The sequence below is a fragment of the Zea mays genome, chromosome 3 (assembly GCF_902167145.1).
Source record: "Zea mays cultivar B73 chromosome 3, Zm-B73-REFERENCE-NAM-5.0, whole genome shotgun sequence".
NCBI lineage: Eukaryota > Viridiplantae > Streptophyta > Magnoliopsida > Poales > Poaceae > Zea > Zea mays.
Window position 1 is genome coordinate 29150118 of NC_050098.1, and position 72089 is coordinate 29222206.

The window sequence follows — 72089 nt, forward strand, 5'->3', positions numbered from 1 at the left end:
CACTGGCATGGTGATCTTGCCCAGTGCTACAATCTGTCTTCCTCCGAAGCCACAGAGAGGGTGTGTAGCATCATGAATCTTGTCTTCTGGCTCTTGCATTTGTCTGAAGGCCTTAGCAAATATAATATCAGCTGCACTGCCTGTATCAACCAAAACATTGTGGACCAGAAATCCTTTGATAACGCAAGAAATAACCATAGCATCGTTATGAGGAAAATCCTTGAGCTGAAGATCCTCTTGGGAGAAGGTGATTGGAATGTGTGACCATCTTGACTTGATGAAGGGTCCCTGCACCCCAACATGTTGTACCCTTCTCTGCGCCTCTTTCTTCTGCTTTTTGTTGGCTGGTTCTGAGCACGAACCACCTGTTATCGGGAACACCAGCTTCGGGGCCGAAGCAGCTCCAGCTTGATCGTTAATCGAAGCCATCAGCTCAAAAAGTGGAAGTGAGTTGACCGGAGGTGGGCGCCAATGTTGGGGACTTGTTCTCAAATGCTATGAATTAAGAACAAGGCAACATAAAATGTTAAATGTTAATGTCCTTCGTCCAACGAAGCATTATTCCCTTGGGGATTAATGGACCTTGGACGAAGGTTGATGACAATACGATTACGAAGGTTAAATCTTCGTAATTGAATTTTAATAGATTGTATAAGATAACATAAAATATAGAGTATCAAAGGTAAATGAATCATAAACGAACCATATTATATTTACTCAGTATATTTAATCATTGAATACAGTTATACCTCTGCCTTGGCAAAGATTGGTTCCCGAATGATGCGATTGCAAATACCGGAATCCGTGAACAGTAAAGGAATACTGTTCACTATTTATAGGCACAGGACACAGCCTGTGGGGAATTACAATTATGCCCCTTATAAGGGATTACAACAGCGACCCAAACATTTATGGACTAAAAGGTCATTCTACTTTTAAGTCGGTTTGTAATTCCGAAGCTTCATGAAGAGGATCCTTCGGTCATCTCATGCGGACAGCTTCAGCCGAAGCTGCTTCTTCCTACAAGACCTTCGGTGACGAAGCATAGTCCCAACAGTAGCCCCTTTCGTGGCGCTAGATCGTTTTTCGTAACGAGCTTGATCCGTGAAAAAAGTCTCTTAAGCTTCGGGAAGCCGAAGGTCCAAAAAACACCTTCCCTGAGCTCGTTGTCGAGAAACGATTCAGTTTCCGAGCGCGTAGCGGTCCCACCTTGCAGAGCTACTGTTTGGTCTCTGCGGTCCACCGCGCAGCGAGTGCAAGCGGTTGTCCGCCTGGTGTAAAAATCCTGGTGATTCACCTTCTTACCTGCATCACTATATAAACAGACGAGTAGGTGTGAAGTTACCACAGCATTCATTGTTATTTGCACTGTTTTGCTGCCAAAATTTTTAACCATAGCCGAAGCTTGACTCTCAGAATCAGACGAAGCTCTAGTTTGAAGCCTACTTCGTCAGAAGAAAAAGCTTCGGAAGAAAAAGCATTTAGTTCCCAAAAAATTCAGAGTTAAATGGCCAGAGTGCGTTCTACCGCTAGGGTTGAGCGTGAGGGAGGCGAAGCTGAAGGATCGGAGACTGTTCCCATCTCCGAAGCGATGCAACGATCCGGACTGGTAACCCCGGAAGAAATCCCCACTGCTGAGACAGAACAGGCGACTGCCGAAGCGGAAGAAGGAAACATTGAGGAAACTGATTCCGAAGATGATTATCGTATTGCCATGCCAAGTAAGCCCAGCCACTTGGACTTCGGAAAGTCGACTGTTTCGAAGGCTGATCTCTCCAAGATGGTGAAGTCGGGTTATTTCAGTGAAAGTCAGAAGAAGCTACTACGCTTCGGGGGGGAAGAAACTACCCCGAAGCCAGAGAAGGATGAAATAGTCATTTTCAAGAGCTTTCTAAAGGCTGGGTTGAGATTCCCCCTGCATGGGATTATTGCAGATGTATTGAAGAGGTTTGGGATCTACTTTCATCAGCTGACTCCTAACGCTATCGTTAGGCTTAGCGTTTATATCTGGGCCCTCCGAAGTCAGGCGGTGGAGCCGTTTGCCGACAGCTTTTGTCGAGTTCATGAGCTGCATTATCAGACGAAGGCTAGAAAAGATGGATTGCATGATAACTTTGGTTGCTATAATTTTGCCTATCGGAAAACCACAAAGTTTCCTGTCATCAGCTATCGAAGCAAGTGGCCGGCAGGCTGGAAATCGGAATGGTTCTACGTCAAGGTTGATGACGACAAGGAGAAGCTTGTGCAGAGTCCGCTTGAACTAATCTTCGGAGAAACCCGACCTCATTGCAACATGACACCAGAAGGTCCAACCCAAAAAGCGTTGGCTGAGTTTAAAATTATTTCAGAGCATATCAGCACAAGAGACCTGGTTCAAGAGTTTTTGGCTTTCAGGGTTTTTCCTACCTTAAAAGAATGGGAAATGCCGAAGCTAGAGGGGGAGAAGAAAGAAGGGGAACTTGTGCGGTTACCTTACTATTACAAGTTTAAGAAATATTTTAAAACACCTTGCCAAGAGTGGCTGGACACAATTGAAATAATGCGTAATGAAATACTCGGTAATTACTCCAAAAAAGAGGATCAGTTGATGACTGCGGCCTTCGGTACCCGTCCGAAGCGAAGACTGAATCGAGTGCTGGACGCCCTGGGTTTTGAATACCCTGACTACGAAAATCTGAATAAAGGTGTCGAAGGCCGAAAAAGGAAAAGGGTAGCCGAAGCTTTAAATGAAGATGAGAAAGAACCACCAAAAAAGAAGAATATTCCGAAGAAGAGGAAAGTATCATCTCCGAAGCAAAAAGTATCCGACGAAGAGGAGACTCCCGCATCACGCTCTGCCACTGACGTGGAAGAGATTTTGAAGGTAATGACTGAATCCCTGTCTGCGAAGCTAAGTCCATTGGGGCCTCAACTGACAAAGTTTTTTCAGAAGGAAAAGGAGCCCGAAAAAACGAAGAAAACAACTAAAACAAAGAGACAAAGAATCATCGCAGTGACAGAAGTCATTGACAAAACACCACCGAGAGCTTCAGCTCAGAAGATACCAGCGGCTGAGGAAATAACAAATATTGAAGTCACACCTTCGGAGGTCGCGGCTACCGAAGCTACCTCAACTGAAGATTTGAATTTGGCAAGCACAATCGAACACATTGACAAAATGCTGCTAAACATGGCCACAGAAGAAGCCACTACTGCCGCCGAAGAGGCCATGGCCGCAGTGTCTGAGAAAGAAAAGGAAATTGCTGACGAAGCTTCAGAGGACGAAGCCTTCATGTTTCAAAATTTAGTTGGACAAGAATTGTCAAAAACCGAAATAGAAGAGCTTAAAGAATATGCCAAATCTTGCGGATATAAACCAGGAGCACTCCTCTTCGGGGGTATTGACGATGAAAAATTAGACTGTATCCGGGATCAAACTGGAGCTAAGGTTATCGGTACTCTATCAAAGAGTATCGGTTTTCCGAAGCTGGAAACGGACATTAGCCGCTACCGACGACAACATATCGTTGGTAGTTTATTTTATTCCAATTTCAAGGTGAACTACTTTTCCCTTGACTTTTATTGTTTTTAATAATGAAGACATGTCTAACGAAGGTTGTTTACGTGCAGAGTATGCTGTTGAGCAAGGCTTTGAAAATGCAGCAAGATCTAGAAGACAAAAAACACGAGGTTATAATTGAAAATTTAGAGAGCAAAATAAAAGAGCAATAAGCTACTATTGAAAAGAAAAACTTCGAGCTTCAGACAACTGAAAGCTTATTGGCAGAAGCCGAAGCTAAAGTAGCAGAATTGAATACGAAGCTTCTCTGCCAATCTGAACAGTTTGAAAAAGAAAAGCAAGAACTTAATACGAAACTTGAAGCCGAAGTCCAACAAAATTCAGATTTGAAAAAATTATTGGCAAGCCTTCAAGACAAATGTTTGGAGTTTAGCAATAAATGTATTCAACGACTGAGAAAAATCTTCCACTCAGTCGGGGCCAGCAGTGGGAAGTTCACCCCGTCAACTGAAGATTTACCAAAGACCTTCGAACATATTGAGGGTGAAATTGATGAGCTTGACGAAGTTATAGCCGGGCACGGTGACTTCTGTGCCTGGGTAGCTTCTCGGGGCACTGCTGCAGCTTTTCTGAAAGCTGGCTGCGACCATGGAAAAATTGTTAATAGGCCCAATTTCACTCTATCACCATCAATTTTAGATGATATTCCTGACCTTGCCCGAAGCATTTCTAATAGATTTGTAAAGATGATATGGACAAAAGGCAGGCGAGAAAAGGCTGGAGACGAAGCTCGGAGTCATCTTGAACCAGTAAGAAATCATACCTTGTGCTTACCTTTTCCTTCAAGCTTGGTTTTGACCCACAACAACTTAATTCATGTAGGATGACGAAGCCGAGACCGATGCTTAAAGAGTATGACGCTGAAGCTGAGGCCTCATGAAGATCAGTAGGAGTAGACTGTAGACAAACTCAAGAAACTTTTGAAATAACTTTTGTAAATATGACTAAACTGTTCTTAATGAATTCTGTTCATACCTTGTAATATGCTCTTACCCTTCCATTAATGTATGAGAGACGCTTTGATGTGGACGAAATTATCTTTTTTAGCCGAAGGCGAAAAAACACCTTCCCTTCTTTTCGTACACAGCGAAGCATAAAAAACAACTTTTCCTTTTTCCGAAGCTCTTCTTTTCGTACACGACGAAGTACAAAAGACAGTTTTTTCCTTTTTGCCGAAGCAACCACTTATGCTATGATGATGGTTATCCTACATATGCCTGGATGAATGTTTATGAATGCAAATGTTATGATGTAATGTGATGTGCAAATGAATGTCCAAACACATATCCGAAGTCATAATCACAACCGTTATTTCCTTAGAAACAATCACATATCAGCGCTGACTTTTCGCTGTAAGCCTCCCTTAGGAGCTTCTTCGCCTTTTACTTCAGCGGAATCAGCGTTGACTTTTCGCTGTAAGCTCTGCATTCCCTTAGGAACGTCTTTGGAGCTTCTTCGCCTTTTACTTTCGGCGGAATCAGCGTTTATTTTTTGCTGTAAGCTCTGCATTCCCTTAGGAACAACTTTGGAGCTTCTTCCCTGTTTCTTTCCGGCACTCGATGGTGCGTTCTCAGCTTTTACATTTACATCTTTGGGGGATTTTGCTCTTATAAAGCTAAAAAAGGAAATTACATGTGATGGCCCCATTAAAAACCTTTCTCCCCCTTCAGAAAGGAAAAGGGTGCCATGAAAGAAAAAATATAAAATATAAAAAATTACATCAAGTTATACATAATATCGCCGAAGCTCATCCGCATTCCAAGATCTAGGAATGTCGTTGCCGTCCATATCCTTCAATCTGTATGAACCGGGTCTTGACGAAGATACTACCAAAAAAGGTCCCTCCCATTTCAACTGCAACTTGCCCACTGTATCTGGGTTAGCCACTCTCCGAAGCACCAAATGTCCTGGCTCAATATTCTTTAGCCGAACCTTTCTATCACGTCATTTGATTGTTTCGGCTTGATATTTATTGATGTTCTCCACAGCTTGAAGCCTGATCCCTTCTATAGCATCTTTTTCCACAGAATGATCAGCTTCAGGATCTGATTCTGCCGAAGCTACTACTCTTATGATCCAGTTTTAGCTTCTTCCGGGGTTATTGCTTCGTCACCAAACAATAATTTGAATGGAGTAAAGCCTGTTGACCTTGATGTTGTTGTGTTGTGGCTCCATACCACTTTGATTAATTGATCTGGCCACTTTCCCTTGGGTTGATTGAAGATTAACTTCATTATTCCTGTCATTATGATGCCATTGGCTCTTTCAACGAGTCCATTTGACTCCGGATGCCTGACTGATGCAAAATGGATCTTCGTGCCAATTTGATCACAGAATTCTCTGAAAGCTTCAGAGTCGAACTGTGTTCCATTATCTACAGTGATGGCCTTTGGTACTCCGAAATGACAAACAATATTCTGCCAGAAAAACTTTTGAATGGTGGCCGAAGTTATTGTGGCTAAAGGCTTTGCCTCAATCCATTTAGAAAAATATTCCACAGCCACTACAACATATCTTAAGTTTCCTTGGGCCGGTGGTAACAGACCTAACAAGTCAAGGCCCCACCTTTGCAATGGCCAGATGGGTTGTATCAGCTGAGTTAGGGACGAAGGTTGTTTTTGATTTCTTGCACATTTCTGACAACCTTCGCACTTTTGAACTAATTCCGCTGCATCCGAAGCTGCCTTCGGCCAATAAAACCCTTGACAGAAAACTTTTCCAAGTAACGACCTAGATCCAATGTGAGATCCACACAGGCCTGCATGTATTTCTTTCATCAATTCTATGCCTTCGGCTCTAGATAAACACTTGAGTAATGGAGCACAAACTCCATGCTTGTACAACTCCCCTTCTATCATGACATATGGACGAGCTCTTGCCTCTATCCTCCTGTTGTAAATTTCGTCATCTGAAAGGAAATTACCCTGAAGGTAAGAGATAATCTCAGTTCTCCAGTCTTCACTATAAACAGGAGATATATTGAGGACTGCTCTTTCAAGAAGTTCCACTGAAGGTGCTTTTATTGTTTCGAAGAACACATCCGAAGGTAAGGACAGCCCCTGTGCTGCTGACTTAGCTAGCAAATCAGCATGCTCATTTTGTCCTCGAGGGATATTTTTGACAGAAAATCCTTCGAAGGAAGCTTCAATCCTTCGGACCGTGTCTAGATATTTTTCAAGCTTCGGATCTTTAGCCTTACAACTCTTGTCGATATGACCCGAAACAACCTGGGAATCAGTTTTAAGAATGGCCCTTCTGATTCCCATTGCTTTTAACTTCCGAAGGCCCAAAAGCAGGGCTTCGTACTCAGTAATATTGTTAGTACAACTAAAATCGAGTCTTGCTGCATAACAAGTTTTAACTTTGGATGGTGAGACCAACACAGCGGCTGCTCCTGCTCCGAAGGTTCCCCAAGACCCATCGCAAAACACTGTCCATACTTCGGCATCTTTATTTGTTTCTTCATCCTGAGCCCCTGGCGTCCAGTCAGCAATGAAATCTGCCAACGCTTGAGACTGGATTGAAGATCTATGCACATAATCAATGCAAAATTCATTGAGCCTTGCAGCCCATTTTCCAATCCGTCCAGTAGCTTCTCTATTTCTCATAATATCCTTCAACGGTTGTGAAGAAGGAACAACAATATTGTATGCTTGAAAGTAATGCCGAAGCTTCCTGGATGCCATCAAAACAGCATATAACACCTTCTCCAATTTTGTATAGTTTTTCTTTGATATACTAAGAACTTCAGATACAAAATACACTGGGACCTGCTTCTTGACTTGGCCATCAAGCTTCTCCTGGACAAGTGCTGCACTTACCGCTGAATGCGAAGCTGCCACATATAATAACAAAGGAGCCCCTGGCGTTGGTGGAGTTAATGTTATTAAATCTATCAAATATTGCTTCAGTTCCTCGAAGGCTTTTTGTTGGCTTGGTCCCCATTGAAAGACTTCGGCTGATTTCAGCACTTCGAAGAATGGTAAATTTCTCTCTGCTGATCTGGATATGAATCTATTGAGAGATGCCAGCCTCCCTGTCAATCTTTGGGCCCCCTTTTTTGTAGTTGGTGGCTCCATTCAAAGTATAGCTTCAATTTTACTTGGATTAGCTTCGATTCCCTTTGTTGAAACCAAGCATCCAAGAAATTTCCCCTTCTTTACTCTGAAGACACATTTTTCTGGATTCAACTTTAGACCAGCTTGTCTAAAACTGGCGAAGGTCTCCTGCAAATCAGCAATGTGATTTTCCTGTTTCGTGCTTTTTACAATGATATCATCAACATAAGTTAGCACATTTCTGCCTATCTGAGACTGGAGAACCTTCACAGTCATTCTGCTGAAACTTCCTCCAGCGTTCTTGAGCCCCTCAGGCATCCGAAGGTAACAATATGTTCCACTAGGGGTTATGAAACTGGTCTTCGGCTCATTCTCCTTCTTCATCCAAATTTGATGATAACCTGAATAACAATCGAGAAGACTCATAAGCTCTGACGAAGCTGCTGCATCAACTAAGGAGTCTATCCTTGGCAATGGGAATTCGTCCTTCGGACAGGCCTTGTTGAGATCCGTAAAATCGATACACATTCGCCATTCGCCATTGGCCTTTTTTACCATAACAGTGTTAGCTAGCCATTCTGGGTACTTTACTTCTCTGATAACTCCTGCACTGAGGAGTCTTTTGACTTCATTGCGAGCGCCTTCGGCCTTGTCATCAGACATTTTCCGAAGCCTCTGCTTTCTGGGTCTGAAAGATGGGTCAACATTGAGCGAGTGTTCAATAACATCCCTGTTAACTCCGCAAAGATCATTGGCTGACCATGCAAAAACATCTTTGTTGTTGAACAAAAACCTTATCAAGGTTTTCTCCTGTTCTTCGGATAATTGAGAGCCCAACAGCACCTTCTGCTCTGCTATGTCCTCACATAAGAGCATGGGCTTCGGCTGATCTGGTGAAGCTGCTTTCTCCCTTCTGAATTTGTACTGTTCACAAGCTTCAGCTCCATCTATGTTATGGATTGCTTTTGAGTCAGTCCAGTTTCCTTCGGCCCTTCTGGCAGCTTCCTGACTTCCATGAATAGCAATGGGTCCTTGATCCGAAGGTATCTTCATGCAAAGGTAAGCAGGATGAAGAATTGCTTCGAAAGCATTGAGGGTGCCACGACCAATAATTGCATTGTAAGGGTATTCCATGTCAACAATGTCAAACACAACTTGCTCGGTTCTGGTGTTGTTGATGAAGCCGAAGGTCACTGGCATGGTGATCTTGCCCAGTGCTACAATCTGTCTTCCTCCGAAGCCACAGAGAGGGTGTGTAGCATCATGAATCTTGTCTTCTGGCTCTTGCATTTGTCTGAAGGCCTTAGCAAATATAATATCAGCTGCACTGCCTGTATCAACCAAAACATTGTGGACCAGAAATCCTTTGATAACGCAAGAAATAACCATAGCATCGTTATGAGGAAAATCCTTGAGCTGAAGATCCTCTTGGGAGAAGGTGATTGGAATGTGTGACCATCTTGACTTGATGAAGGGTCCCTGCACTCCAACATGTTGTACCCTTCTCTGCGCCTCTTTCTTCTGCTTTTTGTTGGCTGGTTCTGAGCACGAACCACCTGTTATCGGGAACACCAGCTTCGGGGCCGAAGCAGCTCCAGCTTGATCGTTAATCGAAGCCATCAGCTCAAAAAGTGGAAGTGAGTTGACCGGAGGTGGGCGCCAATGTTGGGGACTTGTTCTCAAATGCTATGAATTAAGAACAAGGCAACATAAAATGTTAAATGTTAATGTCCTTCGTCCAACGAAGCATTATTCCCTTGGGGATTAATGGACCTTGGACGAAGGTTGATGACAATACGATTACGAAGGTTAAATCTTCGTAATTGAATTTTAATAGATTGTATAAGATAACATAAAATATAGAGTATCAAAGGTAAATGAATCATAAACGAACCATATTATATTTACTCAGTATATTTAATCATTGAATACAGTTATACCTCTGCCTTGGCAAAGATTGGTTCCCGAATGATGCGATTGCAAATACCGGAATCCGTGAACAGTAAAGGAATACTGTTCACTATTTATAGGCACAGGACACAGCCTGTGGGGAATTACAATTATGCCCCTTATAAGGGATTACAACAGCGACCCAAACATTTATGGACTAAAAGGTCATTCTACTTTTAAGTCGGTTTGTAATTCCGAAGCTTCATGAAGAGGATCCTTCGGTCATCTCATGCGGACAGCTTCAGCCGAAGCTGCTTCTTCCTACAAGACCTTCGGCGATGAAGCATAGTCCCAACAAAGATATCACTTGAAAATTTTCATCATTTGAACATATTTTTGAAATCGGTGGTGGTGCGGTCCTTTTGCTTTGGGCTAATACTTTCTCCCCCTTTGGCATGAATCGCCAAAACGGATACTTGAGTGAAATATAAGCCCTCTAAACTACTTTCTCCCCCTTTGGTAAATAACATATGAGTGAAGATTATACCAAAGACGAAGAGTTGCTCGGAGCGACGGCGAAGGATGAGTTGATGGAGTGGAGTGGAAGCCTTTGTCTTCGCCGAAGACTCCAATTCCCTTTCAATACACCTATGACTTGGTTTGAAATATACTTGAAAACACATTAGTCATAGCATATAAAAGAGACATGATCAAAGGTATATTAATGAGCTATGTGTGCAAGACATCAAAAGAAATTCCTAGAATCAAGAATATTTAGCTCATGCCTAAGTTTGTTAAAAGTTTGTTCATCTAGTGGCTTGGTAAAGATATCGGCCAATTGTTCTTTAGTGTTAATGTAAGCAATCTCGATATCCCCCTTTTGTTGGTGATCCCTTTAAAAATGATACCGAATGGCTATGTGTTTAGTGCGGCTATGCTCAACGGGATTATCCGCCATGCGGATTGCACTCTCATTATCACATAGAAGAAGAACTTTGGTTAATTTGTAACCATAGTCCCTAAGGGTTTGCCTCATCCAAAGTAATTGTGCGCAATAATGGCCTGCGGCAATATACTCGGCTTCGGCGGTAGAAAGAGCTACGGAATTTTGCTTCTTTGAAGCCCAAGACACCAAGGATCTTCCCAAGAACTGGCAAGTCCCCGATGTGCTCTTTCTATTAAATTTACACCCCGCCCAATCGGCATCCGAATAACCAATCAAATCAAATGTGGATCCCCTAGGATACCAAAGCCCAAACTTAGGAGTATGAACTAAATATCTCAAGATTTGTTTTACGGCCATAAGGTGAGCTTCCTTAGGGTCGGCTTGGAATCTTGCACACATGCATACGGAAAGCATTATATCCGGTCGAGATGCACATAAGTATAGTAAAGAACCTATCATCGACCGGTATACCTTTTGATCGACGGACTTACCTCCCGTGTCGAGGTCGAGATGCCCATTGGTTCCCATGGGTGTCTTGATGGGCTTGGCATCCTTCATTCCAAACTTGTTGAGAATGTCTTGAATATACTTTGTTTGGCTAATGAAGGTGCCCTCTTGGAGTTGCTTCACTTGAAATCCCAAGAAGTACTTCAACTCCCCCATCATTGACATCTCGAATTTCTGTGTTATGATCCTACTAAATTCCTCACATGTAGATTCGTTAGTAGACCCAAATATAATATCATCAACATAAATTTGGCATACAAACAAATCATTGTCAAGAGTTTTAGTGAATAGAGTAGGATCGGCCTTTCCGACTTTGAAGCCATTATCAATAAGAAAATCTCTTAGGCATTCATACCATGCTCTTGGGGCTTGCTTGAGCCCATAAAGCGCCTTAGAGAGTTTATATACATAGTTAGGGTACTCACTATCTTCAAAGCCAGGAGGTTGCTCAACATAGACCTCTTCCTTGATTGGTCCGTTGAGGAAGGCACTTTTCACGTCCATTTGATAAAGCTTAAAGCCATGGTAAGTAGCATAGGCAAGTAATATGCGAATTGACTCAAGCCTAGCTACGGGTGCATAGGTTTCACCGAAATCCAAACCTTCGACTTGTGAATACCCCTTGGCTACAAGTCGGGCTTTGTTCCTAGTCACCACACCATGCTCATCTTGCTTGTTGCGGAAGACTCACTTGGTTCCTACAACATTTTGATTAGGACGTGGAACTAAATGCCATACCTCATTTCTAGTGAAATTGTTGAGCTCCTCTTGCATCGCCACCACCCAATCTGAATCTTGTAGTGCTTCCTCTACCCTGTGTGGCTCAATAGAGGAAACAAAAGAGTAATGCTCACAAAAATGTGCAACACGAGATCTAGTGGTTACCCCCTTATGAATGTCGCCGTGGATGGTGTCGATGGGGTGATCTCGTTGGATTGCTTGGTGGACTCTTGGGTGTGGCGGTCTTGGTTCTTCATCCTCCTTGTCTTGATCATTTGCATCTCCCCCTTGATCATTGCCGTCATCTTGAGGTGGCTCATCTTTTTTATCTTCTCCTTCATCAACTTGAGCCTCATCCTCATTTTGAGTTGGTGGAGATGCTTGCGTGGAGGAGGATGGTTGATCTTGTGCATTTGGAGGCTCTTCGGATTCCTTAGGACACACATCCCCAATGGACATGTTCCTTAGCGCTATGCACGGAGCCTCTTCATCACCTATCTCATCAGGATCAACTTGCTCTACTTGAGAGCCATTAGTCTCATCAAACACAACGTCACAAGAAACTTCAACTAGTCCTGAGGACTTGTTAAAGACTCTATATGCCCTTGTGTTTGAATCATATCCTAGTAAAAAGCCTTCTACTGTCTTAGGAGCAAATTTATATTTTCTACCTCTTTTAACAAGAATAAAGCATTTGCTACCAAAGACTCTAAGATATGAAATATTGGGCTTTTTACCAGTTAGGAGTTCGTATGATGTCTTCTTGAGGATTCGGTGTAGATACAACCGGTTGATGGCGTAGCAGGCAGTGTTGACCGCCTCGGCCCAAAACCGATCTGAAGTTTTGTACTCATCAAGCATGGTCCTTGCCATGTCCAGTAGAGTTCTATTCTTCCTCTCCACTACACCATTTTGTTGTGGGGTGTAGGGAGAAGAGAACTCATGCTTGATGCCCTCCTCCTCAAGGAATCCTTCAATTTGAGAGTTCTTGAACTCCGTCCCGTTGTCGCTTCTAATTTTCTTGATCCTTAAGCTAAACTCATTTTGAGCCCGTCTCAAGAATCCCTTTAAGGTCTCTTGGGTATGAGATTTTTCCTGCAAAAAGAACACCCAAGTGAAGCGAGAATAATCATCCACAATAACTAGACAGTACTTACTCCCGCCGATGCTTATGTAAGCAATCGGGCCGAATAGATCCATGTGCAGGAGCTCGAGCGGCCTGTCAGTCGTCATGATGTTCTTGTGTGGATGATAAACTCCAACTTGCTTCTCTGCCTGACATGCGCTACAAATCCTGTCTTTCTCAAAATGAACATTTGTTAGTCCCAAAATGTGTTCTCCCTTTAGAAGTTTGTGAAGATTCTTCATTCCAACATGTGCTAGTCGACGATGCCAGAGCCAGCCCATGTTAGTCTTAGCAATTAAGCAAGTGTCGAGTTCAGCTCTATCAAAATCTACTAAGTATAGCTGACCCTCTAATACTCCCTTGAATGCTAATGAATCATCACTTCTTCTAAAGACAGTAACACCTACATCTGTGAAAAGACAGTTGTAGCCCATTTTGCATAATTGAGATACGGAAAGCAAATTGTAATCTAAAGAGTCTACAAGAAAAACATTGGAAATGGAATGGTCAGGTGATATAGCAATTTTACCCAATCCTTTAACCAAACCTTGATTTCCATCCCCGAATGTGATAACTCGTTGGGGATCTTGGTTTTTCTCGTAGGAGGAGAACATCTTCTTCTCCCCTGTCATATGGTTTGTGCACCTGCTATCGATGATCCAACTTGAGCCCCCGGATGCATAAACCTACAAAACAAGTTTAGTTCTTGATTTTAGGTACCCAAATGGTTTTGGGTCCTTTGACATTAGATACAAGAACTTTAGGTACCCAAACACAAGTCTTTGACCCCTTGTGCTTGCCCCCAACATATTTGGCAACTACCTTGCCGGATTTGTTAGTTAAAACATAAGATGCATCAAAAGTTTTAAATGAAATGTTATGATCATTTGATGCACTAGAAGTTTTCTTTTAGGCAATTTTGCATGGGTTGATTGCCTAGAACTAGATGTCTCACCCTTATACATAAAAGCATGATTAGGGCCAGAGTGAGACTTCCTAGAATGAATTCTCCTAATTTTGCTCTCGGGATAACCGGCAGGGTATAAAATGTAACCCTCGTTATCCTGAGGCATGGTAGCCTTGCCCTTAACAAAATTGGACAACCTTTTAGGAGGGGCATTAAGTTTGACATTGTCTCCCTTTTGGAAGCCAATGTCATCCTTGATGCCAGGGCATCTCCCACTATAGAGCATGCTTCTAGCAAATTTAAAATTTTCATTTTCTAAGTCATGCTCGGCAATTTTAGCATCTAATTTAGCTATATGATCATTTTGTTGTTTAATTAAAGCCATATGATCATGAATAGCATCAATGTTAATGTCTCTACATCTAGTACAAATGGAAGTATGCTCAACGGTAGATGTAGAGGGTTTGCAAGATTTTAATTCTACAACCTTAGCATGTAATATATCATTTTCACTTCTAAGGTTAGAAATAGTAACATTGCAAACATCAAAATCTTTAGCCTTAGCAATCAATTTTTCATTTTCATTTCTAAGGCTAGTAAGAGATATATTTAATTCTTCAATCTTAGCAAGCAAATCAACATTATCATTTCTAAGATTGGGAATTGAAACATCACAAACATTTGAATCAACCTTAGCAATTAAATTAGCATTCTCATTTCTAAGGTTGGTAATAGTATCATGGCAAGTGCTTAGCTCACTAGATAGTTTTTCACATTTTTCTACTTCTAGAGCATAAGCATTTTTCACCTTAACATGCTTCTTATTTTCCTTAATTAGGAAGTCCTCTTGAGAGTCCAAGAGATCATCCTTCTCATGAATAGCACCAATTAATTCATTCAACTTTTCTTTTTGTTCCATGTTAAGGTTGGCAAAAAGGGTACGCAGATTATCTTCCTCATCACTACAATTGTCCTCATCACTAGAGGTTGCATATTTAGTGGAAGACTTTGATTTTACCTTCTTCCTTTTGCCATCCTTTGCCATGAGGCACTTGTGGCCGACGTTGGGGAAGAGGAGACCCTTGGAGATGGCGATGTTGGCGGCGTCCTCGTCGGAGGAAGAGTCGGAGGAGCTCTCATCGGAGTCCCACTCGCGACATACATGGGCATCTCCGCCTCTTTTCTTGTAGTATCTTTTCTTTTCTTTCCTCTTTCCCTTCTTGTCGTCGCCCCTGTCACTGTCACTAGATAATGGACATTTTGCAATAAAATGACCGGGCTTACCACACTTGTAGCAAACTTTCTTGGAGCGGGATTTGTAGTCCTCCCCCCTCCTTTGCTTGAGGATTTGGCGGAAACTCTTGATGATGAGCGCCATTTCCTCGTTGTCGAGCTTAGAGGCATCGATGGGTTGTCTACTTGATGTAGACTCCTCTTTCTTCTCCTCTGTCGCCTTGAATGCAACCAGTTGTGCTTCGGGCGTGGAGGGGCCATCTAGCTCGATGATCTTCTTTGAGCCTTTGATCATCAACTCAAAGCTCACAAAATTACCTATTACTTCCTCGGGATACATTTGTGTATATCTAGGATTACCACGAATTAATTGAACTTGTGTAGGGTTAAGGAAAACAAGTGATCTAAGAATAACCTTAACCATCTCATGGTCATCCCATTTCTTACTCCCGAGGTTGCGCACTTGGTTTACCAAGGTCTTGAGCCGGTTGTACATTTCTTGTGGCTCTTCACCTTGACGAAGCCGGAAGCGACCGAGCTCCCCCTCGATCGTCTCCCGCTTGGTGATTTTGGTCACCTCGTCTCCTTCGTGTGCGGTCTTGAGCACATCCCAAATCTCCTTGGCGCTCTTCAATCCTTGCACCTTGTTATACTCCTCTCGACTTAGAGAGGTGAGGAGTATAGTGGTGGCTTGGGAGTTGAAGTGCACGATTTGGGCCACTTCGTCCTCATCATAATCTTCATCCCCTACGGATGGTACCTGTACACCAAACTCAACAACATCCCATATACTTTTGTGGAGAGAGGTTAGGTGATATCGCATCATATCACTCCACCTAGCATAATCTTCACTATCAAATGTTGGTGGTTTGCCCAATGGGACAGAAAGTAATGGCGTATGTTTAGAAATGCGAGGATAGCATAGGGGGATCTTACTAAACTTCTTGCGCTCATGGCGCTTAGAAGTGACGGACGGCGTGTCGGAGCCGGAGGTGGATGGCGACGAGGAGTCGGTCTCGTAGTAGACCACTTTCCTCATCTTCTTCTTCTTGTCACCGCTCCGACGCAACTTGTGTGAAGGGGATTCCTTTTCCTTCCCCTTCCCTTTGTTGTAGGTGAAAGGGAATTAGGCTTACACCTATTTCCTAAATGATTTTGGTGGTTGAATTGCCCAACACAAATAATTGGACTAACTAGTTTGCTCTAGTGTACAAGTTATACAGGTGCCAAAGGTTCACACTTAGCCAATAAAAAAACCAAGAATTGGGTTCAACAAAGAGAGCAAGGGATAACCGAAGGCACCTCTGGTCTGGCGCACCGGACTGTCCGGTGTGCCACCGGACAGTGTCCGATGCACCACCGGACAGTGTCCGGTGCACCAGGGGACTCCAAGTCAAACTCGTCACCTTTGGGAAAATCTAGAGGCGCTCCGCTATAATTCACCGGACTGTCCGGTGTACACCGGACAGTGTCCGGTGCCCTAGGGAAGAGCGGCTCTGGAACTCGCCAGCTTCGGGAATTTGCTCCGCTATAATTCACCGGACATGTCAGGTGTACACCGGACTGTCCGGTGAGCCAGTGGAGCAACGGCTACTTCGCGCCAACGGTCACCTGCACCGGCATTAAATGCGCGCCAGAGCGCGCAGAAGTCAGGCACGCGCGATGTGGCGCACCGGACACTCTACAGTACATGTCCGGTGCGCCACCGGACATCCAGGCGGGCCCAGAAGTCAGAAGCTCCAACGGTCGAATCCCAGCGGCCTGGTGACGTGGCTGGCGCACCGGACATGTCCGGTGTGCACCGGACTGTCCGGTGCACCATACGACAGTCAGCCACCACCAAACGACTAGTTTGGTGGTTGGGGCTATAAATACCCCCAACCACCCCACATTCAAGACATCCAAGTTTTCCCATTTCAACTACTTACAAGAGCTCTAGCATTCAATTCTAGACACACCAAAGTGATCAAATCCTCTCCAAACTCCACACAACGCCCTAGTGATTAGTGAGAGAGATTTGCTTGTGTTCTTTCGAGCTCTTGCGCTTGGATTGCTTTCTTCTTTCTTTGATTCTTCATTGCAATCAAACTCACTTGTAATTGAGGCAAGAGACACCAATCTTGTGGTGGTCCTTGTGGGAACTTTGTGTTCCAAGTGATTGAGAAGAGAAAGCTCACTCGGTCCGAGGGACCATTTGAGAGAGGGAAAGGGTTGAAAGAGACCCGGTCTTTGTGACCACCTCAACGGGGAGTAGGTTTGCGAGAACCGAACCTCGGTAAAACAAATTCGCGTGTCACACTCTTTATTTGCTTGCGATTTGTTTTGCACCCTCTCTCGCGGACTCGATTATATTTCTAACGCTAACCCGGCTTGTAGTTGTGATTATTTTTGAGAATTTCAGTTTCGCCCTATTCACCCCCCCTCTAGGCGACTTTCAGTAGGACTCTCCCGATGTGGCCTTCCCGTGGCTTGTAATGGACTTCTCGCCGGTCCCCATCTCTTTCTTGGCGTGATCTCCCGACATTACTTTGAGCGGTTAGGCTCTAATGAAGCACCAGACTCCGATACCAATTGAAAGTCGCCTAGAGGGGGGTGAATAGGGCGAATCTGAAATTTACAAACTTAAGCACAACTTCAAGCCATGTTAGCGTTAGAAATAGAAACGAGTCCGAGAGAGAGGGCGCAAAACAAATCGTGAGAGAATAAAGAGCGAGACACGATGATTTGTTTTACCGAGGTTCGGTTCTTGCAAACCTACTCCCCGTTGAGGTGGTCACGAAGACCGGGTCTCTTTCAACCCTTTCCCTCTCTCAAACGGTCACTTAGACCGAGTGAGCTTCTCTTCTCAATCAATCGGAACACAAAGTTCCCGCAAGGACCACCACACAATTGGTGTCTCTTGCCTCGATTACAAATGAGTTTGATCACAAGAAGAATGAGAAAGAAAGAAGCAATCCAAGCACAAGAGCTCAAATGAACACAACAAATCGCTCTCTCTAATCACTAAAGCTTTGTGTGGAGTTGGGAGAGGATTTGATCTCTTTGGTGTGTCTTGTATTGAATGCTATAGCTCTTGTAAGGTGTAGAAGTGTAGAAACTTGGATGCCATTGAATGTGGGGTGGTTGGGGTATTTATAGCCCCAACCACCAAAAATGGCCATTGGAAGTGTGCTGTCGCATGGTGCACCGGACAGTCCGGTGCGCCAGCCACGTCAGCAGACCGTTGGGGTTCGACCGTTGGAGCTCTGACTTGTGGGGCCTCTGGGCTGTCCGGTGGTGCACCGGACAGGTCCTGTAGACTGTCCGGTGCGCCAACTGCGCGTGCTCTGACCCTGGCGCGCACTGTAGCGCATTGAATGCGGTTGCAGTCGACCGTTGCGCGCGAAGTAGCCGTTGCTCCGATGGCACACCAGACAGTCCGGTGTACACCGGACACTGTCCGGTGACTCACCGGACAGTCCGGTGAATTATAGCGGAGCACCCTCTAAAATTCCCGAAGGTAGCGAGTTCAGCGTCGAGTGCCCTGGTGCACCGGACACTGTCCGGTGGCACACCGGACAGTCCGGTGCGCCAGACCAGGGTGCCTTTGGGTTGTCTTTTGCTCTCTTTGTTTGAACCCTTTCTTGGTCCTTTTATTGGCTTATTGTGAACCTTTGGCACCTGTAGAACTTATAGACTAGAGCAAACTAGTTAGTCCAATTATTTGTGTTGGGCAATTCAACCACCAAAATCAATTAGGAAAAAAGGTGTAAGCCTAATTCCCTTTCACATAGCGCGGAACTGTACATGTCACAGTCGCTACAGTACTAGGGTTCAGGGCAGCGCTGCGCACAGTCTAAAAGGAAGTGGATACATTAAATCACCTGATATTTTGGAGACTTGTTACATTGATTAAGCATGTGTCTCAGTGGTTTGAGAATACAGGAAACAGTGCGGTTGTTTTCATCCTTTTGTTTTATTGTTTGTGTTTGTGGGAGTATCAGAGATGCGACTATGAGGTATCACCATTTTTTGAAGCTAAGGCTGCCTCCAACGGAGCAGCCAAAAGGGTATGCAAAGCTATTATGGCTACTCATATTCACTGTAGCACTATGCATCTTTCATCCAACAGAGTAGCCAAACAGAGCAGCCAAATTCCATGGCAGGTGAGAGAAAAGCTATTATGGCTGGGCAGGAACTGAGCAGGCATCTCTGATGCAAATTGGTGGGCCATTCTTGTCAGTGAGCATGAGGCAAACTATTTTTGCTATACCATTGGAAAGTGTTATATTATAGATGGACAGCTAAAACATCTACGCCAGCCAACATGCTGAATGCCTGCTTCTTTTAGCCGCCGCCTGTTGGAGGCAGCCTAACGCGTTTAGGGCTAGAAATGAGTCGAACGCCTCGCGAGCCACACCCTGCTCGTGCGTTGCGACGGCTTACAACAATACCCACATAAACTATCCACCAATAAAATTTCAAGATTTTTTTTATTGATTGTCTCCGCTCTCCGTATAATATTTTTTGATTTGGCTAACTGATGTTATTGTTAACTCCATGCAATATGTCTTGGTACAACACAGTCAAGGAAGTGAGCGATTAGAAGAGAGTTCACAACGACTGACTGAACGAACAGAGATTATAAAATGACATAATTCCACCATATAGAGACCAAATAAGAGAAAGTTTGTGAGCTAAAGTTTCTAAAATAAGTCACATGAACTCAAACTTAAAAAAAGATAGATCAAAATATGGAGTGATTGCTAAAGTCAGGCATCAATAAAAACTTGATGCGCTCCATATAAATTATGCTACTTCGTAGCAATTACTAACGTTTAAAACCAACAAATAATCTTTCATTTTACTGTTAGTGTGACAAATCATTGTTGCCCCATCCAATTCAGCAACCTCAAACACCATGGAGTCTATTGCGCTAATGTAGTCTCAGAAACGACCTAATGCTTGCAAGAGCCAAGAACGTCGTGCCGTGTTTAGGCTGTAGCCTCGGCTCGTAGTGCTAACCCGACACGATACGATTATATTTTAATTTTACAAAATACACGTATATACATATATACAATTTATATTCAATATTAACAACATTTGAGCATGATGTTCTATTGGTTAGATAGCTTCATGTCTTTTACCTTTTTCTAATCAGGGCATGGGTTCAGATCCCACCTTTTGAACTATTTTTTTAACATTTTACGCTGATTTAATCAAATGAGTTGATGGGCCACAACTCTGGCCCGGCACAGACAACACCCTTTTCCCATCAGAGCATAGGTTCGAACCCCATCTTCTGCACTATTTTTAACATTTTACGCTGATTTAATCAAATGAGCTGATGGGCTAACGGGATGGCTCGACACAGTCAGCAGGCCGGTATGACGTGCCTGAGCCAGAGTTGTGGCCTGTGTCGGGCGCCGTTTGGTCATCTATAAGCGTGCAGCGGATTAATTTGAAATAGTTGTGAGAGGTTATTTTAAAAAGATGACGCGGGACGACCGTTGAAACTGATGCTTTAAGTATAATATAGATATAGATTATTACATTATAAAATAATAAAAAATATATAAAATGTGGAATATAAAAATCATCATTCAATATTATGAGTAATCTAAATTATGAAATGTTATAAATTTATTATCAAAAGCTAAGAAACGATCATATTATCCATAAAATTATTCAATATCCATTGTTATTTTATAGATTAATTAATTTGACACATTTTGCGAGCCAAGCCTGAACGGCTTGACTCAACTCGCTCGAGGCTCGCGAGCCGCTCGAAGCGCTACGAGCTCGAGCTGGCTCTGAGCCTCAAGTTTTTTTTTTTTTGGCCCTAAACGCGTCTTTGGCCCATCCATCGCTGGCTCCTCGTTGGTGCATACTAGTAGTGCCACGAAAAACAAAATTATGTGTGTAATAAACATAAACAAAGTAGGTGTTGCCGTGTTGGAAGCTCGAGACGACCCTGGCAAAAATAAGTATACGTAATACTGCTACAAGTAAACAAATTAGCAACGTAAGCGTAGCGTAGCCAAGGGCAAACTGTATATAATAGGATAGGTCGATAGGAGTAAGTACAGTCAGTCCACCGTGGCCATGGCCCATGGTTGCGGATTGCTATCCGTTGCGCCGCGATGGGACGAGGCGCACGCAGCCGCGTGCACCGAGCCACCGACGGACGAGACGACTGCTGGGGCAGCTGGTCGGTGGGTCTCGTCTCCTTGCTCCCTGGAATCAAGGGCTCACGTAAACGTAACCGCGTCGCCGTCTGCACCGGTGGTGGCCCACGGGATTTCTCGCGCACACAGGCTCCAGCAACGGCCGTGTCGCCGTGTCGGCGCGCATCAATCAACTCCACGCTCCACCCTTGCCGCGCGCATGAAACAGTTGACCGCAACAGACGCGCAAAAATATTTCCACGAACAAGACTTAAAATTATTTAGACGCAGACGATCGAGCAGCAAAAAAAATGCGACTCTGGTCTCTGGGTGGGGCCGTTCACGAAAGAAAAGAAAAACCAAAGCTGTCAGTTGAGCTCACGACGAAGTCCAAAATGGCGGCTTCTCGGTTGATCAAACAACGAGCCAACGAGGCAGGAAGCCGCGGTCACCAGCACTCAGCTGTCAGCCGGTGTTGCGCATGCCGGCGGCGATGCCGTTGATGGTGATGAGCAGCGCGTCGCGGAGCCTGCGGTTGTCGTCGTCGCGGCGGAGCCTGCGGAGCACCTCCACCTGAAGCATGTTGATGGGGTTGAGGTACGCGAGCCGGCTCTCGATCAGCCGCCGCAGGCTCCGGTTGTGCGCCGTCAGCTTGCTGTGGCCGCTCACCGCCAGCACGCACCGCTCCGTGCGCGCAAGCTCACGCCGCAGCCCGGCGCCCACGCCGCGCCGCTCCCGCGCCACGAGCATCTCCTCGTAGTGCGCCGCCATGGGCGCGTCCGCCTTCGCCGTCACCATCTCGATCAGGTCCAACGTGCTCTGGAAGAAGGGCCACTCCGCGTACATGGCGCGGAGCTCCTCGCCGTGGCCCCGGTCCAGCGCGTCCTGCAGCCCTGTGCCGACGCCCAGCCACGCGGGGAGCACCAGCCGCGTCTGCGTCCAGGCGAACACCCAGGGGATGGCGCGCAGGCTCGAGATGCCGCCCGCGGGCTTCCGCTTCGCGGGCCGGCTCCCGATGTTCAGGTGCCCCAGCTCCGCCTGGGGCGTCGCCTCATGGAAGTAGGTGATGAACTCCGGGTCCTCGTACACCGTGGAACGGTAGTGCGCGCAGCTCACGCGGGAGATCTCCTCCATCACGTTCCGCCAGTTGGCGTCGCGCGGCGGATGCGGCGGGCGCAGCGTCGCTAGCAGCACCGCCGTCGTGTAGATCTCCAGCTGACGCACGGCCGTCTGCGGAAGGCCGAACTTGGCCTGCACCATCTCGCCTTGCTCCGTCGAACGGAGAGTGCCCTGTGCATGCCATGCCACCATTTCTTTTTTTGTCAAGAAGACACGTAGAAAATTTTCGAGTCCTTGGACTTGGGTAACTAAAAACGCAGCAACAGTCATCCCACTCACCATCACTGAGCCGGGAGGCTGTGACTGGATGGCCAGGTACGTCGGCCCGCCGCCTCGGCCGATGCTGCCGCCACGGCCATGGAACAGCGTCACCTTGATCCCGAACTCGTTGCACGCGGCAACGACGTCTTCCTGAGCCTTGTACAGCTCCCATGCCGCCGTGAAGCGGCCGGCGTCCTTGCCGGAGTCCGAGTAGCCCACCATTACCTGCAACAGTTACGGCAAACACACACACACACACACACGAGTTTCAGGAAGAAAAAAAAGCGAGTGACAACTCAAGGTCCTAGTAGCACTAGGCGGCAGGCAAGTGCCAACATTCCATCTCCCGCGTACCTCCTGGTGTCCGTTGTGGTTCTTGATGATATGCTCCCTGTACCAGTCGATGGACAGTAGCTTCCTGATTGCTGACCCGGCTGCCTGCAAATCTTTCACGGTCTCGAACAAGGGAACAACTCTTAACCTGTCACACAGAATGAATTGAGAGAGTAATCACAAGCAGCATATTGTAAGAAACAAGATGATGTATCATCATAGTAGGAAAAAGCATACAGAACCAGTTTTATTTTGTTACTGAAGTTCTGCGAAGTTTAGTTACTTCTCAAAAGGCATAACTTTAGCTCTCCCGCCGGTTCCGTTTCAAAAAAACAAGGCATAACTTTAGTTCATACGAATATATACAGACTGTTATTGATGGTTCTGTTCATGGATTGGATTCAGTCCAGTTTACTAAATACAGTTTTTTCCCTACAAATTGCCTCGCAATCTACCCAAATTAACAGGAAGTTGATCTCAACTTTGAAGTTCAATGATTTCGTTTATCATTAGCAAGTCAATATTTAATCACTACGCTGTGCAAATTCAGAGAAATCAACCAACAAAATCAGCTTACGTGCCACCAGGGCATGGCCTTCCTAGGTCCCCGCTAACTGCAAGTCTTGCATCCTTCTGCAACAGCTCCACGGCAAGGACATCACTTGCCTGCAGGAACAAGAGTAACCGAATGCTGAGCCAAAGAACATGATTGGACACGTATCATTCTAACATAAGGCAGCTGTGCAAACTATTAACCACGTATGGTTTGCCCTGGTCTAAGACATAAAGGTGTTAATAAGCATGACATAGAAGACATGTTTTGCAATTTTAAAGCACTGCTATAAGTCGGTGCTGGAGATTATCAGTCAGAACTCAGAACTCTAAAATATTGGCCGCATATTTTCACTTCTTTATCATTTACTGCATTTCAGATGGTGCCTTTTCATACATTTGAGGCCATTGAAATGACATATGCTCCAAGTGAGTCACTCCCTAGTTCTGCAGCAACTTTGAAGGTGTCCAGAACTTCTTTCACATCAGCAGCAACCTATACAAAACAAATAAATGCAAATGTAAACGAATTAGTGTAGAATTTCCCCTTATTTCTTATTCTTAAAGGGTTATGCAGTTAGACGTGATAACAAAATTTGAAACAATAGATATATAAACCCATCATTGGCAGATCCAGGGATGTTAGCAATGGCGTTGGCATCTCATCAGCAGCAGTAACTTCACTATGGGCCTACACCATATAAAGTACTACCTTATTTCTAACAAGACATGATAACTTTGATCCGTTTTATAATCTCTCGTCTTCAGAATGACATTCTAACATGATGTTGCAACATAAGAATAAGAAACTCACTAGAGTGACTGAACGATTTGTAGGAAAATACCTAGCAGGGAATACCCTGAACAAAAGTACTCACTTCTTACTCTGAATAATGTGCTTAGGTGTCATTGAATAATACTAAACAACATTTAGAAAAGTAGAAATTGAGATTGGAAAAGGCTGTTTCAATTTACATATGCAAGGCCACACCTCTATGTTTTGGGGCACTAGAGGGCGCTTCCCTTTCAGCTCTCTAGTCAAGAAATCCAGCTTCTTTTCTTCATCCCACTCACTATAAACACCAAGATCCAAGTAGGATGTGACGGAATCAAGTGCTTCTGTGTGACGACCAGATTCCTAAAGCAAGCAATAAACGACTTTACCTAAGCTTTCCTGAGGTTATATCAATAGGAAAAGTAGAATTTGAACAGGCGAAAGCAGATGCAGTTTTCATTAGTATATATACCTGCCGTACATCGAGCTTCATAAGAACCATACCAAAGGTTGCAACCCTTCGTATCAAATCTGCTAACCGGCCATCAGCTAGCACGCTAGATCCACATGATTGCTTCATAGAGTAATGACAAGTTTGAGCGGTACTCAATAATAGAGGAATTCAGAGAATAAGAGTTAAGGATATATTGTTTACCTACCTTAACTGTTTCTCTCAACTCTAATGTCCTATTTTACTAATTTAAATTGCATATAATTTTTTTCTATTCTTCTGAAGTAAAAAGTTGCCTTTCTTATTTGCATCCTCTGTCACTGTATATTTAACAAGATATGCCACGTGTAAAGTTATTTGTAGAATTGGATTGCATTTCGTATTTGTCATCATGCCCATGACCACTTATGGTTTATGCAGCAAAATATTATCATTGACAAAATCAACTTTGTATAGCATTAACCAATATTCCATCATGGATACTTGTGATTGCATTTTTAAAGTATTACTCAAGCATCAAAGGCCTAACTCCGCATTCTGCAAGCATGGTTATAGAAGAGGACTAACCAGAGATTGATGGCACAAGAGCAACGGTTCCAGAAGTTGATCTGATGTTTCACAGTATTCTTCAGTGTCATAGTCACATGGTAGATCCTCAAGCAGAAGCTCAAGCCTTCTGCGTGTCTTCACCAGCTGACCACAGAAATTACAATAAACATAATAAACAAAAACTCCACTAATTTGAGTATAGAGCACTCTATTTTCCAAATAAATGGATATCTAGTTCTTGTTGTATAGCAAATTTTGCAAGATAAATATAGGATCTATATGATAATCATTTCTTTTATTGACAATATCTTTCTAATAAATGGAAAATTACGATTCTGACCTTTTCTTTCAAATTACCAAGGACAACCCTGTAAGGAGTAATTCCCGGTCTGTCAGATAGGCTTGGCTCAAGTAGCTTCTGGAAGCTACTTGATCGACCTATATTAGATTCTTTGAACAATTTCCTTGGTTGACGGCCACTTGGAGTTCTAGCTATGTGTGATTGACGACCAGTAGGAGATGATAATGGACTGTCTTCAAACTTTTCTGTTAAATTAAGAGCCCCCTGAAAAACATGAACCATGAAGTAACATTTACTGCAAGAAAACAAATTTATAGTAAGTCTATCTGGCCAGCAAGTGCTTACTGCCTTGCTAGATAAAAATATAAATTAATGAACTGTGCCAGAGGCACATTTTTTTTTTGCTATTTTGTGTACGTTAGTTGTAAATATTTAAACTAGGTGAGACCAGGTTATATCCAGCAAACCTGTGTTGATGTGTATCCCTATCTGACCAGATGTATAAGCATAAATTTCATGGATTGCTAACAGTTGCTCAGAGAGCTTCACATATAAATAAAAGAACATGTTCAGACTTCACAAATTTTTATTGTTCTTACCGGACGATTTGAGTTCCTTGGAAGATTTATCATCCTAAATTGAGATTCTCCATCACTGCATTCTGTGTCAAGTGCAATTACTTTAAGTTACAAAATCATGGGGAGATTATATACCACTGAAAAATCCATTTAGAAGCTAATGGAAGAAAACCAGGTGGTATAAGAGAAAGAGATCATTGTTAAACAGGAGGCACGTTAATTAAAGATCTGATTGAGCTGATCCATATGGATAGAGCAGACCTAGTGCCGGAGGCTCCCACATGTGGGGGACCAGGAAGGGGATAAACCGAGGCAAGTCTTTCCCACGCAAATATGGAGAGGTTGTTTAGAATCCGTGACCTCGTGACTCAGTGATCCATACGACAAATAGAAATTTAAAGGAATGCTCTAAAAAAATTTCAAATACTACAATACACCGATTTGATCCAATTCAGGCTGAGGCATAGTGATTAAGACAGTCAGGCAGTATATGATTCATCAAATTTCATTGAGGTACTTCTATAATAAGGAATACTTGTGCACGTAAAGTTGTACAGAGAAATCTACCTGTACATGAAGGAAGATCAGCACCCGAAGGAAGTTGTGCAGGCAGAGCCAAGTTATGAAGCTTTGCATTGTTCTGCGGTACTGTTTTGTTCCAGGTATTGGCCTTTAGGTCCTCGGCTGCTGCAGAGTCCCCACGAAAACATCAATACAAAATAATACAATGTGCTACAATAAGGAATATTTGTACACGTCACATAAGGAAAGTGCTAAAATAAAAAGGTCTAGATCGTTTCTAGACTACAGATATGTGTTCCCATCTCAAACTATAACAAACTTACAATATAGCAGTTGCCATAGGTGACAGTAACTAAGCAGCTTCTGGTGAAACTGGAAATAATCAAGATTTGATAATCGGGTAGATATACTGTGAAACTGACCTTTGAGCAAAATGTCATTAGCCAAGCTTGCAACCTTATCACTGCATCCATTGACAGACAACTCAAAGCTGAGATTGTCTAATTCCTGGATGTATAAGTCGATTGCCATCCACCGTGACAACAACGAAACATCCCTAGTCACCTGCATAGTAGAAATGACAAATTGTTTCAGCATTCCTGGTTGCATCGAACTCATAGAAAAGGTGACTTCATCACATCATTACCGTAGTATAAGATTAGTGAAAATGCACAAAGACATTGACATCTTGTTACATAGATCTTACTTTTGCTGTAACGTTAGGATTCCCATCTCGGTCACCACCCATCCAAGAACCAAACTTGATTGGTGTGCAGGTTAGCGGTAGTGGGCTTCCGGTGTGCTATATGTGAAGCATGAAGGGGAAAGGTTTATATTTTCTTGTGAATCAAACAGATGTTAAATTAAAAAAATGGCAATCACTGTATGTTACCTTCTTTAGAGCACTGCTAACACGGCGAAGATAGTGCGGTACCGCTTTCCAAAGGGATTGCTCCACAATATGAAGACCTACAAGGTCAATGGAAATAATTAAATTGTAAATAAATGGCCTAAGTGACAAATCATGGCCCATAATGCTTAAATTTTCTACCAGCCCTAGCTTCGTCAACTGGTGTAGGTTTATGGCGCCTCAATTCATCCGTCTGCCATATTGCTGTGATTTCCCTTACCTACATAATCAAAGTTGTGGGGTCTGGAAACGATAAAGAAAAGAGGAGAGAAAAGAATTACTATGCAAATCCTCTTAATTCTGATGTTACCAGATCTTCAATTAGCATTTCTTTATCCTCGTGGCTTAGATCAGGGCGACCGTTGAACTCCAAGAGATGCTACAACGCAGTTCCATCAGTCATTGAAACAATCAATGCAGTATTCTTTTAGAAAGAAATGTGTAAGAGTATAATTAGTGTTTGATATCCTACGAAATAAAGCTCTGCATCTAACCAATGAAAGGAAATCGAGGAAAAGTACTTTTTATAAACTACAGATGTTAAACTCACTGCTACTCTTAGGTGCTTGTATTGCAGAGTTCGCCGATTTATTTGGGTGGGATGAGCTGTCAGAACAATTTCGACCTCCTGCGGCATAAGGAAATTAAATGACACATCAGTTAAAAGCTTGATAGTGCATTGCAATCTTAAGCGACTAAGAGAATTACTTGCTTGCAGACAGTGTCATATAGTTGTTCTGAAGGGACACCACTTTGAATCAGCTTGTTGAATATATCATCACATGATTTTGAGAGCTGTTCCATGTTGCGTGCTTTACGAACCCTGCAAAGAGGATAACAATATGAGTTACCAATGCAAAAAAAAAGAGGTCATCATAGATTGCAACACTTAGCTAATTTGTCAAATTAGTACAGATTTTAATTGGCCATAAAATAATATTAGTACAAATTTATTGATATCTACTTAGGCCTGTTTGTTTCTCTCCTATATCTCCTATATTATATAAGTTGGATTAGGTTGAAAGGGTACGAGAGTAAAATATCATTTTAGTATCATAAATAAGCTACAATAAACTACCAAATACTAGCTTATTTCTAACTTTCTATCATAATCTAACTAATATAATCTAATAGTGAAACAAACACACCCTTAATCTGTAGCATGCATGATAAATGTGAATTCCATCCACAGAACATAGTACTGATATCAGTTTTTGCACAGAGAGACTATTGCTTAATCAGTAGTAGCACGTAGAATTTGTGTCACTAGATTGCAAAAAAAAAAACACGATCGCTTTGAAATATAAAATAAGATTCTCAATGATGATCACAATCGATGTAGCATGTGCAAGCCTAGAACTCCTACAGTTAAATGTGTCTGAGTAGGGGGTCACATGGAAATCCTTAACCATGGCCCGGCGTTACAAGTTACAACGTCGTACCCATCATATATACGGAGGGAGATTCTTGGATTCCGAGGTGCAAATAGAACAGGCACTTGTGACGACCTCAGAGGTTGCTACAGTGCAATGTGCCATTATTCCTACTATACAATACACATATAGTATGAACAATATAGTCTATGGAGAGAACATTAAATCGCACACACTTGTTTGTATCAATTTCCTAGTTAATAAACTATCCATGTTTACAAAACGCACTGTGAGTATAGAAAAGCATCGAAATGAAAATGTGGTACGTGAGTCTGCGTGGACGATACCTGTGGTGGGTCTCCGCGATGCCCATGAGGTTGAGGTAGTGGGAGAAGGCCCGGGCCAGGCAGAGCGCGTCCTCCAGGGGCATTGCGGCCAGGTCGGTCTCCAGCTGCCGCTCTACGACGGCCGCCGTGTCCTCCATCCCCGCCGCGCGCATGGAGACGGCGCTCTGAGTCATCGACGGCGCCGTTAGAAGATCGATCATGGAACGACCCAATGATGAGATCGATCGATGCGATGGCAAAAGGCAAATGATGACCTACCTGCGCGAGGATGCGGTTGCGCTCGAGGATTTTGATGAAGCGGGGGCCGAGCTCGCGGAGAAGGACGTCGTGGAGGAGGCTGGCAAGGAGGCGGCAGTCGTCCTCGAACGCCTGGAATGATATCCCCTCCGCGATGTCGTCCGTCGTGTCCAACATCCTGATCGATCCCCTAGTACTCCTATTTTCCTTGTTCCTCTTGCTCGAGATCGATCGATGGGCAATGAATTGATCGACAGAGAGATAGAGAGGAAGCGAGATGAAACTGTGTGTTCGTTGTGTGTGTGTGTGTTACGCGACGAGAGGGGATCTCATTCTCATCTCATGAGGGGGGCCAATGCAATGGTAGGGGAGTGAAAACCGGAAGGCGAGGAAAACGTAAAAGGAAGGTATGTAGTAATGTGGAACCCTGAATTGTCAATTCCTCAACTCTTTAAAAACATTTTTACAAAAAAAAAACGACTACTCTCCTTGTCCCAATTTATAATTTATTTGATTTTTTTGATAAATTTAATCGATTTGTCTTATTCATTTTTAAGAATGTAAACTCAAATTCATACTAAACAATATCATAGTAAAAGTTAATAATAATTATAATTTTTAAAATAAGACGAGTCAGTCAAACTTGAGATAAAAAAAGTCAAATGAATTATAAATTAAAACGGAGGGAGTATTAAAATTAGACAAGTAATCACGGTAGTAGCTCACTTGCTCGCTCAAAGGTGGGATGTCCTTGCAACATATCAGTATATCACTCGCTAGCGTAGTGTGGCAAAGTCGTGTCAGCATTAGAAGTTAGCCCTCCAATATCCTCCCAAAGAAGCCCAAATAGAGATGCACTCAGGATTTTCCTTTCTCTGCTGCCAATCTCTTTTTTACTCCTATAAACCATCAATTTCCATCGCCATGTGTTACACTCGAAGCGCGTAGGTTTGTTCGTCTCCATGCTTCTCAAGTAACAAATAGAGAGCGGCAATGATGCTGGAACCTAGATAAGCCTTATCTTTCTACACACAAACACATGCAACGGGTGATGACACAAACACTCGTCTCTTCCACGCGATCCCACTGAAAGCATCTAGGCCCCTGGTTGGTTTTAGTGATTAATGACAACGTAATATTATATGTGACTAACATGTGTTTTGCAGAGACAAATGTGATAGTCGCCTAGAGGGGGGGGTGAATAGGGCGAAACTGAAATTTACAAATATAAACACAACTACAAGCCGGGGTTAGCGTTAGTAATAATAAATGAGTCCGCAAGAGAGGGCGCAAAACAAATCGCAAGCAAATAAGGAGAGTGACACGTGGATTTGTTTTACCGAGGTTCGGTTCTTGCAAACCTACTCCCCGTTGAGGAGGCCACAAAGGCCGGGTCTCTTTCAACCCTTCCCTCTCTCAAACGGTCCCTCGGACCGAGTGAGCTTTCCTTCTTCTCAATCAACCGGGAACAAAACTTCCCCGCAAGGGCCACCACACAATCGGTGCCTCTTGCCTCGGTTACAATTGAGTGTTGATCACAAGAGCAAAAGAGAAAGAAAGAATGCGATCCAAGCGCAAGAGCTCAAAAGAACACGGCAAATCTCTCTCGCTAGTCACTAAAGGCTTGAGTAGAATTGGAGAGGATTTGATCTCTTTGTAAGTGTCTAGAATTGAATGCCTAGCTCTTGTAAGTGGTTAGAAGTTGGAAAACTTGGATGCAATGAATGGTGGGGTGGTTGGGGTATTTATAGCCCCAACCACCAAAAGTGACCGTTGCTGGCAGCCTCTGTTCGATGGCGCACCGGACAGTCCGGTGCACACCGGACAGTCCGGTGCCTCTGCCACGTCACCATTGCCGTTGGATTCCGACCGTTGGAGCTTCTGACTTGTGGGCCCGCCTGGGTGTCCGGTGCACACCGGACATGTACTGTTTGATGTCCGGTGCACCGGTATGGGCGATTCTGACTTCTGCGCGCGCTGCGCGCGCATTTAATGCACCGCAGGGAGCCGTTGGCGCCGCAGGGAGCCGTTGCTCCGCTGGCACACCGGACAGTCCGGTGCACACCGGACAGTCCGGTGAATTATAGCGGAGCGGCTGCCGCGCGAACCCGAGGCTGGCGAGTTCAGGAGGCCGAGCTTCCTTGGAGCACCGGACATGTCCGGTGCACACCGGACAGTCCGGTGAATTATAGCGCGCCGGCTTCCGAGAATTCCCGAGAGTGAAGAGTTGGAGTCTGAGTCCCCTGGTGCACCGGACAGGTACTGTTCACTGTCCGGTGGCACACCGGACAGTCCGGTGCGCCAGACCAGGGGTGCCCTCGGTTGCCCCTTTGCTCCTTTATTGAATCCAAAACTTGGTCTTTTTATTGGCTGAGTGTGAGCCTTTTACACCTGTATAATCTATACACTTGGGTAAACTAGTTAGTCCAAAGATTTGTGTTGGGCAATTCAACCACCAAAATTATATAGGAACTAGGTGTAAGCCTAATTCCCTTTCAATCTCCCCCTTTTTGGTGATTGATGCCAACACAAACCAAAGCAAATATCGAAGTGCATAATTGAACTAGTTTGCATAATGTAAGTGTAAAGGTTGCTTGGAATTGAGCCAATAAAACTACTTACAAGATATGCATGGAATGTTTCTTTCTTATTTAACATTTTGGACCACGTTTGCACCACATGTTTTGTTTTTGCAAATTCTTTTTGTAAATCCATTTCATAGATCTTTTGCAAATAGTCAAAGGTAAATAAATAAGAGTTTGCAAAAGCATTTTCAAGATTTGAAATTTCCTCCCCCTGTTTCAAATGCTTTTCCTTTGACTAAACAAAACTCCCCCTAAAAGAGATCCACCTCTTAGTGTTCAAGAGGGTTTTGATATACCATTTTTGAAATACTACTTTCTCCCCCTTTTGAACACAATAGGATACCAAATGATAAAGACTTTTGGAAAGCACTAAGTTTTTGAATTTGGTGGTGGTGGTGCGGTCCTTTTGCTTTGGGCTCATTTCTCCCCCTTTTTGGCATGAATCGCCAAAAACGGAATCATTAGAGCCCTTGAAGTAAGTTCCACCCCTTTGGTCATAAGTAAATGAGTTAAGATTATACCAAAGACGAGGTCCGGTCCTTTTGCTTTTGAGCTTTTACTCTCTCCCCCAAGAATAGAGTCCGTTTTTTTTGATGCTCATTTCTCCCAAGGAATAGAGAGTTGCTCGGAGTGATGGCGAAGCATGAGTTACGGAGTGGAAGCCTTTGTCTTCGCCGAAGATTCTAATTCCCTTTCAATATACCTATGACTTGGTTTGAAATGGACTTGAAAACACATTAGTCATAGCATATAGAAGAGATATGATCAAAGGTATTCAAAAGAGCTATGTGTGCAAGCTTAGCAAAAGAAATTTCTAGAATCAAGAATATTGAGCTCATGCCTAAGTCTGGTAAAAGATTGTTCATCAAGTGGCTTGGTAAAGATATCGGCTAATTGATCTTTAGTATTAATGTAAGAAATCTCGATATCCCCCTTTTGTTGGTGATCCCTAAGAAAATGATACCGAATGGCTATGTGCTTAGTGCGGCTATGCTCGACGGGATTGTCGGCCATTTTAATTGCACTCTCATTATCACATAGCAAAGGGACTTTGGTTAATTTGTAACCGTAGTCCCGCAGGGTTTGCCTCATCCAAAGCAATTGCGCGCAACAATGTCCTGCGGCAATGTACTCGGCTTCGGCGGTGGAAAGAGCGACCGAATTTTGCTTCTTTGAAGCCCAAGACACCAAGGATCTTCCCAAGAACTGGCAAGTCCCTGATGTGCTCTTCCTATTAATTTTGCACCCCGCCCAATCGGCATCCGAATAACCAAGTAAATCAAATGTGGATCCCCGAGGGTACCAAAGCCCAAACTTAGGGGTATAAGCCAAATATCTCAAGATTCGTTTTACGGCCGTAAGGTGGGATTCCTTAGGGTCGGATTGGAATCTTGCACACATGCAAACGGAAAGCATAATGTCCGGTCGAGATGCACATAAATAAAGCAATGAACCAATCATCGACCGGTATACCTTTTGATCCACGGACTTACCTCCCGTGTCGAGGTCGAGATGCCCATTAGTTCCCATGGGTGTCTTGATGGGTTTGGCATCCTTCATCCCAAACTTAGCAAGAATGTCTTGAGTGTACTTCGTTTGGCTAATTAAGGTGCCCTCTTGGAGTTGCTTGACTTGGAATCCTAGAAAATACTTCAACTCCCCCATCATCGACATCTCGAATTTCTGTGTCATGATCCTACTAAACTCTTCACATGTAGACTCGTTAGTAGACCCAAATATAATATCATCAACATAAATTTGGCATACAAACAAGTCATTTTCAAGAGTTTTAGTAAAGAGTGTAGGATCGGCCTTGCCGACTTTGAAGCCATTAGCAATAAGGAAATCTCTAAGGCATTCATACCATGCTCTTGGGGCTTGCTTGAGCCCATAAAGCGCCTTAGAGAGCCTATAGACATGATTAGGATACTCACTGTCTTCAAAGCCGGGAGGTTGCTCAACATAGACCTCTTCCTTGATCGGTCCATTGAGGAAGGCACTTTTCACGTCCATTTGATAGAGCTTAAAGCCATGGTAAGTAGCATAGGCCAATAATATGCGAATTGACTCAAGCCTAGCTACGGGTGCATAGGTTTCACCAAAATCCAAACCTTCGACTTGTGAATACCCTTTGGCCACGAGTCGAGCTTTGTTCCTTGTCACCACACCATGCTCATCTTGCTTGTTGCGGAAGACCCATTTGGTTCCTACAACATTTTGGTTAGGACGTGGAACTAAATGCCATACCTCGTTCCTCGTGAAATTGTTGAGCTCCTCTTGCATTGCCACCACCCAATCCGAATCCTGGAGAGCTTCCTCTACCCTGTGTGGCTCAATAGAGGAAACAAAAGAGTAATGTTCACAAAAGTGAGCAACCCGAGATCGAGTAGTTACCCCCTTATGAATGTCGCCGAGGATGGTGTCGACGGGGTGATCTCGTTGGATTGCTTGGTGGACTCTTGGGTGTGGCGGTCTTGGTTCTTCCTCATCCTCCTTTTCTTGATCATTTGTATCTCCCCCTTGATCATTGCTATCATCTTGAGGTGGCTCGTCTTCTTGATTTTGCTCTTCATCATTTTGAGCCTCATCCTCATTTTGAGTTGGTGGAGATGCTTGCATGGAGGAGGATGGTTGATCTTGTGTACTTGGAGGCTCTTCGGATTCCTTAGGACACACATCCCCGATGGACATGTTCCTTAGCGCGATGCATGGAGCCTGTTCTTCACCTATCTCATCAAGATCAACTTGCTCTACTTGAGAGCCGTTAGTTTCATCAAACACAACGTCACAAGAGACTTCAACTAGTCCAGTGGACTTGTTAAAGACCCTATATGCCCTTGTATTTGAGTCATAACCAAGTAAAAAGCCTTCTACAGTTTTAGGAGCAAATTTAGATTTTCTACCTCTTTTAATAAGAATGAAGCATTTGCTACCAAAAACTCTAAAATATGAAATGTTGGGCTTTTTACCGGTTAGGAGTTCATATGATGTCTTCTTGAGGATTCTGTGAAGATATAACCGGTTGATGGCGTAGCAGGCGGTGTTGACCGCTTCGGCCCAAAACCGGTCCGGTGTCTTGTACTCATCAAGCATGGTTCTTGCCATGTCCAATAGAGTTCGATTCTTCCTCTCTACTACACCATTTTGTTGGGGCGTGTAGGGAGAGGAGAACTCATGCTTGATGCCCTCCTCCTCAAGGAAGCCTTCAATTTGAGAGTTCTTGAACTCCGTCCCGTTGTCGCTTCTTATTTTCTTGATCCTTAAGCCGAACTCATTTTGAGCTCGTCTCAAGAATCCTTTTAAGGTCTCTTGGGTTTGAGATTTTTCCTGTAAAAAGAATACCCAAGTGAAGCGAGAATAATCATCCACAATAACTAGACAGTACTTACTCCCGCCGATGCTTATGTAAGCGATCGGGCCGAATAGATCCATGTGTAGGAGCTCCAGTGGCCTGTCAGTCGTCATTATGTTCTTGTGTGGGTGATGGACTCCAACTTGCTTCCCTGCCTGGCATGCGCTACAAATTCTGTCTTTCTCAAAATGAACATTTGTTAATCCTAAAATGTGCTCTCCCTTCAGAAGCTTATGAAGATTCTTCATCCCAACATGGGCTAGTCGACGATGCCAGAGCCAACCCATGTTAGTCTTAGCAATTAAGCAAGTGTCGAGTTCAGCTCTATCAAAATCTACCAAGTATAGCTGACCCTCTAACACTCCCTTAAATGCTATTGAATCATCACTTCTTCTAAAGACAGTGACACCAACATCAGTGAATAGACAGTTGTAGCCCATTTGACATAATTGAGAAACGGAAAGCAAGTTGTAATCTAAGGAATCTACAAGAAAAACATTGGAAATGGAATGGTCAGGAGATACAGCAATTTTACCAAGACCTTTGACCAAACCTTGATTTCCATCCCCGAATGTGATAGCTCGTTGGGGATCTTGGTTTTTCTCATATGAGGAGAACATTCTTTTCTCCCCGGTCATGTGGTTTGTGCACCCGCTGTCGAGTATCCAACTTGTGCCCCCGGATGCATAAACCTACAAAACAAATTTAGTTCTTGACTTTAGGTACCCAAACTGTTTTGGGTCCTTTGGCATTAGATACAAGAACTTTGGGTACCCAAACACAAGTCTTGGAATCCTTGTGTTTGCCCCCAACAAATTTGGCAACTACTTTGCCGGATTTGCTAGTAAGCACATAAGATGCATCAAAAGTTTTAAATGAAATGGCATGATCATTTGATGCATTAGGAATTTTCTTCTTAGGCAACTTGGCACGGGTTGGTTGCCTAGGACTAGATGTCTCACCCTTATACATGAAAGCATGGTTAGGGCCAGAGTGAGACTTCCTAGAATGAATCTTCCTAATTTTGCTCTCAGGATAGCCTGCAGGGTATAAAATGTAACCCTCGTTATCCTGAGGCATGGGAGCTTTGCCCTTAACAAAGTTAGACAAGTTCTTAGGAGGGGCATTAAGTTTGACATTGTCTCCCCTTTGGAAGCCAATGCCATCCTTGATGCCAGGGCGTCTCCCATTATAAAGCATGCTACGAGCAAATTTAAATTTCTCATTTTCTAAGTTGTGCTCTCTAATCTTAGCATTTAGTTGAGCTATGTGATCATTTTGTTTTTTAATTAAGGCTAGGTGATCATGGATAGCATCAACATTAATATCTCTACATCTAGTACAAATGGAAATATGCTCAACATTAGATGTAGAGGGTTTGCAAGATTTTAGTTCAACAACCTTAGCATGCAACATATCATTTTTAGTTCTAAGGTCGGAAATAGTAGCATTGCAAACATCAAAATCCTTAGCCTTAGCAATTAGTTTCTCATTCTCATTTCTAAGGCTAGCAATGGAAACATTTAACTCATCAATCCTAGCAAGTAAATCAACATTATCATTTCTAGGATCAATGCAAACATGAGAATCTACCTTAGCAATTAATTTAGCATTTTCACTTCTAAGGTTGGCAATAGTGTCATGGCACATGCTTAGCTCACTAGATAATTTGTTACATTTTTCTACTTCTAGAGCATAAGCATTTTTAACCTTAACATGTTTCTTATTCTCCTTGATTAGGAAGTCCTCTTGGGAGTCCAAGAGATCATCCTTTTCATGGATGGCACTAATTAGTTCATTTAATTTTTCCTTTTGTTCCATGTTAAGGTTAGCAAAAAGAATGCGCAAGTTATCCTCCTCATTTTTATCATCATCCTCATCACTAGATGTTTCATATTTAGTGGAGGACCTTGATTTTACCTTCTTTTTGCCGTCCTTGGCCATGAGACACTTGTGGCCGACGTTGGGAAAGAGAAGGCCCTTGGTGACGGCGATGTTGGCGGCGTCCTCGTCGTCGGAGGAGTCGCTTGAGCTTTCGTCGGAGTCCCACTCCCGACAAACATGGGCATCGCCGCCCTTCTTCTTGTAATACTTCTTCTTCTCCTTTCTTCTTCCCTTCTTGTCGTCGCCCCTGTCACTGTCACTAGACATAGGACATTTTGCAATAAAGTGACCGGGCTTACCACACTTGTAGCAAACCTTCTTGGAACGGGGTTTGTAGTCCTTCCCCTTCCGTTGCTTGAGAATTTGCCGAAAGCTTTTGATGATTAGGGCCATCTCCTCGTTGTCGAGCTTGGAGGCGTCAATTGGTTGTCTACTTGGTGTAGACTCCTCCTTCTTTTCCTCCGTTGCCTTGAAGGCCACCGGTTGCACCTCGGAGGTGGAAGGCTCGTCAAGCTCGTTGATCTTCTTGGAGCCCTTAATCATGCATTCAAAACTCACAAAATTCCCGATAACTTCCTCGGGGGTCATTAGTGGATATCTAGGATTCCCACGAATTAATTGTACTTGAGTGGGGTTAAGGAAAATAAGAGCTCTTAGAATAACCTTAACCACTTCGTGGTCATCCCATTTTGTGCTCCCGAGGTTGCGCACTTGGTTCACCAAGGTCTTGAGCCGGTTGTACATGTCTTGTGGCTCCTCCCCTTGGCGAAGACGGAAGCGACCGAGCTCCCCCTCGATCGTTTCCCGCTTGGTGATCTTGGTGAGTTCATCACCCTCGTGCGCCATCTTGAGTAGGTCCCAAATCTCCTTGGCGTTCTTCAATCCTTGTACTTTGTTGTATTCCTCCTTGCTTAGGGAGGCAAGGAGGATGGTTGCGGCTTGGGAGTTGAAGTGCTCGATTTGGGCCACTTCGTCCGTGTCATAGTCCTCATCCCCTATAGATGGTACCTGTACACCATACTCAACAACATCCCATATACTCTTGTGGAGAGAGGTTAGATGAAATCGCATTAAATTACTCCACATAGCATAATCTTCACCATTAAAAGTTGGTGGTTTACCTAATGGGACGGAAAGTAGAGGTGTATGTTTAGGAACACGAGGATAGCGTAGGGGAATCTTACTATACTTCTTACGCTCTTGGCGTTTAGAAGTGACGGACGCCGCGTCGGAGCCGGAGGTAGATGTCGATGAAGTGTCGGTCTCGTAGTAGACCACCTTCCTCATCCTCTTGTGCTTGTCCCCACTCCGATGCGGCTTGTGAGAAGAAGATTTTTCCTTCTTCTCCTCGTGGTGAGAAGAGGAAGATCTTTTCTCCTTCCGTTTGGAGGAGTTCTTCTTCTTCTCCCTTTTCTTGGTGCGGGACTCTTCCGATGAGGTGCTCCCTTGGCTTGTAGTGGGCTTGTCGCCGGTCTCCATCTCCTTCTTGGCGTGATCTCCCGACATCACTTCGAGCGGTTAGGCTCTAATGAAGCACCGGGCTCTGATACCAATTGATAGTCGCCTAGAGGGGGGGGGGTGAATAGGGCGAAACTGAAATTTACAAATATAAACACAACTACAAGCCGGGGTTAGCGTTAGTAATAATAAATGAGTCCGCAAGAGAGGGCGCAAAACAAATCGCAAGCAAATAAGGAGAGTGACACGTGGATTTGTTTTACCGAGGTTCGGTTCTTGCAAACCTACTCCCCGTTGAGGAGGCCACAAAGGCCGGGTCTCTTTCAACCCTTCCCTCTCTCAAACGGTCCCTCGGACCGAGTGAGCTTTCCTTCTTCTCAATCAACCGGGAACAAAACTTCCCCGCAAGGGCCACCACACAATCGGTGCCTCTTGCCTCGGTTACAATTGAGTGTTGATCACAAGAGCAAAAGAGAAAGAAAGAATGCGATCCAAGCGCAAGAGCTCAAAAGAACACGGCAAATCTCTCTCGCTAGTCACTAAAGGCTTGAGTAGAATTGGAGAGGATTTGATCTCTTTGTAAGTGTCTAGAATTGAATGCCTAGCTCTTGTAAGTGGTTAGAAGTTGGAAAACTTGGATGCAATGAATGGTGGGGTGGTTGGGGTATTTATAGCCCCAACCACCAAAAGTGACCGTTGCTGGCAGCCTCTGTTCGATGGCGCACCGGACAGTCCGGTGCACACCGGACAGTCCGGTGCCTCTGCCACGTCACCATTGCCGTTGGATTCCGACCGTTGGAGCTTCTGACTTGTGGGCCCGCCTGGGTGTCCGGTGCACACCGGACATGTACTGTTTGATGTCCGGTGCACCGGTATGGGCGATTCTGACTTCTGCGCGCGCTGCGCGCGCATTTAATGCACCGCAGGGAGCCGTTGGCGCCGCAGGGAGCCGTTGCTCCGCTGGCACACCGGACAGTCCGGTGCACACCGGACAGTCCGGTGAATTATAGCGGAGCGGCTGCCGCGCGAACCCGAGGCTGGCGAGTTCAGGAGGCCGAGCTTCCTTGGAGCACCGGACATGTCCGGTGCACACCGGACAGTCCGGTGAATTATAGCGCGCCGGCTTCCGAGAATTCCCGAGAGTGAAGAGTTGGAGTCTGAGTCCCCTGGTGCACCGGACAGGTACTGTTCACTGTCCGGTGGCACACCGGACAGTCCGGTGCGCCAGACCAGGGGTGCCCTCGGTTGCCCCTTTGCTCCTTTATTGAATCCAAAACTTGGTCTTTTTATTGGCTGAGTGTGAGCCTTTTACACCTGTATAATCTATACACTTGGGTAAACTAGTTAGTCCAAAGATTTGTGTTGGGCAATTCAACCACCAAAATTATATAGGAACTAGGTGTAAGCCTAATTCCCTTTCAAAATGGTAAGTTAGGTCGCATGACAGGTATAAGTACTACAACGGTGAAAACAATCCCGGAGATAAGAACTCGAAGCGACGGCTAAAACGACGAAACAAAAGGCAAAGGTCTACAGAGTACGAGTGTCAAGGAGATGTGGACACTCGCAATTTAGTTAGGTCTTTTATTCTCTTTTAGCCGTACTATAAAGAGGGGTTGTCGATCAGTAGTTTGACCAAGAGAGTTCTAGTGTAGTGTTGGTGCACAACCACACTCACATACAGTGCTAGGTGTCACTCTAGAACTCACACACAAGTTAGAACGAAAACCGATTTGAAAATCAGCTGAAAATCAAGAGTTAGGGTTTCTGGCCCTGGGGCACCGGACTGTCCGGTGTGCACCGAACTGTCCGGTGCACCCTCTGCCAGGTGGGGCCAGGCTGGCCCAGTGGAGAAGCATTCCCTCCGCAGAAACCACTAGTACACAGAAGTTCTATAGTGGCGGTTCTAAACCTATTTACACTGGCGTTTTTCAGTACCGCCAGTGCTAGGGGCCAGTGGAAATCAGCATTTCCACTGGCGGTTATTTTGGAACCGCCAGTGAAAAGTGCATTTTCACTGGCGGTTTTCTTAAGGAAACCGCCAGTGAAAAGTGCATTTCCACTGGCGGCTGAATAAAGAAAACCGCCAGTGAAAAGTGCATTTTCACTGGCGGTTTTATAAAGCAAACCGCCAGTGGAAATGCACTTTTCACTGGCGGTTTTCTTTATTTAGCCGCCAGTGGAAGTTTTCCCGCCTTTTTTCAAAATTTCAAACAATACTGAATTACATATATATTTATTTACACACACACAAACATATATATATATATATAGATCTATATTGATATTAAATTCTATCATACATTTATATACATCAAAGTATTCTGTTTACAACCATATATGCTTCATGCATTCTATACATCATAAGTTTTCACCTAAGCTCTAATAACTATCTCGACTAAGAGATAATCTACTAATTTCTGTTAGTATTCTAAACTCTGGCAAAGCTAATGTTCCGGAAGCATCGTGATATTTTCCTTCTGCGGGAATGACCTCTTTCAATATGAATGTGCAGAGGTCCTCGACTATGCCATACAATGCAGCTTCAGTCAAGTTCTCCGGGTTTCCTCGTTGAAATTGCTGTAAAGGAATTTTATAAACATCATCTATTTATACTCAATAATAACACATTTGCATCTTTAATGACATAAATACATACTTGACTATTACTAATAATACCTTGTCAGGGTTCGTGATGTATCGTCCGTTCACTCTCATGAACTCGCACGCATAGAATCCACATAGGACCGATCCTTGTGGTTGCTTGTGGCACTACATAACGGGAGATTGGTTATTTAGTTGCAACATTGTGTATGATATGTATTCATAAAATCACATACTTACCGGCCAGTGATGATGGATGTCTAGTGGCACGCGTTGTTTTGACAGGTCGTACTTTCCACCTCTCATCTTATAGAATCTAAAAGCTCTGTGATCTCAAATAGAATCACCATGTTATTCTCAAATTTTAATCGATAAAAGTATGCATGCATAGAAAAGGCTTACAACTCTAAGATGCTGAGGAATTCTGCATATGTCGAAGGGTCGAAGTTCAAGGAGTCGAGCACCAGCACCTTTCCAACCTTAGGATAAATGAGGAAGCATATCCAGTGGTCCCTGTACGAATCAAATTTGTGATGCATGTGTATTGAAATTATTAATTTTATTTATGCAAAATCACACTTACTTAAAGTTGTACGGGGCCATTATGGCTTCCCTGTCTTGAAATTGAAGCATTGCATGTCCTATGTAGGTGGCGTATCGAGCTTCAAAATCCTTCTTCATATCCTTTATACGCTTCTCAACTTCTTCGTCCGTCTTTCCCCGTATTTCATCGTTGTCTTTCCCGATTCTAAAAGTGTGGCTTTCCTCGGATATAAGTATTGGGTTGAGATACCCAACCCTTTTACTGGCACTAGCATTGGGCTTGGTACCGTAAAGAATCTCCTGCTGATCATGTTGCATTCTGCAAGTCACACGTGCATGTCAGATATTGAAATTTTATACAGCTCACTAATAATAACACACATATGTGGAAGTATGAGCGACACTTACAATGCAAACATCGTTACAAGTTGCACGTCGAGTCTCTGAAGGTTCATCATTAACCACATGTCCTCGAATGTAACAACGACCTTTTGGTCCGAACCAATAAAAGCATGGTCTGGTATATGCACACTGATGGTGTCGATGCCAACCGATGATGCCCGCATGTACCAGTCATGCAACCTTTTAACACCAGCCGGGACCTTTCTTAGTTTCTCAAGAGGTAGCAGAGGTCTGCCCGGCACATATTTTTTAGGCACGTTTTTGTAATCTGCCTTAGTTGGCTTCTTTATCTTTGCGGCCATTGCCTCGGCCTTTTTTGCAGACTCCTCGTGCTTGGCCAAATCAACAGTTTGTGACGTGAGGCCCGTCCAATCCCTTTCAAAAACCGAGCTGTGCCAGCAGTAGTAGCTTTACTCTTCTTTTTCTGATATGGGGACACCAATTTTGGTATAGGAAGTTTAGATTTCTTTGATGGCCTTGGATCCTTTGATGGTTGTGGAGAAGGTGGATCCCTTGATGGTGGCGTAGACAGTGGGTCACCAAGAGGATGGGGAGGAGAAGGTGGTGGAGCCCTGAATGGTGATGCTTGTGGCGGAGACGGTGGGTCAGAAAAAGGATGAGGAGCAGCATGTGAAGTTTGAGGAGGTGATGATGGATGTACAATAGGAACAGCAATTTGAGAAGGCGGAGACGGTTGGGCCTGCGACGCCTGCGACGAATTCGACCAATCAAGCAATTCGACATCCCTTCGAGGCCAAAGGATAAAATTCTTGATAGCTTGTCCAAGTTTCTCAATACCTTCGGGCCCAGGGATGTCTAGCATGTCGTCCTCGGATCCTTGGACGACCATCGTCACTTCTACTTTGCAATAATCATCTAGAATATCGTTTCCATGGAACTTGCGTCCTGGGATCGCAAGGCCTGTGGCTACTTTCTTTGTACGTTTATTGTTAATACCATATCTTATAACCAGTGTGCACGCCACAGGCCTTGTGATGTCATCAACTGGATAACGGACCTTATTTCCCGTTGAAGCAACAGAGCTTGGTAATGTCGTACAATCTGTGGAAGCCGGCGGTTGAGCTGCTGGAATTATTTGTATCTGTGGAGTGGTCATCTGTTGAACAGACATCGCACTCGCCAACTGTTGCATCAATTCTGGAGGAGGATTCGATAGCATTTGAGACATCATGGCTTTGAACTCTTTCTTGGCCTCCTCCTTAAAATAATCCGCCATCTCTTCCTTGTATCGATCACGTTTCTTGTACAGACCTTCCCACTGTGGTCTGAATCCTTCCTTCCATCCTTCCTTAGACGAGATTCCTCGTACACGACCAGGATGCTCAGGGTTACCGAGACCAGCCGTTAGGATGTCTCTTTCCCTTTGTGGCTTAAAAGTTCCTTGGCTCTGCTTAGCTGCCATTGTATATATGTTTTTTGCCGCTTCTTCGACAATGGGATCATCAAAAGATACACCGGTCTCGGTTTCCCTTGGTTTTCTAGCACGGAGCCAATTTGCCGCCCTTTCACCAAGTTGCTCGGACAGCGTCGGCAACCCTGCGGCCTTCTTCTCGGCGTCTTCTTGTGTCCATTTAGGAACCTGACGCTTGTAACCACCTGTGCCTAGGTGGTGGCGGTACTTGTTCTTCTTTGATAGTTCCGAATTTGCCTCACTTAGAGATATGAAATCAGGGCTGCTCCTCTGCTCTAGAAATACTGCCCACTGACCTGCTGAGATTTTATATTTTTTGGTCGGGTCCAGACCTTTCTTTTCAAACTTTGTGTTCATCTCAGACCTCCAGTTTCGGAAATTGATTGCAAGCTGCTTCATCGTGTATTCCTTCACGAGTTCTTCTGAACCCCGAGGCAGAACGAACCTCATTAATAGCTTATTCCATATTTGATTCTTGACATCATCTGACACATCTCTCCACTGTCGTATTGTTATGTCAAGATTATCTCTAACTAAAAACCCAAGTGCATTCCGGAACTTAGGTAGTGCCTCTTCTGGAGCTAGGGGCTGACCTTTCGGGCTCACGTCTGAGATTTTGTATGTTTTGTCGGGAAACTTGTTCAGCCCCCTGTCACCTCTTTTTCGATCGCTCTGCTTCCTTTTCCTTGACATCTCGGTTGTTGTCTTGGTCTGTTCCGGAGCGTCTTGGGTCGGCTCCGGTACGTCTTCGTATCGTGCCACGGCTTCTTCGAGTATCGCACGAAATTCAGACACGACCTCCTATTCATGTAATAAAAAGCACAAGAGATCATGCATGTGAAATCAGTAGGGTACACATACAAAGCTAAAGATGCGTACTTTTACCTCAGCTTCTCGTGGATCATAAGTAGGGTCACGTTGCAACTCATGGAGAGCGGCCCTATCTATGCTAGTGGTAGGAAAAGGGTCGCTAGGCGTTTCATATCCTTCACTGCTGGATTGTTCTTGAGCAACACTCTTGTCCATGTGCTCGGGCACTAATCCTTGGTCCTTGATCGGAGAACTCATTGAATACAGCAGCATTTTTGCAGTCCATGCATGGACAATATATGTGTTTTGTCTTTGTTCTCCAAGCATGGTTCGTAGCGACATCAATAAACCTATGGACCTCGGATATGTATGATGGATCTAGCCTTGATAAGTTATACATCCAGGATGTCCTCTCCATCACGACCTGTAAAAAAGTAACATAAACACACAAGAACCAACCTTTCTTAGCAACCTTCTTCCAAAAAATAAAGATAACCCCCCCCTTGTATTTTGTGAAATCTGGCCCTCTAATGGAAGTTGGGCTGCGAGCTATAGTTCTTGTCGGGAAGGATGAAGGGGTGAAACCCTATATCCAAAATGTGGCTAAATTTAAGGAAAATGAACAAAAATTGGCAAGAGAAACATAAAACCAAACTTTCCTAGCCATACTCTTCTCTCTAACACATGGTGAAGGCCTAGTTCCAAAACTGAGCAAAGATGAACAATAATTGGCAATTAAAACATAATTAAACCAACCTTTCATAGCAACTAATAAAAACAATCTTAATTACCAAACCTATCTTCTTCTCTCTCCACACAACACATGAACCATTCATTAAACAACTTAATATGTCATGGATAAACTGATTTGAGAACTAAACATGAAAAAGGAGAGAGGATAGACAAAATCTAACCATATTAAACAACTTTATTTGAGGGAATAGAGCAAAAATGTGGCTAAAATGTGGCTAAAATTGAGAGAGGATACACTCTCTCTCAAATGGTGAAACCCTAGATCCAAAATGTGGCTAAAATTGAGCAAAAATGAATAAAAATTGACATTAGCAACATAAACCAACCTTTCTTAGCAATCTTCTTCCAAAAAATGAAGATCAAAACCTCTCCCCATGTATTTTGTGAATTCTGGACCTCCAAAATCGCCTCCAATGGAAGTTGGCTGCGAGCATACAGTTCACTGTCGGAGGAAGAAGAGGGGTATTTATAACAGACACTTCACTGGCGGTTGGCTTTAAAAACCGCCAGTGGAAACCTATTTCCACTAGCGGTTATCTTAACACAACCGCCAGTGGAAATAGGATGTTTCCACTGGCGGTTAAGTTAAGATAACCGCCAGTGGAAATCAATTTTCACTGGCGGTTGGTGTTACACAACCGCCAGTGGAAACATCCTATTTCCACTGGCGGTTGTGTTAAGATAACCGCCAGTGGAAATCAATTTTCACTGGCGGTTTTTAAAGCCGGGCCCACCTGTTTCTTTCACTGACGTTTGATAACGGAAACCGCCAGTGAAAAGTTGAACGTGCCGCAGGCTTTGAGCTCTTTTCTACTAGTGAACCCGAGAGCGCCTGTTTCAGAGTTAAATTTTAGTGGCGCACCGGACATCGCACCGGACTGTCCGGTGTGCACCGGACAGTGACTGTTCACTGTCCGGTGTGTCATGAGTCCAACGGCTAGCTGTCAGAACTAGCCGTTGGAAACGACCGTTGGCGCACCGGTGGCGCACCGGAATGTCCGGTGCGCCAGTGCGCAGAAAGTTGCCTGTAACGGCTAGTTGGTGGGTGAGGGCTATTTATACCCCTTCCACCCACCATATTCAATGTCTTGCACTCCACATTTATTCCAGCACATTGCTAGAGCATTGCAAGCACCAAAAGCCTAGTGAGGAGATTAGAGAATCTTAATCCGCGTTTGTTCCTCATTAGCGCTAGCGAGAGCCACCTAGAGCACACACCACTTGCATTAGGCTTCTCTTGGTCAAGTGAAAGTTTACGGCTTGTTACTCTTGGTGATCGGCATCACCTAGACGGCTTGGTGGCGTTGGGAGCTCGGTGATCACCGTGAAGATCTTGTTGGTGACCCGACTCAAGTTTGTAAGCGGTCTCGAGGGATCCACCGCGCCGGAGTGGCAAAGGATCATCTCGTAGTGAGCACTTGGTTCTTGCGAGGACCAAGGGGGAGCGATACCCTTGCGCGGGTGCTCCAACGAGGACTAGTGGAGAGTGCCGACTCTTCGATACCTCGGGAAAAATTGGAGGAGTCTTCTAAACCTTGCTTTACATTCCGCACTTAATTCAAGCACTTTACATTGTGTATTTGTTTAGCAAGTATTTGAAGTATTGTCTTAGCATTGTTGCATTTCTAGTATTATATTCTTAGTGCTAGTAGTTGGGGTGAAGTTGGGCTCTTGCTTAGCTCTTGCTTAGGTTTTAATTAGTGTTGATTTTTAGAAAAGCCCAATTCACCCCCCCCCCCTCTTGGGCATCGTGATCCTTTCAATTGGTATCAAAGCCTTGTTGCTCATAGATTAGCTTAACCGCTAGAGTTACGATGTCCGGTGGGGATGGACCTCCTCCCGTTTTTTATGGTGACGATTTTCCTTATTGGAAAATTCGTATGAAAGCATACTTAGAGGCTATAGACATTGGTGTCTATAAAGCCGCCACACAAGGATTCCACGAACCTAGAGATCGCACAAATCTTGTAGGTGATGAGTTCAATTATGAGAAATGGAATGATAAGGCCAAAACACCCTTTTTAGAGGCCTTTGCAAAGATGTGTTCAATAGAGTAAGAAATCATAAAAATGCTCATGATTTGTGGATGGACATTTGTGCTCTACACGAAGGAACTAGAAGTGAGCGTGAGGAGAGATATCACATAGCCATGCGAAAGTTAAATTCTTTTGAAATGCTTACTAATGAAAATGCAAATGCTATGTACTCATGTCTCAATATTCTTGTAGAGGAAGTTAATGGATTGGGGCTTACTCAAATCTCACAACCGGATGTTGTGAGGAAGATTCTCAGTGTCCTCCCAATAGATAAATATGGACACATTGTCACTGTGCTACATCAAATGGATCTTTCAGTTACCACACCTACACAAATTTTGGGAAAGATCAATGCCCATGAAATGTACATGCACATCAACGACAAAGAAGAATCATCTTCCAAAAGAAAGGATTTGGCTCTCAAAGCAAATCATGAAAGAAAAGGAAAAGCAAAAATACAAGTTGAGGAAGAATCCTCAAGTGATGATGACCTTGATGCAAACATTGCTTTGATGGTAAGGAAGACCACCAAGATGTTGAAGAAGCTAAATAGAGAAGGCATCAAATTTGATTCAAGAAAGAAGAAATTCTTTTCCAACAAAAGAAAGCCCATTTCTAAGATGGACTGCTACAACTGTGGTGAGCTCAGTCATCTTGCTCATCAATGCAACAAGCCCAAGAAAAATAAGTTCAAGGGCAAGAAAGAAGATGACAGTGATGATGAAAAGAAGGAAAAGAAATTCTTCAAGAGGAAGGATGGAAAGCAAAAGAGGTTCCACAAGAAGAAGAATGGAAAGGCATATATTGTTGGCGACTGGCTCACCGACATCGAATCATCAAGTGGGTCTTCTTCAAGTGAAGAAGAGAATGATGAAAAAGTTGCCGCCATCGCCGGGGACTTCTCTTCACCACCACCATCGCCATCATCAACTTCTCACCTATGCCTCATGGCTAGGGGTGAACGGAAGGTACAAAATGATATTAATACTGCTGATGATAGTGATAGTGATAGTGATGAGGAATTTGCTTCACCTTCATATGATGAGTTAGCTGACTTGCTTAAAGAATATACTCAAATCATTAGAAAGTCAAAAGCTAAATGTGATAGGTTGAAAAATGAAAATGAATCTTTAAATGCCAAATATGACATAGTTATAAAGGCTAGTGATGAAATAAAAGAAGAGAATAAAACTATGTCATCAACTATAAATGAGCTCACAAACTCCCTAAAAGATGCTAAGGAAAAATATGACAAATTAAATGAAGCTAATAGGGAGTTGCAAAATAGACTAGTAAAGATCAAGGAAGACTATACTCAAATTAAATTTGATCATGACAATCTTCTTGTTGAAAATGAACTTTTATCTTGCAAAACACATGAGGCTATTAACCCTGTTGTTAAGTTTGATGTAGCAACCTCATGTGATGATTTGAGTCAAGAAGAGCAAACTAGTCTACATGCTGAATTGACTAAAAAAGTTGAAGTCCTGACTTTAGACAACAAAAAATTGAAGAATTACTTGACTGATGCAACTACTAGAGGAAAGGTTGCTATTGAGAACAATGATTTCAACAATGAGTTGGCAGTGGATAATCAAAGGCTTAAAAATGAGGTCAAGAAACTAAAAAGTGAAAATGAACATCTTGCAACAAGTGTGCAAAAGTTCAACAAGGGTCAATACCTCCAAAATGAGCTGCTTATGAACACAGTTATGAAAAACAACAAGAGTGGTATTGGATACAATGCTTTTGTGCAAAAGAAAGCTACCACTCAATACAAGCCAAAGCAGACTCACAAGCCTATCAAATGCTTTGAGTGTGGAAATGAAGGTCATTTTGCCCACAACTGCAAAGCCAAACCACCAACTCCCTTGCCTAAGCACTCAAGACCATTTGCTTTCAATGCTCATTATGTTCTAAGAAAGGTTGCAAATGGAAAGGTTAAAGTTACATTCCTAGGTCCACCAAACAAGAGTAGACCTAGACAAATCTGGGTGGCAAAGTCCTTAATTGAGAGAGTCACTGGTCCTATGCAATATAGGGCCCTCAAAACTCAAGCTTGAATTGTCTGTGGATGTAGGTGAACTACAAGACCGGTGGGAGCCATTGGGTTATTGACAGTGGATGCACACAACATATGACAGGCAACCCACGGATGTTCACCTCACTGGATGAGAATGTTGATGGTCAAGATAAAATCACATTTGGAGACAATTCAAAAGGAAAAGTGCAAGGACTTGGCAAGGTGGCAATCTCAAATGATTTATCAATATCAAATGTTCTCTTAGTTGCACCTTTAAGCTTCAATTTATTATCAGTGGGTGACCTCTGTGATCTTGGACTTCAATGCTTATTCACTCCAACAGAGGTTATTGTAACAAAGATGGATGATGAATCAATGGTGTTCAAAGGTTTTAGGTACAACAACCTCTACTTAGTGGATTTGACTTCAGAAGATGCAGACTTAAGAACTTGCCTCTTCACCAAAGCTTCACTTGGATGGCTCTGGCATAGGAGGCTTGCACATGTTGGGATGAGCACACTCAAGAAGGTATTAAAGAAAGATATGGTTAGAGGATTAAAGGATGTGGTGTTTGAAAAAGACAAGCCATGCAGTGCATGTCAAGCTGGAAAGCAAGTTGCTAATACACATCCTACTAAAGCTTTCATGTCAACATCAAGGCCACTGGAACTACTTCATATGGATTTATTTGGACCTACAAATTATGTAAGTGCCGGTGGCAACCTCTACTGTCTAGTGATTGTTGATGACTTCTCAAGATACACTTGGGTGTTCTTTCTCCATGACAAATCTGAAGTTGCATCTATATTTAAGAAGTTTGCCAAGAAAGCACAAAATGAATTTGATTGCAAGATCAAGAAGATTAGAAGTGACAATGGCAAAGAATTTGACAACACCAACATTCATGAGTACTGTGATGAAATTGGGATCAAGCATGAAGTATCTACAACATACACACCTCAACAAAATGGAGTTGTTGAAAGAAAGAACAGGACCTTGATCACTCTTGCAAGAACCATGATTGATGAGTATAACACACCGGAGAGGTTTTGGGCCGAAGCTGTCAACACTGCTTGTTATGCATCAAACATGCTATTTCCTCACCGGCTACTTGCGAAGACTCCTTATGAACTGCTAAATGGGAAAAAGCCAGACGTCTCTTTCTTCCGGGTGTTTGGGTGCAAATGCTACATCTACAAGAAACGTCGTCACCTAGGGAAGTTTCAAAGACGTTGTGATATTGGTTTTCTTTTGGGTTATTCATTAAAGTCCAAAGCATATCGAGTATTCAACCATGCCACTGGCATGGTAGAAGAAACATATGATGTGGAATTTGATGAGACTAATGGCTCCCAAGGAGCACTTGAAAATCTTGATGATGTAGGTGATGAGCCACTTAGGGAAGCAATGAAGAACATGCCTATTGGAGCTATCAAACCAAAAGAAGATGAAGAAGAGGTGCAAATCATTGACAGACCTTCTTCATCAAATGTACCACAAGATGATGAAAAAGATGAGAGGCATGCAAATGAAGATACATTTGTCTCTCATGAACAAGCAAGGGTACAAGCCGAAGATGTTGATGCTACAGGATCTTCTTCCCAAGTGGTTGACAGGAGAAACTCATCACTACTTCAAGCTCATCCTCAAAACCAAATCATCGGGAGTCCTTCACAAGGGGTTATTACTCGATCACATAGACATGCTTCTTTTATTGAACATCACTCTTTTGTTTCTTGTGTTGAGCCTACTTGTATAGATGAGGCGCTACAGGATCCGGACTGGGTGAATGCCATGCATGAAGAACTTAACAACTTTACCCGTAACGAAGTTTGGACCCTGGAGAAGCCCCCACAAGATGCAAGAATCATTGGAACAAAGTGGGTGTTCAGAAACAAACAAGATGATCAAGGCGTGATTGTAAGAAACAAGGCAAGACTTGTTGCAAAGGGATTCTCTCAAGTTGAAGGCTTAGATTTTGGAGAGACCTTTGCACCGGTTGCTCGACTGGAAGCCATCCGTATCCTACTTGCATATGCATCATGCTATGATATAAAACTTTATCAAATGGATGTAAAAAGTGCATTTTTAAATGGCTTCATAAATGAACTTGTATATGTTGAGCAACCGCCAGGATTTGAAGACCCTAGATATCCTAACCATGCTTACAGGTTGTCCAAGGCGCTTTATGGGCTAAAGCAAGCTCCAAGGGCTTGGTATGAGCGTCTTCGCGACTTCCTAATCGAAAAGGGCTTCAAGATCGGGACCGTCGACACAACTCTCTTCACAAAGAAACATAACGGTGATATTTTCATTTGTCAAGTATATGTTGATGATATAATCTTTGGCTCGACAAATGACTATCATTGCAAGGAATTTGGTGAGTTGATGTCGAAGGAGTTCGAGATGTCAATGATTGGTGAGCTAACGTACTTCATCGGCTTTCAAGTCAAGCAAATGAAAGATGGTACCTTTCTCTCGCAAGAGAAGTATACCAAAGACTTGTTGAAAAGGTTCAACATGGAGAAGTGCAAACCAATCAAGACCCCCATGCCTACAAATGGACATCTCGACTTAGATGAGGGAGGTAACCCAGTTAATCAAACTCTCTACCGTTCTATGATTGGTAGTTTATTGTACCTTATCGCATCTAGGCCCGATATTATGTTTAGTGTCTGCATGTGTGCTAGATTTCAATCTAATCCTAAGAAAGCTCATCTTCGCGCTGTTAAGAGAATTATTAGGTATCTCAGGCACACCACAAGCGTTGGTCTGTGGTATCCCAAAGGAGCTACTTTTGATTTAATTGGCTATTCCGATTCGGATTATGCCGGTTGCAAAATTGATAGGAAAAGTACCTCTGGGGGATGCCATCTGCTTGGTAGATCACTAGTTTCCTGGACATCCAAAAAGCAAAATAGTGTTGCCTTGTCAACTGCCGAAGCGGAGTACATTGCCGCAGGTGCTTGTTGCACACAAATTTTATATATGAAACAAACTCTTCTAGACTATGGCGTAGTTCTAGAAAAGGTACCTTTGTTGTGTGATAATGAGAGTGCTGTTAAAATTGCTAATAACCCTGTACAACACTCTCGCACCAAGCACATTGATATCCGTCATCACTTCCTTAGAGATCATGTTGCTAAAGGAGATATCATTTTAGAAGGAGTGAGGTCGGAAGATCAATTAGCGGATATTTTTACTAAGCCACTTGATAAGACCCGCTTTTGCATGTTGAGAAATGAACTAAATATTCTTGATCTCAGAAATTTTATGTAAAATGTCAAATGGTGTTGTCAAGCTTGCATTGCATGTTTAAATTTCTTGTATTGCATCTAGGGCCTGTCTAACCTAGTTGAGATAACCGCCAACAAAGCGAGTGAAAAAGCTTAACTCGGGTCAAACTTGACAAGTCTTAGTTTTAAGCTTTTAGCACTTAAATTCTTACTTTTTATGCAATTGTTGGTTCTTGAAATATGCATGAGGTACTGCACTTAGGGGGAGTATTCAAAACTCAAATCACTCATGAAAACCCCTAGTGCAAGCCAAAATGCAAATTTCACCATTTGCCTATTTTCTCTAAAAATTATCTAGCCTATGGCAAAATATTTTGAAAAATGTATGAGGGTGCCAATACCTGTCCCAACAAGTGTTATTTTGTGTGATTATAAGTTGGGATTTGGTTTGGTTGGGAATTAGATAGAAAAATTCAAAATTTTCCAAACTCCCCTCTGTCTGGGCTCACCGGACAGTCCAGTGTGCACCGGACACTGCACTGTGCAATGTCCGGTGCACCGGCAGCCGCGCGCTCAAACTCTATTTTTTCTGTGCGCTGTCCGGTGTGCACCGGACATGCACTATAGGCTGTCCGGTGCGCCCATATCGCGTTTTAAAAAAAAAGGCCTCCAGCCCGAGACCGAGCCAGAGGCTCCATTCACTCCCCCGCCAGTGCTTCTCTCTGTCTCTCTGGCGTCTCTCCTCCGCCGGCGACCTCCCCCCCACCGGCGACTCTCCGGCAACCTCGTGCCCCTCTCCTTCCCTCTCCGGTGAGCAGCACTTCCCCCCTCTCCTTCCCTCTATTTCAATCGGTCTGTGAGGCAGTGAGGCACTCCTTCTCCACCCTGTGTCCATTTTTCAAATTCCTGTCAAATCCAATGAATCTCAAAGGTGGAATGTGTTCAATTGTCCCCATTGTGTATTCCTGCAGGTTTCTAGCTCCCTTTGGGAGGGTTTCACAACCTAATTTGCCTCAATCTCCCAAAACCTAATTCACCGCACGCCAAGTGTTCGGTGAAATGCCCAAACCAGCCAAAAATGCTCCAATTGAACCCAAATTTTTCAGGCACCTTCACAACACTCCCAGTAACATACTTGCCAAATTTCACGCCAATCCGAGATCCCAGGCTTAAAATTCACCAAATTTCCCGTTTCGAGCGATCGTTTCCGAGCCGAGTGCCCAAAACTCCTTTTCTTCGCCTAAATTCAAACCAAGCACACACTTCACTTATATTCACCTACATAAACCTATTCGTGAAGTATCGGCTCAATTCCATGACGTTTCGTGTCTCAATTCGAATTCCAAACCTCCTATGGCACTTTTTATCGTTCAAACGTCGTTTTCACGTCGTTTGACCTATCGATCGTCTCGTCTCGTGTTTTCTGTGTCATATCTCTCTGTGTATGTATTTATTCACATTTCATATACTTATGAATATGTGACTAATACATGCTCACCTCTTCTGTCATTTCAGTGACCTTGATTGCCCGTGTGCCGTCTCTCGTCCTGCCTGGATCGTCACCTCTCGTGTGAGCTTTCCAGACATCAGTTCAGGATGCCGCGCACGAAGAATGTGTTGGCGCCAAGGGGAGGCGATGATGAGGATCCTCGTCGTCCTTTCAGGCAAGTCAAGGGCAAGACCGTTTACTTGGAGCAGCAGGAAGGCCGCAAGAAGCGGCGTACGGACAGAGCAGCCCGTGCAGCGGCAGCGGCTGCAGCAGCCGCTGCGCAGGCCGTGCTTGGAGATCAGCCGCAGACTCCGTCAGATCAGATCGCATACTGTGTTCGGTGTCTCGCCTCCCGGCCTCGCTCCTCCACTCACACCTCCGCTTCCACTCCGCCACCCACTCTGCCTACTCCCGTCACTCCTATTGCTCCATCCACCTCCACAACCATACCCGCTACCTCCACTACGCCAGCTTCCACTGCTCCTCCTCCTCCCGCTCCCGCTTCAGCTCCTCCTGTCCCTCCACCTCGATTCCGGGAGCGCGATGAGACTGAGGTTCGTCCCCTGGCTACGGATCCTCGATTGTTTGACCTTCAGCGTGCTACAGCGGCACGGGTACGTAGGTTCAGATACGTACCCGTGGAGTCTTGGCTACCAGCTCAGAGAGACCCTGCAGCAGGTGACCTATTCAGCACACGTATTCAGGAGTCGTTTTTCAGAGCTCAGATGTCTGCTCAGATAGCTCTGCGAGTGTACTGGCTTTCGGATCTTCTAGCCTTTCTGCTTGCAGCCGGTGCTGACTCTGAGGCGCACCTCACCTATCTGCCTGGACTTCAGACCCTTCTGACTACCAGCGGCAGGTATGTTGAGGAGTGGGTACGAGTCTTCTATGCCTCTGTATGGATTGACCCGGATCATCACTGGATGAGGTTCCGTTTTGAGCGAGAGGATGTCACCATTACTGCCAGTCAGATCCGCCAGCTCTTTGGATTCCCCGAGTCGATGACTCGTCTTCACAGCCTCTGCTACGGCACTTCTGACCCTCCTCGTCGCCCTCACGACGGTGTGGCTCCGGGTACAGCTCACGTCGCGGCTCTGTTCCGCCCACCCTTCTCAGATGGGTCGCGACGTTCACCGGCAGATTTTACTACAGCAGCCAAGTATTTATATGAGCTTATCAGACGGACTCTTTTGCCGAGGATGGGATACAGGGAGGCTACCACTCATATTCAGCTTTGGCTCCTTGGTGCCCTGGTCTCTCACTCTGAGTTTGACGTTGTGGACTTCCTGATTTGTGAGATCGAGGACACCGTTTTGGATGGGATTCGTGCTCGTCGGCAGTTGCCCTATGCTCACTACTTGTGCCACATCTTTGCGCAGCTGATTCAGCCTCCTCGGTTTCAGGGCACCCTTGAGGCCTCTCGCCTCGTTTTTGGATCCTACCGTCCTGCGCCTGAGACTCCTGTGCCAGCTTCTGCTCCTGTTTTTGACTCTCAGGCCGAGGATGCAGCTCTTCGTCAGTTCGACACTCAGGGTACAACAACTGATGATGATGATGATGATGATGATGATTTTGGGGTTCCTCCTTCGCCTCCGCCTCCTATGCCTCCACACTCACATGATCATGAGGCTGGGAGCTCTAGTGCTGCCCCTGCTACTCCTCAGGCTATGTACCCTGCTCTTGCTTCGATTCTCCAGACTCTCACTCAGCAGCAGGCTCACCTGGCATCCGAGCAGGCCCGGTTATCCGAGAGGATGCTCTCGATGTTTCAGAACATGCAGGACAGGCAGGATGCGCTTCAGCAGCAGCTACTTCATGATCGGGCTGAGAGTAGGGCATTTATGGCTCTTATGCTACAGCAGTCTAGTGTCTCAGTACCTCCGGTTCTGTCTGCTCCACCTCCTCCGCTTCACGCTCCAGTTGTGCCATCGATTTTGTCAGGACCCCCTGTTGGTACCTCTCCGCTCCGGCCGGTCACTTTGGCGTTCACCTCTCCAGTTCTCAGCTCTGTCTGCCCGCAGCCGCCAGTGCCACCAGTATCTGTTGTTACCACTACTGCTGTGGCAGTATCTGTGACCACTTCTGTTCCGGTAGCTCCTGCAGCGCGGCCTCAGTCCGAGTCAGTACCAGCTCCAGCTTATACCACAGATCCTGGATCCGAGACTGACTCTGACCCTCCGCCGGCGTTCGCTTTGCTGCCTCGACCGCGACCGGACGCGCCCCCGCCGCCTCCTCCCGCTTCAGATGTTTAGGTTCGGGTGCCCTTTTGGTGTTTGACGCCAAAGGGGGAGAGATATGAGTTGTGAGAGCTAGGGGGAGTTAGAGAGTTAGTAGAGAGTCATTTTGATGTAATATATGTGCTTGCTACTCTCTGTACTAGCTTGATGTTTTTGGCTCACAAACTCGATATATACTCTCGTTGCTTGTGATTGACTGTGTGTATTATGTTTTCACCTTATATTTTATCACCAGTCTTCTAGTTCTTGTTTCATTGATTTAACTTCACTCTTATATGAACAAGAATCTTATGATGTGTATGCGCTCACTCTTATTATTATGGTACACGTTCTTTCTGTCAAAGATTACTGAGTATAACTAACCATCCTTTCTATTGACAGAAACTTCAAAACAAACTACTCTCACACAACTTGTAGGGTTGTCATCAATCACCAAAAAGGGGGCGATTGAAAGCATCTAGGCCCCTGGTTGGTTTTAGTGATTAATGACAACGTAATATTATATGTGACTAACGTGTGTTTTGCAGAGACAAATGGTAAGTTAGGTTGCATGACAGGTATAAGTACTACAACGGTGAAAACAATCCCGGAGATAAGAACTCGAAGCGACGGCTAAAACGACGAAACAAAAGGCAAAGGTCTACAGAGTACGAGTGTCAAGGAGATGTGGACACTCGCAATTTAGTTAGGTCTTTTATTCTCTTTTAGCCGTACTATAAAGAGGGGTTGTCGATCAGTAGTTTGATCAAGAGAGTTCTAGTGTAGTGTTGGAGCACAATCACACTCACATACAATGCTAGGTGTCACTCTAGAACTCACACACAAGTTAGAACGAAAACCGATTTGAAAAACAGCTGAAAATCAAGAGTTAGGGTTTCTGGCTCTGGGGCACCGGACTGTCCGGTGCACCCTCTGCCAGGTGGGGCCAGGCTGGCCCAGTGGAGAGGCATTCCCTCCGCAGAAACCCGAGAGCGCCTGTTTCAGAGTTGAATTTTAGTGGCGCACCGGACATCGCACCGGACTGTCCGGTGTGCACCGGACAGTGACTGTTCACTGTCCAGTGTGCCATGAGTCCAACGGCTAGCTGTCAGAACTAGCCGTTGGAAACGACCGTTGGCGCACCGGTGGCGCACCGGACTGTCCGGTGTGCCAGTGCGCAGAAAGTTGCCTGTAATGGCTAGTTGGTGGGTGAGGGCTATTTATACCCCTTCCACCCACCATATTCAATGTCTTGCACTCCACATTTATTCCAGCACATTGCTAGAGCATTGCAAGCACCAAAAGCCTAGTGAGGAGATTAGAGAATCTTAATCCGCGTTTGTTCCTCATTAGCGCTAGCGAGAGCCACCTAGAGCACACACCACTTGCATTAGTCTTCTCTTGGTCAAGCGAAAGTCTACGACTTGTTACTCTTGGTGATCGGCATCACCTAGACGGCTTGGTGGCGTTGGGAGCTCGGTGATCACCGTGAAGATCTTGTTGGTGACCCGACTCAAGTTTGTAAGCGGTCTCGAGGGATCCACCGCGCCGGAGTGGCAAAGGATCATCTCGTAGTGAGCACTTGGTTCTTGCGAGGACCAAGGGGGAGCGATACCCTTGCGCGGGTGCTCCAACGAGGACTAGTGGAGAGTGCCGACTCTTCGATACCTCGGGAAAAATTGGAGGAGTCTTCTAAACCTTGCTTTACATTCCGCACTTAATTCAAGCACTTTACATTGTGTATTTGTTTAGCAAGTATTTGAAGTATTGTCTTAGCATTGTTGCATTTCTAGTATTATATTCTTAGTGCTAGTAGTTGGGGTGAAGTTGGGCTCTTGCTTAGCTCTTGCTTAGGTTTTAATTAGTGTTGATTTTTAGAAAAGCCCAATTCACCCCCCTCTTGGGCATCGTGATCCTTTCAACCACTATAAATCCGTGGCCTCGCCCTATCCTCAATTCCCATGAAAGCAACGTACCATAGAGCTTATGTCAATGGAAGATGTCGCAGGTGCCTCTTCCTCCTCGATGGTGGTTGTTGGGAGCCTACTCTTGCCGAAGGTCCTCGAAACACAACGAAACTAATCGTCTCTAAGTTTGTTTTAGGTGCTTCGAAGGGATTGTACAACCACCTCTGCCCTAGCAATGTGCACGAATGAAGGTTCGGAAGCTTCAGTTCGTGGTCCAGAAACGAAGCTCTTGACTGAATGGATGAAGGAGATCTTCGGCTAACCAGATGAAGATGGATTCTGAAGGCTTGTTCAACATGTCTATAAGGAAAAAGACGACGATGCCCTTAATGAATTTCGTAGTTTATGTGTATATGAAATGAGGACATGGTTGTAAATTCATATGAAGTTGTATACCGAACCACCACTATAAATAGAGGCACAGTGTCATGCACAGACACACATTCAGAGAACGGGACCACTCCGCCTCCAAAGATACACTGACCTGATATCTTCGTACCACTATGAGTCTTCGAAGCTATAACTATGATTACCTGTGATCAGTAAAGAATAATAAAAAATGGGTATCAACGATGAATCAAGTATCTTTTCATATCTATTGGTCACTTGTTTTCAATTGCTATATGGAATAAAAAAACAATCCAACACAAAGTTAAAAAGCAGAAATCTTCATCCTTGATTTGTTATCCCTTCGGAGTAACAACCCAAGGATGAAGGTAAAGTGGAATACACATTGTATGATAACTCATCTCATATGCCTTAGTATTTAATTCATTTTCTTTTCATATGAAACAAGTTCACAATCACACCTTCGGCTTCTCGATACAAAGTAACTCGAAGGTGTTTCAAAGGCTAAGCGGTATGAAGCTGCAGTACATGGCAAAAAGTACTTTATGCAGGGCACTGTTCATATATTTATATGGGAGACGAACCGACTTTGTATGGATTTACAATAATGCACATCTATTTTTACATAAGTCATTTACAAATGGTATTAGGGCAGTAATGTACTTTTCTTCATTCTTGACTTCACAAGTTCCAGCCTTCATCAACCAACTACTTCTTCCTTTCGACTTGTGGCCGAAGTCACCGCCTTCGGCCATTATCTTTATTGCTTGCGTAAAGACGAAATGCTTTTGTATGCTGCTTTCTGTCGAAGTTTAGCTCCGTTCGTCACTTCGTCACTGAGGACATTTCTGAAATACACTTGTTAATCGACGAATCAAGACGTTAGACAAATGATCTTCAACATTCAAGTGATCTTTGGCAAAGCTTGTCGTTGTACCCGTAAGGCAATTATGTGACATGACCAATCAAAGGACCTTCCGCAATGTAGGCCTCCAACAATATCCATTTCCTTTTTAATTTTGTAAAGGACCATATCTTCCTTCAGTCCAGCTCTCATGGATCAAATCTAAAGGACGAAGGTCCAACATCTTTAATTGTGTTGTCCTATTCTAATTCTTCACATTAATCTTAATAGGTGACCAACTGTGGTGGCCGCTTTTCGGCCTCTCACACAGTTGGTAGACGGTGTGTGGTACCCCAAACGCAACTGCAAGCAGGCTAAACTAAACCAAGTTTGAAGAGAGAAGAGAGGAAGTTCTCTTCACTTGATTTGCTCTTTCAAAATATGAAATAGACTAAGATAAATATTACAAGTGAATTTAGAGAACTCAGAAAGAGGAAGAAAATTCACAAAGAAATAAGCACGCAAACACATGGTGATTTTTCTCGTCGTTCGGCCAACCCAAACGATTGCCTACTCCAGGTTGTGGTGTCTCAATAGACAAGGGTTGCACTCAACCCCTCTCAAGTGATCCAGAATCAAACTTACAACTTAGATCACTACACAAGAGAGGGGAGAGAGTACATACACAAGCTTTGTAGAGAAGAGTCTGAGCAGAGGGGCCCATAGGCTCAAACACAAGCCAAAGGACTCGACAATAAGTCCAAGACGTAGCCCATAACCAAAAGGTTTCTAGAAGTGAGATACAACAAAGATTTCAACTAAATAAAAGTTAAACTTGTAAACATATAGTTGGACTCATGTACTACCCGGCAATCAACTCGACTCCATGCCTACCGTATAACTGTCGTTCCTCCTTAGGATATAGAATATGGCCTTATCGCTATCTTCTCTCATGAGACACATTAGCGCTCGTTGGTCATCATTTTTTCTGACCGGTAAGTTTTGCTCCCCTGTCCGCGCTATTCAAGCGCACCTCCACCCACATTATCCTTATGAATATGGGCTTCTAAAAGATAGCAACTCTAAATTTTTTTAAGAACATGTTCTTCCACATGTGAGGAGTGCCTGATATGTATAGATCTTAAGACCGGGTACAATGGGGTCAGTGTCGACTAAGGCCATACAGTTGATATTGGCACCACCGGTGACAACCATGATCGGTAAAAAGCTCGCGGTCGGTGGCACCGTTCCGATCGGTATCGGAAGGTAACGACTCATAGCATTGGATACCACCTGCGTGCTGTCACTTGTCATCTTTTTGTTGGCCCATGTCATTTTGATGTCAAAAAATCAAAAATCTAAAAAAATCCTAAAAATATTAATGAATTATGTAACTTTTATTCCATGTGTTATTTTTTACATTTTATGAATTATGTTACTTTTATTTACATATTATAAACTATGTTAATATGTATTTGTATTTATGAAATATATAATTTTTTATTTACTTGGTTATATACTCACATGAATTTTCATTTCGATAAAATGTAGTGTTTTATTTCAAATAAAACTATGTAAAAAAGAAAAGATGACTGTAGGCTGACGATAAAATTTGTGTACTGAGTGTTGCGGTAGATACAGGGTACAGGCTGGCGATTATGGATGGATTTAGGATTTGAGCTACGGATCGGATGGCTCGGTGCTTGTTTGCCACTTCTGATGATGGTAGATACAGACCAGACGATAATTGATGTGACGACTAGTGGCATTGGATCTCACCGTCTAAGTTTGATAACTCTAATGGTTAGATGCACGTTAAATTTAAAAGATCTACAGGTTGTTCTATATATGTACATTTGGGCCGCCTGGTCTGGTCTAGGCCCAAAAAGGCCCGTCCCATTTGAATTTCGGGTCGTGCCGACTCAGGCCACGGCTTGGCACTTAATTGCATAAACGTGTTCGACTCATTTTGAGCAGCCCGAAATTCATATCAAGGCCCAAAACTCACATCAGAGCCTTAAATTCAAAATAAATTTAATAAAACAAATAAAAGAGAATATAAATAAATTTGGTCAAAAGCAAACTTAATATTTGTATTAAGTTACCAGAGCTATGCAATGACTATCTCGTTTACAAATCATTTTGTTAGAAGGAAAAAGAGTATAATCAGCTCTATACAAAGTTCGCAAGTTCAGTTCATTATCTAATGTTCATAACAAAAGTAAAATTATATCACATACTCTAATTCAAAGCTACAAAAAAACATCTAACTAACATTATCTATAGCTTTGTGTTCTTTGTCAAATACATAAAAGCGTGGAATGAAGTGTAGTTTTAATAAACATATGAGTCTTTTCATGCCTATATATGGGTCATTTCGTGGCTGCCTTAAACGGTCGTGCTCATGCCCGTCCATGAGCGCGACCTCGGTCCAAACCCGGCTCGGCACTAAAATATTTCGGGTCGTGCCATATCTAGTCCGTGCTTTTTCGTGCTTCGGACCAGCTCATCAGGCCCGGCCTAAATGTACACCTATAGGTTGTTCGCTTCGGATTAAAACCAGTTGTTCGAATTACTGCAACTGCAATATATAGAGACAAAATACTGTATAAACAGTTGAGGTCATTTTGGATTAAAGCCAAGTAAACAGCTTGCTAACTGTTAGCATTTCTTATAATTTAACTAAATCCAAAATCATTTGGAGGAAACGACAATTGTATTACGAGCTGTGCCACTGATCCTGTGCCTTTGTTTTTCGGCGAGAGCATCGATTGCTTCTACGCGCTAGTACTGCGACGTGCAGCCCAACCCCATACTGCTAGGTGCTAGCACGCCTATACCTGCACCCGCAGGCTGGTGCCTGGTGCGTGGTGCCACCGCGCCATTGCGTAGCACTAGGAGTACAGAGTACTGCTCCGGTGCTCCCTCGTTTTCAAAATAAATAATGTTAGTGATAAATTATATATCTATAATAGTGTACTTGTTGTATTTTAAGAGAAGATAAAATAAAAAAAAAGACAACTAGAGCTAGTGATATCATCATTAAATACATTTATTTTTTGTAAATATTTCAAAGCGTACTGGGATGGAAAAGTGTAGAGTAGACCGGTACAGACGCCGGAGTACCACAATGACGCTACAGTTCCTACACGTCGAGGTGCAGTCCAGCCTCCACCTGTAGAGGACTAGCGCTACTGCCGCTGCCGCCTGCCAGTGCCAGAGAGGCAGAGCGCAGCCTGTCTGTGAGGGCTCCGCTCCGGCCGCCAGCTTTCCAAGGTGACAGGTCCTTTCTGTTTCTGACTCCTCTGCGAGCGCGGGGCCCTGCGCAATCAGCGTCTCGGTCCATATTTTTGATTTTATTTTCAGACTCGAGAACACGCAAAGGCAAAAGGCAGCAGGAGACACCGAGATCGCCGGCAGGCGGCAGCCGGACATATGCGGCGGCGCCGCCGCTCCATCCTGTCGTGCTGCTTGCCCGCTCTTCTTCCATTTGTATCGTCTGCAGATACCGCCGCTATGTTCTTTCTATAGCAAATAGAGATAACGAGAGATCTTTCCAGTTCTTCTGCTCCAAGAACAGGAAACTGTGTATCCATGTGATGTGAATGAAGCACGACAATTTTTTTTTTTCTGATTCTCCAACAACGGACGAACCAGCTTAGATTTCCACTTGCTGTTGTAACATGACACCACAGGGCGACACAGGCTAATTACACACAAAAGAACCCCGGAGAAGCTACCCTATCCACCACTACACACCTTCAGTCCACAAGAACTCTCATAGTTTACTCTACTACTGTAATGTAATCTGTGGCTCACACCATCCAGATCCATGTTCCCTCCTTCCTCCGTCACCATCTGACGATGGTAAGCCACCAGCAGCCAAAAACAAATGCCAAAAGATCACAGAGAACGCGCAGAAACTACTTCGTGCTAACCTACCTAGCATTACTTCAAGTTTCTCCGTGTTCTTCTTCTGAACCTGCTTGCTTGCTATTGTAGGAGGGACACCAACCCAAGAACCGCAGCCGCCATTCCCCGAACCACCACCAGGTACCGGAGCCCACCGACACTGCCAACCGGCATGCCGGACGACGAGGAGGCCACGAGGCTGGAGCCCGCCTCGGGCTTCGTCCCGTCCTCCTCCGCGTCCCCGTCCCCGTCCCCGTCCCGCGCGCCGCCGCCCACGCTGGGCTCCTGCAGGTCCTTGCACACCACCACGCCCGACGGCGCGTGGGCCGCGTCCACGGCCGCGACGTTGTAGCACAGCCCGGGGTTGTCCCACGACGCGAACCGCCGCCCCATGCGCTGGTAGAACCCGGCCGAGAACTCCAGCGTCCCCGTCAGGTTGTTGCCGTTCAGGTACAGCGCGCCGATGCTGGGCAGCCGGGCGAGCTCGGGCGGCACGGCCCCCGTCAGGCGGTTGTGGTCCAGCGCCAGGAACCGGAGCCCCGTCAGGGCCGCCATGGACCCCGGTATGGCGCCCACGAGGCCGACGTTGGACAGGTCCAGCGTGGCCAGGCCCGCCAGCGCCCCCCAGCCGGACTGCGGCAGGCCGCCGCCCAGCGGGTTGTTCGAGAGCAGCAGGTCCTGCAGCGACGCCATGCCCTGCACGAACTGGGGCAGCCCGCCGGTGAGGCTGTTGTTCCTGAGGTCCAGCAGCGTGAGGCTCCTGAGCCCCGCGAGCTCCGGCGGGATGCTGCCCTGCAGCAGGTTGCTGCTCAGGTCCATCTTCAGGAGCCCCGTGAGGCCACCTAGCGACGAAGGCAGAGAGCCGGTTAGATAGTTCCTGCTCAGGTCCACGATCAGCAGCAGCTCGTCGGCGCGGCGGTCGTTACCGAGTGTCACCGGGATCGGCCCCGACAGCCCGTTCCCGGACAGCACCAGCCGTCTCAGCCTCGACAGCGCGCCCAGCTCCGCGGGCACGGGCCCCGTCAGGTTGTTCTCCACGAGCACCAGCGACTGCAGGCTGGCCAGGCGGCCGAGGGACGCCGGGATGGCGCCGTTCAGGCCCGGGTTGGTGCGGAACTCCAGCGTCTCCAGCGTCCCCGCCAGCTTCTCCCAGCTGCCGGTCGGGATGGCCGTGGGGTTGCTCGCCGGGAAGCAGCTGTAGAAAGACAGCGTCCGGAGGCGCCTCAGGTCGAACAGCTGGGCGCTGAACTTGGCGTCGGGGCCGCACTGCAGCGAGTTGTCAAGGACTGGGCCAATGCTCATCACTGTTGGGTACCACAGGCCATTGAAGAGATCACATGACACCCCCTGCACAGGTTTTTGGCATCCAAGAACCACATCTGCTCAATCCACTGAAATTGAATCCCCTTAATTTTAACAGGCAGGCAAGCACGCTGCAATCTGAGAGTGTCCTACTCGGAAAGTAAACACAAGCTCAACAGTAACTACTAGCAGTAATAACAGACATGGATGAGGATGATCCAAGATGGCGACATTTCTTAAAGGTGCACCTAGTACAAATTTGGCCCCTTCTTAACTTTACTGGTACTGTAACAACCAGAATGAAATTCCAGTGTACCGTGTGAAGGAAGATAAATATGCGGTAAATTCCAGTAATTGTTAGAGCAAAAACTCCTATGGAGTAGTAGGACTGATTCCTTCTCGGGCGCGAGCAAAAGGAAGAAGATGTCAAGGTACTACTAAAATCTATACTAGAGAGTAGTAGTACTGTATGAGAAAAATCTTGGGCGGAGCATGCCATTTCAAATCATGGGAGGTTCTTTTCATGTGAGTGGAAAGTTCCTGCCCAAGAGATCAGATCCTCCTACCATATCGAGCAAAAGGCTGAGATGCGAAGACACAAGGGGATCAAGCAGAGGTCTCGTCCAACAGTGAACTGAATGTGCAGCGGCGCACAGCAAAACAGTGCCACAATCTCGAAGCAACAGTTGAGGAGCAGGGCACGAGTGCGACGAAGGACGAACACAAGACAAAAACAGCAGAGGCTACCGGAAGGCCAGAAATTCTGGAAGCGAGACGAGGAAGGTTTTAACACGGGAAATTACAGCAGGAGATTTGGTGGCGACTTGGCGTGCGTCCTGCATCCCCAAACAGGGCACCAATTTCATTTCGGAGGCTACCGACTTGCTCCTCCTTTCGCTCGCAAACGGTTTTTGGATTGGAGCTCAAAGCAGGCAGCAGGGGAGCACCGAGAAAGGGCGTGTGACGAGGACGGGCAAAGCCGAAAAAACCAAAGAGGAAAGCTTCGCGCGTCTGAAGAACGAACATGATGAACGAACATACGCGGGCCAGAAAATCGAACAGCACGGTAACATAGATCGATGCGAAAGGGAAAGCGCAGGAAGGGCAGGGACGCGCCTGGATGGGAGACCAGCCGCAGGGGTCTGGGTAGAGCCCGGAGCCGTTCCACCCCTTGCCGACGAAGCTCTCGATGGCGGCGTACAGCGCCCTGCGCTCCTTCTCCTCCATGGGGGCCGTCTCCGCCGCCGCCGCCGCAGGGGCGTCCGAGCCGTCCTCCCCTTGCTGCCCCGCGCAGCCACGGAGCAGCGCAGCCGCCGAGAGCGCCACGCCGAGGAGAAGCAGCAGCCCGCGGCGACCGCGAGCGCGCCTCATCGCCAAACCAACGGGAACCGGACGACGGCACACCACTCGTCCACTCCTCGCTCAGAAGTCAGAGATCAGAAGAACTGGATCGAGCGCTCGGCACGGGCCCCGCTATATAGGAGGAGGAGGAGCAGCAGCAGCAGCCATTGCTGGCTCTGTCTGGCGCTGGGTCTCGCGAGGGGTGCCCCCTTCTAGGTGGCAAGTAAATGCGGGGCTTTCGCAGCGCAGAGGCGACGGTGGCTGACCCGGGACATTCCCCTATGCCAAGCGCTGCTCTGGGGATCCCAATGCGGGCGGTCGACCGGGCGGCCGCCGTCGCGCCGCAGACGACAACAGGCAGGCAGGCAGCTGGCCGGCCTGGCTGCAAGCACAGGCAGGCGGTCTGGCGTTGTGCTGAGGCCAGAGGGACGGAGTTGGAGAGACTCGCGACCTCGCAAGACGGGGGATTGGTTTTGTAGTAATGTCCCGCAGGAACAGCGTGCACTTTACCGTGGTGGCGCTGGTGAAAAATACGGAGTGGGTGTTACACACAAGCGAGAAGGGAGGAATGTTTGGTTAAGGTCTAGGGGATGTTTGGATGGCCGCCTAAGCCGCCGCCGCCCGCCACACTTCCCACGCCACCAGTGTGGCGCTCGTTTTCAGCGCCACAGGTGTGGCGCGGCGTGGCCGCCGGCGTGCCGATCCAAACTAGCCCCTAGTTTGTCAACTCCTAAGGCTGTCTCCAACAGGCACTAGCCAAAACGGGCAGACATTCAGGCCGTTGGCTTGCCACAGTAATTTAGCTGGCCATCCATACGTCCTTCGTATCCAACGGAGCAGCTAAAATAGCTGGTTCCCAGGGCGAGTGGCCAGAAGCCTCAGAAGTGGGTCCGGATTGTCAGAGACGAAGGGGAGAAAATGGCTGCCGGCTCTGAACCAGCCAATCTAGCTTTTCTCTCTCATCCCCTCTAAAATAGCTGCTCCTTTTGGCTGTGTTGTTGGAACCTGTTTCTAGGCGCTACAGTAGCACCACGACAGCCATATTGGCTTTGGCTGCTCTGTTGGAGTTAGTCTAAGAGATTTCCAGCTAATTTATCTCGAGAAAATAGTTTTTTTTAAATAGAATTGTCAAACTAGTACTAAAGATAAAAATAGACAAGAACATCGTGTGTCTATGAGTCTGTTTGATTCAGCTTTTTTGAAAAAATGGTTGTAGAGAGAATCTGACTATGAAGAAGAAGAATCTGAGTATTTGGTTTAGGTGCTATGGGAAGAAGCTGGTGGTTAGAATTTAGGTGTTTGGATAGACTGATTCTAAGATAGTAGAAAATGAAAAAAAAGAAAAACATACATACTAATTAGCACCTAATTAGAAATTACCACATGATTTGTCCATTACAACATGTTTATTTACTCGTACGGATAACTAACTATGACACTAACACATTAGCACTTGAATCTCTAAAAGCACATATGTCTAACTCATCTACGTGTTGCTACTACTCTCACCTATAGCTACATCCTGAACATGCCTCATGCAGGTATATACTAATCGAAGTCGCGAAAGTGTAAAACACTGTCCCGAATGAAGTTATGTAACATCATGCATGATATAATTATCTTGGATTGCTTTCTCAGTGAAAATGAAGGTAGGCTAATAAGAATTCTCCAATTTATCTTGGGCACCCAAAATGATTGCTCTATAATATTCCTCGGGAACAAGTGCGCATAGTTGAAAACCTCTTTGGTAGCAACAGGTTGCCTTCCATCCTTAAATTCGAAAATGTGGTACTTTTGACCTTTATAAGGTGCAAGGTATCCCGTCCTATTGAGGTACCCCGAATCAACAAGATAATATTTTCCTGAAATATAAAATTATCATGGTTAAGGTCATACATAACGAGGTGACTTCGAAATACTACAGACGTAGATTGGAGTAATATCTTCTGAAGAATGCGGGAACCTATCGTCGTACGTGATCAGAGTATCTTGTAGCACTCTAGTATCATGCACGGAACGAGGCCAACCAGTGATGATAAATGTGTACCTCATTTCGAACTCACAAATGATCATGACATTCTGCGATGTGTACCCGTGACGACCAATATATTTTGGTTGCTCCGACAAAGGGACAGAGGCGGGAAAATGGCTTCCAACGATAGCTCCTATGTAGTCCTTGAAATGTGGTCAAACCGAGCCTCCCGTAGTCTTGGGTGAATATTAGTGAAATGGGCATCCTTGGGCTTAGTCGCGTCGTTGGACATCCTATATATTGCGTCAAGTACTTCACTAAATTTATGGTTTATAGTTTCCAATGAATGGCCAAACTTATTTATTATCTCTCGAAATGATTAACCCCCCCCGCACGCCCACAGAAAAATAGCAAGCGCCTCCTTCGTACTAACTCGGTGACTCGCTACTAGACCATAATTGTTGACCAATGTGTCATGAAGTCGATGAAAGACAGTCCGACGCATGCGAAACATGACGTAGCAATCATTACTACTCTCTAAGGTTATATCGACCCAGTGTATACATGTTTCTGCCATTGGTTGTCGTACAACCACGTCTGAGGAGTCCCCCACATCTCCAATGCAACTACAACGACCATAAATTCCTCATGAATTTCGTCATCATTTTGTTCATCATTTGTCTACACCATCTACAGACACACAAGAAGTATACTAGTGTTTAATTCATCCAGAATACAATTGTGGCATAGAATACTAATTACCAGTAGCACACATGGAAGCAAACACATATTAGAAACGTTTAAACAGTACTGAAATTGTTTAACAACAAATAACCACTATTGCTCTAGCATATACAAATAACCACTGTCACTCTCAAGTGTTTTTATTCAAAACAAAGACCTCAACCGAAAAATGGAATCAGTACTCCAATAGATAACAAACTTAAACGACCAACAGTTCTAGAAAAAGTAAAATAGACGATCGAGAACACCAAACAGTCTATAGACTACCGATAACATGAAACATTTTGCTTCAGCTCCAGGGCACCAACAGGAACAAATGACCTAACTCGACTTGTCATGATTATCGTACGCGCGACGAAGCCAAGCGTTCCTTCCTTCCTTTGTCTCAAGAGTTGCAAAGACATCCCGATGATGTTTGTCTATTAATAATTGAGTTGCGAAGAAATGCAAGTCGCTTCCTTCGGTTGCACCATCTTGGATGACATTCTTCAATTGAGCAGCAACCTCCTTACACACCGGATCATTGTCATAGGATGAAATGGTCTTGTTCGAGCTAAAGGTCCTCGACTCAAAGGCATCGACAATCCTTCTCATGTAGTCATCCCTATGTTTCTTTTTCATCCTAGGCTTCAGAGAGTCATGAAACACCTTGCGCTTCCTTTAAGTACAATGCTTGGGTTCGGTGTGCTATTTTCACCCACAGCTAAAACATCTTCCTCGTTACCATCGGATGATGAATTTGTATCCTCAACTCTAGGAACAAGGGTAGTCACATTCGTGCACACAATTGGGCCGAACAAGATTCTAAGGTCGTCCTCGTTCTCAAGAGGGGCAAATTTGAACATTAAACACCATGGCATTGCCAGTAGTACAATTATATTGGCTAATTTAATATACTAACTAGTAATCCTAATCTGTATGACAAAAGAAAACATAAAGGCTACTTACTTCATTTTGCTTAGCCCATCACTCATTTGGGGCACTGTAGATCCTGTATGAGGATCTCGACCAAGTCATGTGGCCCTTTCATTCTGTGTTTTCCATTGTGTGTACATTCTTTTCAGGTTGTCCCACCTGTTTTTAATTTGATCCCTAGTGTATGTGTGTCCCATTCATTCCTTAAACTTTCCAATGAGGTTTGCATACCCTTTTACATTCAAAAAGTGATGCAGCATGTTAGATGCATTCATCTCTTCTATAAGGATGGCGTTGGGGCGGGTTCGGGGGCATGTCCCCACGGGTTTTGGATCCGACGAGGGTGGGGGAAGGTCTATTTTTTTCCCACGGAGCCACGGGTTCGGGGACCCGTGTAGTGGCAGATTCGGGGTAGGTATTCTTGCCAACCCGTGTGTCCTCCATGGGCCCCCGATTATAGTAGCCACCATCAATTTAATGTTTGACAAGATGCTGCGCTGGAGGCTAGAGCTAGCCCCGCTGGAGCTCTAGGGGACGAGATGCTATGTTGGAGTTGGATGTTGAAAGGGAAATAGGGTCGCACCTTTTCCTAAATGATTTTGGTGGTTGAATTGCCAACACAAATTATTGGACTAACTAGTTTGCTCTAGAATATATGTTCCATAGGTGCCAAAGGTTCACAACAAACCAATACAAATTTATAAGAAAGGGTTCAAATGAAAGGAGCAAAGAAAACCGAAGGCTGCCCTGGTCTGGCGCACCGGACTGTCCGGTGTGCCACCGGATAGTGTCAGGTGCACCAGGGTGGATCAACTCCAACTTGCTAGCTTCGGGTTTTCTGGGAGCCACTCCGCTATAATTCACCGGACTGTCCGCTGTAGCACCGGACTGTCCGGTGTGCCAGCGGAGTAACGGCTAACTGCGCCAACGGTCGTCTGCAAAAGCAACAGTGAATAGTGAACAGTGCACGACTGCGCGCGCAGAGTCAGAGCAGGCGTCAGAAGGCGCATCGGACAGTGAACAGTGACTGTCCGATGCACCACGGGACTGTCCGGTGGCCCAGTTGTCAGAAGCTCCAACGGTCAAACCCAACGGTTGGATGACATGGCTGGTGGACCGGACTGTCCGGTGCGCCCTTCGACAGCAGCCTTCCCCAACGGCCACTTTGGTGGTTGGGGCTATAAATACCCCCAACCACCAACACTTCAATGCATCCAAGTTTTCAGCCAACACATTCAATACAAGAGCTAGTGCATTCAATACAAGACACAATTAGAGTGAATCAAAATCTCTCCAAGTCCCAATTCCACTCAAAGCAATAGTGACTAGAAGAGAGAGTTTTGTCGTGTTCTTTTGAGCTCTTGCGCTTGGATCACTTTTCTTCTTCCCCATTTCTTGTTCCTAAGATCTTTGTAACCAAAGCAAGAGACACCAATTGTGTGGTGGTCCTTGTGGGGACTAAGTGTCCCAATTGATTGAGGAGAAAAGCTCACTCGGTCTAAGTGACCGTTTGAGAGAGGGAAAGGGTTGAAAGAGACCCGGTCTTTGTGACCACCTCAACGGGGAGTAGGTTTGCAAGAACCGAACCTCGGTAAAACAAATCACCGTGTCATACGCCTTATTTGCTTGTGATTTGTTTTCGCCCTCTCTTTCGGACTCGATTATATTTCTAACGCTAACCCCGGCTTGTAGTTGTGCTTAAAGTTTATAAATTTCAGATTTGCCTATTCACCCCCCTCTAGGTGACTTTCAATTGGTATCAAAGCCCAGTACTTCATTAGAGCCTAACCGCTCGAAGTGATGTCGGGAGCGTCCGCCATGAGGAAGATCGGGACCGGCAACGACAAGTCCGCAAGTTCGGGGAGAACACATTCGAGGGAGTCCGCCCACAAGCACAAGGAGGAATCCTCTTCCTCCATCAAGTCCCAACGGAAAGGTGACAAGAAAAATAAGATGAAGAAGTTGGTCTACTATGAGACCGACTCCTCGTCACCATCCACCTCCGGTTCTAAATCGGCATCCGCCACTTTTAAGTGCCATGAGCGCAAGAAGTATAGTAAGATGCCTCTTAGCTATCCTCGTATTTTAAAACGTACTCCATTACTTTCCGTTCCATTAGGCAAACCACCGATGTTTGAAGGTGAAGATTATTCTATGTGGAGTGATAAAATGAGGCATTACCTAACCTCACTCCACAAAAGCATATGGGATATTGTTGAGTATGGAGCGTAGGTACCGAAGAAAGGGGACAAGGATTATGATTTGGACGAGGTCGAACAAATCCGGCACTTCAACTCCCAAGCCACTACTATACTCCTCACCTCTCTAAGTCGAGAGGAGTATAATAAGGTGCAAGGATTGAAGAGTGCCAAAGAAATTTGGGACATGTTCAAAACCACGCACGAAGGAGATGAGGTGACCAAGACCACCAAGCGGGAAACGATCGAGGGGGAGCTCGGTCGATTCATGCTTCACCAAGGGGAGGAGCCACAAGCCATGTACAACCGGCTCAAGACCT

General features: G+C 44.9%; 2 protein-coding genes across 4 annotated transcripts; both read right to left on the reverse strand.

Annotated features, from left to right (window-relative positions):
* Positions 1–21350: 21350 nt before the first annotated feature.
* On the reverse strand, positions 21351–29830 carry LOC103649899 (phosphoenolpyruvate carboxylase 4). 2 transcript variants are annotated; one of them, XM_008675583.2, is made up of 20 exons: positions 29425–29830; positions 29167–29330; positions 28155–28269; positions 27997–28074; positions 27757–27825; positions 27588–27666; positions 27429–27505; positions 27243–27338; positions 26959–27100; positions 26582–26701; positions 26036–26097; positions 25476–25700; positions 25154–25279; positions 24608–24709; positions 24352–24498; positions 23758–23856; positions 23386–23474; positions 22830–22956; positions 22494–22700; positions 21351–22385 (listed from the first exon to the last, which is right to left on the reverse strand). In XM_008675583.2, the coding sequence occupies exons 1-20, from the start codon at positions 29578–29580 to the stop codon at positions 21561–21563; spliced, it is 3105 nt and encodes a 1034-aa protein (XP_008673805.1). In that variant the 5' UTR covers positions 29581–29830; the 3' UTR covers positions 21351–21560. The 2 variants fall into 2 exon arrangements, with proteins under 2 accessions (XP_008673805.1, XP_008673806.1); XM_008675584.4 differs by having other exon boundaries at positions 26582–26698; positions 29425–29747.
* Positions 29831–62987: 33157 nt separating this feature from the next.
* Positions 62988–66729, reverse strand: fea3 (fasciated ear3). 2 transcript variants are annotated; one of them, NM_001317362.1, is made up of 3 exons: positions 65716–66269; positions 64224–64644; positions 63016–64139 (listed from the first exon to the last, which is right to left on the reverse strand). In NM_001317362.1, exons 1-3 carry the CDS (start codon positions 65968–65970, stop codon positions 63379–63381), a joined length of 1437 nt encoding a protein of 478 aa, NP_001304291.1. In that variant the 5' UTR covers positions 65971–66269; the 3' UTR covers positions 63016–63378. The 2 variants fall into 2 exon arrangements, with proteins under 2 accessions (XP_020405096.1, NP_001304291.1); XM_020549507.3 differs by having other exon boundaries at positions 62988–64644; positions 65716–66729.
* Positions 66730–72089: the final 5360 nt, after the last annotated feature.

What these genes read in the sequence shown, in the direction of transcription:
- fea3 (XM_020549507.3), bottom strand. Translation starts at nt 65,970, where the DNA reads ATGAGGCGCGCTCGCGGTCGCCGCGGGCTGCTGCTTCTCCTCGGCGTG. An exon ending in GCGGCTGGTCTCCCATCCAG is followed by an intron (nt 64,645 to 65,715) that starts GCGCGTCCCTGC and finishes AAACCTGTGCAG; the next exon opens with GGGGTGTCATGTGATCTCTT.
- LOC103649899 (XM_008675583.2), bottom strand. Translation starts at nt 29,580, where the DNA reads ATGTTGGACACGACGGACGACATCGCGGAGGGGATATCATTCCAGGCG. An exon ending in TAATGACATTTTGCTCAAAG is followed by an intron (nt 26,702 to 26,958) that starts GTCAGTTTCACA and finishes GGGACTCTGCAG; the next exon opens with CAGCCGAGGACCTAAAGGCC. An exon ending in AGCCTCCCGGCTCAGTGATG is followed by an intron (nt 22,386 to 22,493) that starts GTGAGTGGGATG and finishes TGGCATGCACAG; the next exon opens with GGCACTCTCCGTTCGACGGA.